A 72089-nucleotide genomic window follows, 5' to 3' on the forward strand; every position below is an offset into this window, starting at 1 on the left:
GAAATATAAATTGCTAAATATTTATAAAAAATATTTGATTGGTTATAAGAAAAGAATACAGGGAAACAATGTTTCCTGTAGAACAAAATATATTTAAACGAATGAAGATTTATGTGACAATTAATTGATATAGAGGAGTTTATAATAACATATAGTCTTATAAACTAGTCCCTAGTTATTGCTTATAACTTCACAGGGGATTTAAGAATGACTGATACTCAGTATGATCTTACCCAAATCTCTACTTAAAGACTTAAATATATGAACAAAGACATAATGAAATAAGCACATGTGAAAAAATTACTAGGAGACAAAACTATTGAAGGCAAATTCAGAATCCTTTCATTAACTTGAACCAAATCTCCAACTTGGTTACAATTATGTTCTCAAATCTCACCCAAGGGTTCAACCCTTAATAAATCGAAGGAGGAGTTATTTATACAAAAAGTTCTAGATATTTTCCAAACAAAAATACAAAAATAGTACAAAACTATAAGGATTTCAAAATTGCTAAGTGCTGGCACTTTACTTTAGGAATCTATTGATGACGTGGTCCCCAAAAAGTGCTGCCCAATTGCCTTTCAGTTGTTGATGAAAGTTAATCGATAACTTCACACAAGTGATCCCATCGGTCTTCACTTGGTATAGAAAGATTTACCAATTTCCTGTAAGCTTCATCAACCTTAGTGTATTTCTCAAAAGTGGGATTATTTACAAAATGGTGTTTAATATCATGCTTAATAGTCAAGTAAAAATCTAAAGATTCTAACATTTGTTTTCATGTAATATGAAACTTTATGCCAGTAAAATTTTCTTTATCAGTTGCTATAGCATAAAGCTTTTGGCAGTATTCTTCCAAACTGATCAACCTATCATTTGGAGCCACTAATCCTGGCAGTCCTCTTCGATTAAGTAAATTAAAATTAAAATGAAACCTTTGGACAAAAATCTTCAAGGTTTGGCACTTAGTTTCTAACTGAGTCATAAGGTTATTTTTCTGAAAAAACTTCTTGATCTCCAAAATGGTTTCTGTTCTATCCAGAATCTCAATCTTCTCCAACTCGGCCCTGGTTTTTGAATTAAGAACTATGATCATGTATGTAGCTTCACTGGGTTTGTCTTTAAGAAGTTGCTTAACTTCATAAATAGCTATCTGAAATCTGTTTATAAGTTGCTCTTGTTAAAAAATGATCTGAATGGAGGGCCATACTTCAGTTATGGCCTGACTAATATCTGCCCAAATTATATCCTTTGCTTGGGCCAAGGTTTGAGCCATTAATGACTCACTCTGCAACTCTTCTATTCTTCTGTTTAACCTGTGGGTCTTCTACATTTCTTCAACATATAGAGTGTTATTCTTTATCTTTTGAGCTTCCAAATTCTTAAATTTCTTATGAATCCTTTCATTTTCTTGTTTCTAGGGAGTCAACTCCTGTAAGAGTTTGTTCAAATCCCCTGTTGTTGATGTAGATTTTTTTGTGGCTAATGTAGATTTCCCTGCTGTTGATGTAGATTATGTTGTGGTTGATGTAGATTCCCCTGCTATTCTCGACAATGTAATAGGAATAGATGGGATGGGAGCTATAGCTAATTGAGTAAATTTCTCTTTTTCCTTAAGGAATTTCTCAATTTGTTCCTCCATAAGCTTTGTCTGTACATGTTTCTCAATGATCAGTTTGAGCATTTCTTCCTTGTGTTGTTAACTTTATGCTATCTCCTTGGTTTGAGGGTCCTCTGTAGAAGGCAGTTTGAGCTGCTTCCTTAATGTTGGAATATATGTATTTTTCTTTCTTATAATATCTTCTTCAGCTTTAACATCAGTAGGGTCATGTCCAATTTTAATAACTAAGACTTCTAATGACTTGACCATGTTATCCTTTGCTAAAGATGATATCTTTTCAATATTCAATTGTGACTGCACATTTGATAGAGAAGTTATGAGTTTTGACAATGCCATAGTAGTATTGGTCATGGTAGAGAAAAGCATCACCAGAATACCTATGCATGTCCATTTGATCCATTGGGTGTATTTGATTAGCATCAAAAGAAAATACAGTCTTCTTGTAATGAGAAGAGGCCTTGGGAAATGACACTTGAGCCTGTAGAAAAGCCATTTGCATTCTACCCTTCTCGGTGTCAAAAGTTGTCAACAACCCGTGTTGTGAAGTAGAAATATTCTTCCAAAACTATGCATAATCATTTTCCTTTAAAGCTTCATTCTTCTGCTTAATTTCAAGGAAATTAGTGAAGATGTTTGGCTCCTCTATTTTAGTTGCTCCTACAAATTGAGTGATTTCTAGTAAATTCTATGAAGCTAAAGAAGAATTGGACTAGTGATTACAGGTTATTCTGTCCCTATGGAGACATGTGAATCATCCAAATTGATGATGATAGGCTCCTTTTGACCCTAAGTGGTAGTAGTTCCTTTGGAGTCAATCCTTGATTTCTTTTGATAGTGAATGAATTCCTTTTCTCCAACTGCTGATGATAAAGATCCTTCTCTGGGCCTATTGTCCTACTTGGTGTGAGAAATAGGAGTTTGAAGAGTAGAAGGAAGTAAAACATGTTCTTCTGTTTCTTGAAGTATATTCTCTTCCCAGTGTTATTGATTTCTAAACTTCTCCATCTCTGGTCTTGGTGTATGATTGTAAGGTGTGGTTTTAAGTTCACCCTTAAGTTTGAGATAATACTAAATGGGTCATAAGATCAAGTGAATCTTGGTTGAAAAACCATATGTTTTAGTATTGCATCTACTTCCAAACTTGTTGATCTAGTATTACAAATGAATGATCCTACTGTGCCTTTATCTTGAATTGAGTTGTCCTCTTCCCTCAAATAAAATGAAGCTCATCCATATTCATCATTTTCCTAATATATTCCAAAGAGAAAATTCTCATTGGAACATATTTGGGCAATTTATGTGGAGCCAATTCGTAGCCATATACTTTGATCTCTGTGTAGTTCTGGTAAAGATACCAGTCTCCTGTTCTAACTTGATCATTGAGATGCAGGATCCTTTTGATTTTTGTACTGATCCTGGGTTCATTGTGACTGGTGAGAAGATGTGCAACTGGGTGAATGAAACAATCAATGAAGTCTGAGAATATGAACTATGTTAAGTTCATCCTAATCAATGAGATCCACTCTGTGACTGCTTGATTCTCTTGCTGATCATCCTACTTGTGTAAAACAATAGGTAAGTTGTCTCCTTGCTGAAAAATAAACATGTGTACTAGCACAAAGGAGTATTTAAAAAATCCTTCAGTAGTGATTGTTGCAGGTGAGACCACCCTAGGGTCTTGGGTTGAGGACCCCAACAGAGTAGAGGGCAAACCACAACAAGAAATTCTAAGGCAATCAACCTAAATGCTTATTCTACTGAACTATGCAAGGGTGTCCTTACCCGAAAGTCCTAAGTTTGAGTAGATCCCGCAAGGTGAAAACCCTCAACTTCTATTGATATCTTCGAAACCTGAAAATTATTCAAATGAAACATATACAACAATAGAAACATAAAGCATGTTCATGATATTAACTTTAAATCATATAAATGAATGAACAATTATGCATCAATGTAAGATTCATAAACGAATTACAGTATAAATAGATGCATAGACACATTTAATATCATAAATAGAACAACATCCCTTTATTGAAGTTAGCTACAAGTAAAGTGGAGAAATATGACCTGAGTCCTTCTCCAGCTCCAAGTGGAACCGTCCTCCAGATCTGTCCTTTCCCGGCCTTAGCAACCTTCCTCCATCACCAATACAAGGATATCTCATGAAAGATGAAGGATATATCCAATAATGAAACAAGGGTTTCCTGAAGCTTTGGGGAGTGCAAGAGGCACATATATTTCATCAGACTCGATCAGGGATAATCTTGCTATAGTATCAATATCTCATGTCTTCTCCCTTAAGGCCTTCCCATGGAGGTTTATTTATACTTCTCCAAATTAGTTTTTTCAGTTGGGAAATAGTTGAGCCACGAGCAATAGGAGGTGAGTAACAGGTAAAACCAGTGAAATCCGCCTGAAATTAAGAAAATTTAATTTTTTAAAGTGTTCTAACATATGTACGCGAGTTGGGTATATGCTGACCCACATGTACATGCTTTTATCACATGGCAAAGTAGCGTATAGGGAATAAAACATTGTTTTTTAGATTTTGGACCAAGTCTGGAAGGAAGGGTTGCCCTAGGCCATAATCAGAGCATCAGATCTACTAAGAGTGGTAAATGGTGCTATAACAGATGCCCCCTAATGTATGAGGTTAGAAGGGGTACATGATGGCCGAAATGTATTAAGTGCATAGAAGGAATCATGTCGAGACTGAGGAGGAGTTCACCAGAATTCAACCTGCCAAGCCAGCTAAAGAGATCAGAAAGAAACTATTGTCTGAGGTCGGCATACCCATGCTCAGAAATAGTAAAGCATGTCCACATGTCAAGTACAAAAGCAGATCCAATATGCATACAAGTATATAGAAATTGAAAATACATAATGGATCATCTGATTATAATCAAGAAAATACATGTTTGAATATCCATATAAAGAGCTGATCAATGATGCTAAAGTATGAAGCTAATCACTGAAGTCAAGAAATTGATCCAAATAATACCAAGTGAACATGATGGAATAAATAGTACTACACTGCAGCTCGGGTGCCAACATATAAGATGTCGTTGTAAGGAACTGCAATATGTAAGGTGGATGGTGTCAACTAGCAGAAATAAGAGCAACTGAAAAGTGAACCAAGACATGCTGATGAATTCGACCATGTGAGAAATCGTTTGATTACTGACCATTGATGTATACCGTTAACAAACGCGAGGCTACTCACCGATAATGATGATGAGAGTCAAGGTACCCAGTATAATCTAACAAGTGCGAATAAATGAATTGTAGTCGAACACTTGGAAGAATATATCAATCAGGAGACAATGATGTTTTCCCACTGTCGATAGAAAAGGAATCTGCCACTAATGACAGCAAACTCTAAGGTACTACCAAATGGACTCTAGATCTCTTTCCTAGAGAAATGAGTTGAATTCGATGGGAAAAGATCCACTGGAAGGAAGGCATTAAGGCATCTGTCATAAATCTAACGCGAGTGTAACCTGTAGCCCAATAATGTGGAAGGAATCGGGTGATCAAAGATATAGTAACCCAACCGAAGCACGTTTCTACCGTACACAAGATGTGTTTAGCGCACGATAGAAACCCTTTGAACCAAACAATAATGAAAGCTGACACAGAGGTGAGGAATCCACCAATAGGATCAAATGGAAACCAAGGCACTACACGAATCCCAATGTGTGATAATGAAAGTTGATGTTGAACACAAGGGAAACCACTTAGTCAAAGACTCATGATACTGATCGATACTGAGCACAAGGTGACCTATCAATAATGAAAATAGGGCCAAGGTGTGGCTCTATATCTGCCCTCAGAGAAATTTTTCGTAGTCGATAAGAGCAATATCTTCCAGTAAGAAGTCAATGGAGACCTTCTCAAACCAGCACGAGAAAAGGACCAATATAGCTGATGTGATAACGAACATGACGTTGAAAATTAGGGATGGATGACATAAAAGTAGGTGAAGAGACACCGCAGAGAGGCTGACTCAGGTTTACTTCCCTTGAACAAAAGCACGACTCAACTGTGACTACATGGTAGCATATGATAACTTAGTATAAGTTTGTCATGCAGGAGGCATAAAAAAACTCTCCATATGATTGGAAGAGGTAACCAATCGAAGGAGTACTGACTCAATAACAACGTTCAGGCTCTCTTAGGTCAAACTAAATCCCATCCCAATGGAGTAAAGACTTGCTTTTGAGTGCTTTGTTCAAGGGAGACACAACTGACTCTAGCTGCCATCAAATATGGAAATAATGTCCCATTATCATTCTTTTTGGAATATATATTTTTTTTTTGTCTTTTTCTTTTATATGAAGCTTGAAAAAGAATAAAATAATGCTATAGTATAGTGGAAAGAATGAGTGTCGAAAAAATAGATGCTTTAGTTCCTGGGAGGGGAACATTCCTGTACTCAATGCAAGGTGGCGAAACTAGTCAAGGACACTCAAAGGAATGTTCTTTCCACAGGTAAAACGGTGCATTAAATTGGAGAGGCTAAGTGGTTGCAAGGTTGATTTTGCAAAAGACATGGTTGAAAAGGGGCTTAAACACGAGTCGAAGTGAAGCTACCTCAAGGCCAAAAGGTGCAAATAGTCAATATGCAATGCAGCGGTATGACTCAACACAAAGGAGCCTCTAGGGTATAAGGCTAGAAAATAATGAAAAAGAATGAGAATGAGTCTTCAACGCACAAGTCATGGCAGAACTAAAGAGGACTCCTGAGTCTACTCAATATAGCAGCATGGGCAACAAACGTCAGCGAGGATCTAATTAAGATGCCCATGTAAAGGTTGGCTCTACCATCGCACCATGATTTTAAAGTCGGCGAGTGAAAATGGTTTGTGAACCAAGACACGATGGGGTCGACCCTATGGCAAACATATCGTAGTATGGAGGCTAGTATGCAAAATGCAGCGGAAAGTGGTATTCCCTAACCTATATGCCAGTAAGAAAATGATAGCAGTCATGGGACCAAAATGCTTTCTCGAAGAAGTCTCCAAAATTTCCTCTAAAGACAACACATTCTCAACACTCCAAGCTAAAAGGTCAAAAAATCCATAAGATAAAAATCAACTTTTGAAAAAATAATTTTCATTTTTCAACCTATATAAGGACTTTTGGACTCACATTTTTGTCATTTGTGTTTTGAGCAAGGAGTTGTGGAGACAAACTCAAACAAACTTCCTCCATCAAATCCAACAATACAAATCACTTCAAAACTTTCAGATAACCCTTTTATGATGCTTTTAATCATTTGTGATACTTTTAGATGTTTTTTTCATAATTTGACTGTAGGAAAATATGTTAAAAATTTCAACTCTGTGTACACGCGGGTTGAATACAGGTAACCCGCGTATACGAGGGCCCTACACGCGACTGTGTAAAAAGGGAACCCACGTGTGTGTGAGTAAAAAATTTAAAACATAAATCTAATGATTTGAAACATCTTTTTTGGGCAGGATGACAATCACGTAGTGTGAAAGGGATAATAGTGCCATTGATAACCAAGTAATGGAGGATCAAAATGCCTTAGATGCTTTGAGAGGTTGTGTCTATTATAGACATAATTGGGCACATCAACCCCAAACTCATATGTCGATGTATTAGGGCTCATCAACCCCTAAAAGTGTTATTTCATACCCTAAAAGAACATAGTCATCTGAATACATCATTCACCAAAAGTTCCATCTGAGAAACCATCCAGAAATTGCCTAAGTTGAACCATACTAACTGCTCCACTGGCAAAGTGTGATGCATACTGAGTGGTGCACTGCCAAGGTGCAATGAATACTATTTAGGCCTTCTATAGGGTGCGATGGGCAAGGATGGACAAATTTTCGAGACAGTTTGCTAGGTGGTTGCTCATGGAATCTTCTAGAAACTTCCCCTGTGCGACTTGCCTCTCTGAATTCGCCCAAGGATGAATAAGCGATCTAAAAAATCTCCAATCCCTTCTCTTGTGGAACCAATTGTAACAAGTGGAATGACACTAATCAAACCCCATGGATGACTCACACCCTTGCACACATCTATAAATGGATCCCTCATCCAAGAGATCTAGAGGCTGGAATGTTGTGAATTGCAAGTAAGTGCTGATAGTTTGTAATTGAGGAGAGAGCATTGTATTCTTGTTGGAGTGATCTTGCTATTTCATGAGGTGAAGAAGGATTGAAGCTGGGAGGATGGCGCTGGATCAGACAACTGGGTTGTAATTCTCCTTTCTATTAATAAAGCTCTTCAAGTTTTCTTCCATATGATTGTGCAATTGTGAATGTTATCATTTGTGAATGCTATCATTTGTTCATTATATATCTGATTCTGTAATGTTTATGTTGTAATAGATCACGATGTTTTGACGGTTCTTTGTTGTTGTATTTGTGCAGGTACTCTCCAAGCGTGTTAAGTACAGGGAGGAGTTGCAGGATCTGTCAAAGGGGAGAGAGATCAAGCAAGGGATTAAGCGGAAGTTCCAGGTTGGTTCCATTATCTTTCTCTTATCTGTTACACATAGAAGAAATCATTGAATTGCTTTAAATTGTTGTTTCTAGGGTAGCTACCAAACCTAGAGGGCTAGCATTCTTTAGGAATACTAGTTTTCCCAGAAACAGTGGCTTACTAATATTCTTTAAAATGCCAAACATGAAGGCGAATACACAATTTCTTGAGTTGCTGATTCATTATTGGAGTGCAGAGGATGATGTATTCATGATTGATCATATGCCCCTAAGGATCGAGATAGAAGATATTTAATTCATTACCAATATTTCTCGAAGGGGAGAGATAGTGCATTCTACTGGCAGGACGAGAGGTAGTCTCAGTGTAGAAGACTACGTCCACATATACTGTCCTGGTCATCCTAAAAAGATTGGAAGTCAGATTCCAATCAAGCACGTAGAGAGTTTATCCTTGAAGATCCTACTATTTACCATTGCCAGGGTAAATGGTTCTACTGCTTTACATCAGGCCTCACGTGTATCCATGAGCCTAGCAGTGGAATGCCTCACTACTGTGTTTGATTGGTGTACACCTCTATTGACCAACATGAAGAACCAACTCACTTCCATTCAGAAGGGTCAGACAAAGAATTTCAGATATGGCACAATCTTATGCTTGTTCTTCTTTGAGAAAGTACTTGGGCTTCGACCCAAGGTATTATTGACCATCAACAACCCGAGGGATCTGTGAATGGGCAGATGGGCTAACTTGATGAAATGCCTAGGGGGTGGTGATGTCCCCAGGATGACTTTTGATGACAAGTTTTTCACATGGTGGGATCAACAGGTCATCGCAATCGACGACTACCCCTATGCTGAAATGGATTTTCGGGGAGATCTAGATTTAGTATTACCACCAGATGTAGCATGGGGTGCCATAGGTAAAATTTTTTGACTTTTTGAATTTCTTAAGATTTTTTTGGATTTTTAATATAAATGAACTTAAAAATATTTTTATGAGACAAGACACTTACAAAATATATTGATCATGTTTCAGATGTGGGGCCAGTGAGACCTGACGGATTTCCCCGACATAGGCATCGTGGAAGAGATGTTGAAGGGGATGCAACTGAGATGGGGAGAGTTCTCCATGCAGTTTAGAGGAACTTGGTGAGACTGACTCACAAAGTACCCATGATAGACATAGAGGAATTACCCGAGGAGATGTAACGTCGCGTGGTAGGAGTACCACGGGATTGGGTGCGACTACTTCGGCATGTGGCCAATGCCGTTGTTTATTTTCTAGCTACTCATACTGAGCCAACTAGATAAATGATCGGATATTTTTATGATTAGACATGATGATGGGCATAATCCCAAATTTTGTAGCGCATTTTGTCCCAATTTTTGTATATTATTCTGGACACAAACACTCTATCTATATACATACGATTTTATGATGATCATATATACAAATGATACTTCGATTATTTTTGATGTTTTTTAATTTGATGAATGATATATATGCTAGTCCAATGCTTGATTAGCAATAGAATCTGCTAAGGAATTTTCTGATCGTGGAATGTGAACAAATGTGATATAAATAAATGATCGTTGCAAAAATCGTACTCTCAGAAATTGGCGATACAAATAGGGATCTCGTACCCGATAAATGTTATTCAGCTGAGATACCACCAGTTGTGAGTCTAAATAAACCACTAACGAATCAATATCAAGAGATATCGCTTCGGATAGAAAATTAATAACGACAGTATATTTGACAATATTATTCAAAGCAAGACCGATACATACTCCTCTTAAAACCATCAACTGGCCAGATGGATAATAAATCACCCAAGCTGCAGAAGCAAGGTTCTAGGTATGCCTACTCACACCATCAACGAATCCTAAATATATTGAATCGTCCATCAATACCTGCCAAAGCAGATAAAAAATATCGACATCACTAAAACCGATAGATAGATATGTACAAACATACAATATATACAAACAAGTAAGTGCTTGGCCAAAGCCTAAGCAAATTACTTCTTAAGGTAGAGCCCATTTCTGGGCTCTGCCAACTTGTTTCCTTCAAAGTCAATTAATTCATAAGCTCCCTTTTTCAAAACTCACTTGACTATAAAGGGACCATACCACATAGACTTAAACTTGCCTGCCCCCAAGGCGTCTTTGTCTTGATCGTAGACCAAGACAAGGTCACCTTCAGAAAATTTTCTAGGATGGACAACTTTATCGTATTGAGTTTTTACCCTCTTTTTATGGGCTTCATTTATTATGGTGGCATCTCGACACTGCTCATCAAGATGCTCCAAATGAACGAGGCACTCCTCAAGACTAGAAGTCTCTGGAAGAAGTTCAACAACCAGTTTAAGGGAAGGAATTTCACATTCAATAAGAAATATAGATTCCAACTCATAAACCAGTTGGAAAGGAGTAAAGCTAATGGCAGTCTTAACTGACATTTGGTATGCCCAAAGTGTCAGATACAACATGATGTGCCAATTGGATCTAGCTTTGTTAATTGTCCTTTGCAGGATGATTTTAAGGGATTTGTTCACGGCTTCAACCTGCCCATTGGCCTGAGGATAATATGGAGATGAATGCTCCTGCTAGAAACCCAACTTGAGAGCCAATTCAAACATCAGTTGATTTTGGAAATGACTGCCATGATCAGTGACAATATCTTTAGGGATACCAAACCGGGAAATAACTTGATTGAAGAGAAATAAGGCCAATGTTTCACTATCATTCTTAAAAGTAGGCATGGCCTCAGCCCACTTCGTAAAGTAGTCTACGACCACTATGATGTACTTGTGATTTCCTGCCAAAGGTGGATTACAAGTAGTAAAATCAATGCCCCACTTCGTGAAAGGATCGACGGTGATAACAGGGAAAAGCGGAGTTGGATGTGCACGCATTTTTCGAGTATAGACCTGACAAGGATGGCATCTTTTGACCGCTTCAATACAATCTTTGAAGATCGAAGGCCAAAAATAGCCTACTCGCAAATTTTTTGGGGCTATTTTAAGCCCGGATAGATGACCGCCACAAGCTCCACTGTGGAAATCATTAAGAACCAACTCAGGTTCTTCCAAGGTTAAAAAATGTCTAAGGATTGAATCAATCCCTTGACGATATAATGTGTCACCTATAACAACATAATTCTTAGCGAGGTGACACAACTTTTGTTGGGTAGGGAATCCCCCCAAGGCATTTTTTGGGGCTCAAAGCCCAAGTTTTGATCGAAACTTGTTGTAAATCTCCGCGATGTGCGGGCACGGGGCGCGAAAGTATGATAGAGTCACAGGGTTGTCTGCCCTAGTTTTGTAATGTAATGTCGGCTAGATAGACCTACCCATGGTACGCAGACCATGGGATTGTATAAATAGAGCGAGGCTCTAAGTGTAAAAGAGAAATAGACACAATAGGGAATAAATGATGAGCATGAAAAGTCTAAGTGATTGAGTCATAGTGTGAAGTGTGTCTTTGGGTCGTAGAGTAGGAGAAGGCTCTACAGCTGAGTGTGCAGAGGCCTAGTAGTCTGCAGCTGAGTGCACAGACCCCTGTAGCTAAGTGTGCAGGGTGAGTTGAGTCTGTAACCGTGGAAAGAATCAATAAAGAGAAGTTTGGTTATAATTCTGTGTATCTGTTCTTAGGTTAATGCATGATTGATATAACTTGAAAATATACTGTTTATTTACTGCGCACACCTGTATGAATGTTTTATGTTGTTAAGTATAACTCAAAGCACTCAAGTAGGCAAAGATAATTAACTAACATTGGAATATAAGTAAGGTCTTGGGTAATAGTGAAAAATGTGGCACAACCCCTGGATAGGGCTGCACGAAGGTAGTGTATCAGGTCACGAGGAATGGGAAGGCGCGTGAAAGAAACCTGTGTGCAAGGAGAAACCGCGAACTAGTCGAACTCATCAGACATCTCCAGGGTGCAGAAACCTGGTTCTAGCACCCTCCCATACTACTTCGAGTGAGACCTCAGTCCGCACTCCGCGGACTGTTACCGAAAGGGCCAGTAGTACCGGGATTTGTTTGGCTAATTAACTCTGAACCTGGGTCAGGCCCCAACAAGCCAACAAATGATTCCATTGCTGGGACCGAGATCTACATAAAGATGTCTGATGTTGTACCACTAGAATCCAAAAAAGAAAGGAATTGAGGAGTGGTTGGACAGAAAGATTCACGAGTTCGTGGCACAGGAAAACAGGAATCCACAATTATCAAAGGAAGAGTGGTTAGATTGCTACTTGTATACAGAGATCCATGAAATTTTCTTTGCATCCTTCCCCACTGAGTTGTATGAGTGGATCGCGAAGCTAGTAGATAGCCAAGGAAGGTGTAAACTCGACAAACCTATTGTGTGGACTCCAGAGTTGGTGCGTAGATTGGAAGCATCAATAGATAAGATTGCGCACGCTGTCGATCACTGGCTGGATCAAATCATCGGAGGATTCATCACCTAATTCGTGGTAGATACTTCAGTCAACTATAACGAGGCAGAACGACGCTTCCTCAAGGGACTGCGAGGTAAGTATGTTAAATCTTTGAACACCTGGATTAAAATGCTATTGTGTGAAAAGCGGGTTATGTGATTAGATTGATGTTTGGGGCCGCAGAGTGGGAGGATCTATAGAAATGAAGGTAGCAAAAAACTAGAGACTAGCCCCTTGATTTCACCTCTATGCGGAGGCGAAGAAAAAATCCTGAAGGTTTCACCAAGAAGTGCGATCAATTTGATAAAGCAAAGAATTCTACGAATACCACCCCCACCCACACCACCACCAGTTTCACCATCTTCACCCCCGACTTTTCCCATACCACCATCGCGAAGCAGTATGGCCAGCGCGATAAAGCTACTAGTGTTTAAGGGAGTAGGGAATGAAAATCCGGACCAATTTTGGTTTGTGGTAAAAGCGGTATGGGAAGCACAGTGTGTCATGGACGACAATATAAAGAAGGCAACGTTGGTCAACGCTCTGCAAGATTGTGCACTGACCTGGTACATTAAGCATTCCAATGACAATTTGAATGTGGGCATAGTGGATACCCAAGCTGCGCTAAACAAGGAGTTTAGTAGACCAAAATCAGAGGCACAATCGATCATTGGATTCAAGGAAATCACAATGCTACCAGGCGAAACCCTGTGGGAGTTGGATCAAAGATTGAGTGCACAATTCACGAAGTGAACATGACACTAATAGATGGGAAACATCGTGAATGGTTTGTAGCATCATTAACACTGCATTTACGGAATGCGTTGTCACAAGCTGAAGCTTTGGAGGTCACGATGAGATTGCACGAGACTTCAACACAAGATCCAAACCTGGGAGTCCAGCAGATTCATGTGTAGCTGAAAAAATTGTGCCTTGAGATGTAGAGTTTGAAACAAGATAGGAAGGTTCGTCCAAAAGTGCATGACGAGGTATGGTGTGTAAAATGCAAGGGCCAGGAGCACGACAAGGACCACTGCCCGGTGTTCACGAATTACCTTGTGGGAGGAGGACCAATGCCATTGAGACCAAAGGCACAAGTAGGACCTGTTATCACTCAGAAGTCTTCCCTAGAAGTTATCCAAAGAAGGAATAATTTGAGGTAACCACAAACCAATATTCAGACTCAGGTTCTAGCCAACCTAAGTCCAGAGAGGGCTCTCTCTTTATAATTTAACTTTATTTGGGTGGGATTTTAGGCTAGTTCTTAATGCTCATGAGGATTTTGATTTTGACTGAAAGTTGGGTGGTGGAATTCTTGGAACAGATGGATAGGACTAGGCCTTTAGGCCATTGGGCTATGGAGTGTTATGAAACCAACTCACAAAAAGATAGAAAATACAGATCAACACCTTAGAATTCAGCCTCTTTGAGGGGGCAACTTCCTTTACATTACATAAATGAACAATTCTTGGATGATACAAATGACAAAATCTCCTTTCTATATATAGGAGTCTAAGGAGTCACAATATAACCCAACCGACCTAACAATAATAATATAAAGCCACAAAAATAACAATAGAGGGATTCTATGGATCACAGTGATAACAATATGGGCACAACAATATTAATAAGGGATACAAATACAATAGTAATGGGGTAATCACTAGTATTATAGGGACCTAACGTGCCCCTCTCCTTCAAAAAAGTGTTGTCCTCAATGCTTGAGTAGTTCTGGATGCTTCTTTATAAAATTCTCATCCTCCCATGTGGAATCTTCAACGGATAAGTTCTTCCACTTGATGAGATACTCCAAAATTGATCGATTTCATAGCTGTCGAGTTCTTATTTCTAAGACTGCTTCCGGTTCCAATATAATTTTTCCCTCCTTGTCAAGTTTTTCCAATATTGTTTGAATTGGGAGCTTGTCGCCTATAACCTTCTTTAAACATGAAACATGGAAAACTGGGTGCACTCGAGAAGCTGTAGGAAGCTCCAATTTGTATGCCATAGTACCAATCTTTTACAACACCTTGTACAGACCATAATACTTTGGTGATAATTTATTATCCTTCTTAGCTTGCTTGAGGGACATTTGTTTATATGGTTGTAGCCATAGGAATACCCAATCACCTACATCAAAACTTCTTTCGTTGCGATGTTGATCTGCCTGTTGTTTCATTCTATTCTATGCCAACATGAGGTTATCCTTTAAGAGTTGGAGGACTTGTTGTTGATGTTCGATGTGATGTTCCACTGCTTGAACCTTAGAATTTTCTCTTAAATATGATGTGATGGATGGTGTTGATATCCATAAAGTGCCATAAATGGGGTCATTTTTGTTGCTGTATGGAAGGAAGTGTTATACCACCATTCAGCTAGAGGCAACCATTTGACCCATTGTGTCTGTTTATCAGATACAAAGCAACAAAGATATCCTTCCAAACATTTGTTTACTATCTCAGTTTGCCCATCAGATTGAGGATGATAAGATGAGCTATGAGCTAACTGAGTACCAAGACAAGAAAATAATTCTGTCCAAAAATTTCCAGTGAAAATGGGATCTCTGTCACTTACAATAATCTTTGGGTTTCCATGTAGCTTTTGAATTGTTTCCATAAATGCAGTAGAAACTGTACTGGCTTTAAATGGATGTGATAATGCACAAAAGTGTGCATACTTGGTAAGTCTGTCAACTACCACCATGATGACACTCTTTCCCTCAGACTTGGGTAAACCTGTGATAAAATCCATTGAAACCTCCTCCCAACGTTGGCTTGGAATGGATAAAGGTTGTAATAGACCTGGGGTCTTAATTGTTTCAACTTTATTTTGTTGGCAAACCAAACATTCCGCCACAAACTTTTGAATATCTGATTTAAGGCCATCCCAAAAAATTTCCTTCTTAACCCTGTGGTAAGTTTTTAAAAATCCTGAGTGCCCTCCTAAGGGAGAAGTGTGCAATTCCATAAGAATCTTTTGTTTGAGTTGGGAATTCTTACAGAGGTATAAGCGATCTTTGTACCATAATGAATCATTTTTCCAGCTAAATGTATCAGATGTACTGGAATCTTGTTGTAACTTTCGAATAAGTGCCCACACTTCTTCATCATTCTTCCATTCCTCCCTTGCTTCATTTATCCAATCTGGTTGGATAATAGAAATGGTGCACAACAATGCTTCCACATCCTCATCCTTTCTTGAGAGTGCATCTGCCACCACATTTTGCTTCCCTTTTTTGTAGATGATTTCAAAGTCATAACCCAACATCTTTGTGACCCACTTTTGTTGCTCTTCAGAGGATAATCTTTGTTCTAAAAAGTATTTAAGGCTATCATGATCTGTTTTTACCTTGAAGTGTCTTCCCATTAGGTAGGGTCGCCATTTCTTAAGTGCATGTAGTATTGCCAACATTTCCTTCTCATAAATAGCTTTGTGTAAAAAATTTCCCTTGATTGGACGACTTTCAAAAGCAATGGGTCTTTCATCTTGCATTAAAACAACACCAATTCCATTTCCTGAAGCATCACATTCCACAATAAAGGTTTTTGTGAAGTCAGGTGTAGCTAAGACTGGTGCTTGGCACATTGCCTCTTTAAGATGTTCGAAGGCCTTTGTTGCTTTGGGAGTCCATGAAAATGCATCTTTCTTCAATAATGTTGTTAGAGGTGCTGCTATTCTCCCATAATTCTTAACAAACTTGCGATAATACCCTGTCAACCCAAGAAATCCTCGCAGATGCTTTATGGATGTGGGGATTTTCCATTCCTTAAGGCTTTAATTTTGCTAGGGTCTACCTTAACTCCTTCATGAGATACAATATGACCCAGATATTCCACCTCTTGTACTCCAAAGAAACATTTGGATCTTTTTGCATATAATTGTTTCTCCTCCAATAGTTGTAGCACCCTGTCAACATGTTCAACATGATCCTTCCAAAACTTGCTGTAGATTAGTATATCATCAAAAAATACTAACACAAATTTTCTAAGGAAGGGTTTGAAAATGGAATTCATCAAACCTTGAAATGTAGAAGGTGCATTGGTAAGGCCAAAAGGCATGACCAAAAATTCATAATGACCCTCATGAGTTCTAAATGCTATTTTCGGAATGTCTTCAGTCTTCATTCTGATTTGATGATATCCTGAACGAAGATCCAACTTGGTGAAGTAAATTGATCCATGCAATTCATCCAGTAATTCATCAATGACAGGAATGGGAAACTTATCTTTAATAGTGAGCTTGTTGAGCTCCCTATAATCCAGACACATGCGCCATGATCCATCCTTCTTGTGCACCAATACTACTGGAGCAGAAAAAGAACTTTGACTAGGTTGAATTATACCAGCCTCTAGCATTTCTGCAACCATACGTTCAATTTCACTCTTTTGGGCATAGGGATATCTGTACGGCCTGATGTTTGGAGGAACACTTCCTGGAATCAGATGAATAGCATGATCATGATCACGAATAGGTGGGAGACCTTTGGGAGTCTCAAATACCTTGGAATGATTGTCCAAGACTTTTTGGAGATCTGGAGAAATAGATGATTCTGATGTGGAAACATCTAGCGAACATAATTGTGCAATTACACCTCTTTGTTCCTTTTTTAGAAGCTTTGTCATACCGTTAGAGCTGATTATCTTTCCCGGTTTCCCTGCAATACCCCTTAATTCAACTTCCTTTCCTTCCACAGAAAATTTCATGAAAAGTTCTTGAAAATTAAAAGCTATTGTACCCAAGGATTGTAGCCATTGGACTCCTAGTACAACATCAGCACCTCCCATTGGAATGGAAAGCATTGGGCTAGTCAATACATATTCTCCCATGGATAGCTTGATATTATGGCACTTTCCAGAGCAATTTATTGTTCCTCCATTTGCAACCATCACTTGACACTCTGGTGCTGGATATAGGAAGCAATTCAATTCTTTTGCTATCTTACAATGAATAAAATTGTGGGTACTTCCTGAATCAATCAACACTATTACCTTTTTCTTCTTGATTTGTCCTTCTATCTTGATGGTTTGAGGAGTGGTAATTCCAGCCAATGCATTACAAGATATGGTTGGATTCATTTCTTCTTTATCTAGGCTTTGTTCTTGGAGTATATCCTCTTCTTTTGACCTTTCTTGCTCCTTTTCTTCTTCCTCTTCACAATCTATGTAGAATAATTTCTTCTCAGCACACTTATGACCTTTAGTGTATTTGCTATCACAACTGTAACAAAGCCCTTTTGCTCTTTTTTCTTCCAATTGTTGTGGTGTCAACCTTATAGGTTTTGGAAGACTAGGGGCAACAACACTTCCATCTTTATAGTTGTGAATGGTATGCTTCCTGGTTGCCATAATTTTGCTTTCCATTTTTCTTGCTAACCTGAATGCCTTTTCTAATGAATCAGGTTCCCAAAGGTGAACATCATGTTGGATATTATCCTTTAAAGTCCTTATGAACACATCAATCCTATGCTCCTCTGGAATATTTTTTACCCTTATGTTCAATTTTTGGAACTCCTCAATGTGCTCCATTATTGAACCCTTTTGTTTGAGACTTATCAATTGGCTAAAAAAAGTGTTGCTTTTTGTATCCTCATAATGTGCTGTCAATTCTTCCGTAAAAATTGCCCAAGTGATAATTTGTTTACGAGAGAAAAGCCATTGATACCATACAAACTGATTTGGTTCCAAATATAAAGTTGCAATACATACCTTTTGTGTGTTTTGCACATTATTGAGATCGAAAAATTGCTCCATCTGTAATATCCATGTTGCGGGATCCTTGCCATCAAACTTCCTCATATCGATTTTTGGAATATGGTGGGTCTTCATCCAACATTAGAGTCTATGAAATCATGATTAACATTTCTTTTGTTCTCATCATGAGTTTCCTTTACTACCCTTTCACCATTAGTAAGCATTTCTTGTGAAACTTTGTCAAATCTGTCTTCAAATCTTCCATGTCTGTCTTCAAATTATCTTCCATGTCATTCATCTTAGCTTCTATGCCTTTCTTTAAATAATCCATCTTATCTCCTACACCTTTCTTTAAACCATCCATCTTAGCTTCTACATCTTTCTTTAAACCATCCATCTTAGATTCTGTTACATTTTGTGCAAGTGACACTTGTTGCACTTGGTCTCATAATTTTGATATATCATGTTGCATTTCTTCCTCTTCTTCATGAGTCATGCTAGAGCTTTCAGCTTGCTTACTAGGTGTTTGAATTTTCTTTCCTCGAGGCATCAATTACTGTTAATAATGATTTACTATGCCGTTTGAATTCCTTCAAACTAATTTTTCAAACCAAGCTTATGCAAAAATTAAAAAAACTACACACCTTTTTCCACTTTGTAGCAGCTTGATATTGAATCTGATGTATATCTGTAATTTCAGATCATCCAATTCTAAAATTGTAATATTTCGTAGCCCTCTGTGTCCTCTTTCCAATGCCACCGGTCTGATCCGAATTGGATTCTCCAGGGAAGAGTTATGCCAAATCTCCCACAGTGACTTGATTATAGACTAGTTCAGTAGAGCGAACTTGTACGACGTGCCACAAGTCACTGTTTTGACCTTTGGCTCTGAAAAATATATACAAGAAACTATAGTCCATCCTATTTCTGTATCTTCTTATGAAATTTCAATCCAATGCTCAGAGAGAAAGTTATGACGATTTTCCCCAGGTCACCTGTTTCGAATGTAATTCAAGAGTCTGCAAAAAGACCAACTTCCTTAGATCATATCTCTGCAAATATAGTGATAAAAGCTCTGAACTTTGGACCCGAGGTTCAGTGAGATTTCATCTCAAATGGGTTTTATTTTTAGCTTCTGAAACATCGCAGAATTTTTTTTATAGAAAAAATTCCACGATGACCTATTTGGAGCAGCGAAACCCTAGAATCCAAAGCTCTGATACCAAATGTTATGAAACCAGCTCACAAAAAGAAAGAAAATATAGATCAACGCCTTAGAATTCAGCCTCTTCGAGGGGGAAACCTCCCTTACATTACATAAATGAACAATTCTTGGATGATACAAATGACAAAACCTCCTTTCTATATATAGGAGTTTAAGGAGTCACAATATATCATAGCCGACCTAACAATAATAATATAAAGCCACAAAAATAACAATAGAGGGATTCTATGGGGCACAGTAATAACAATATGGGCACAACAATATTAATAAGGGATACAACTATAATAGTAATGGGGTAATCACTAGTATTATAGGGACCTAACATGGAGTCAATCAAAGGATAGCTTAACTGGATCAGATCATTAAAGGGATTGTTCACAGGGCAGGCTAGCAAAGCAAAAGGTAAATTTTCAAAGGGCTGGTGGATGGAATGATTCTAACTAGGGTAAAAGGGCAATGAAGAATCCTTAGACCAGGATCAGAATGAGGAACAGAGGGTGATCATCAACGAAGGGAAATTAAGAATCCTTTGCTACATAGACCACAAAGGGAAAATACGGAAGTAAGGGAGCATTTAAGAATTCCCTAACTAAGATAGTTTAGCAGAAAACATTAAGAAGGTAAACAGTCAAAATAGAGTGCACTAAAGAAAGTTTTGAAATATAATTCCTAGTTTACCATTCAAATTTCATAGAAACACATATGATTATTAATAAACATAAGGAAAAACAATAATACACATGAGAGAATACTTATTTGATTTTCGCTTTACACAAGAATCCTGTAAAATGTCTGAACTTTATTCCATGATCCAACAAGCCAATCCAGTCTTTTTTTTGTTGTTAACAAAGGAATTAGAAACTGGAGCAGCCTCACAAATCGCGTTACACGGGGTCAATTCTGACAGCTACCACTATAACCCCTGGGAAACTGCGCCCGCCCCTCTCCACACCTTTGGGTTAGTCCAGGGGAATTGAACTCGTGACCTTCAGTACGGAGCCCACCTTTCTAACAAACTTCACCGCATTGTGATTACCAACTCGCCTACCCCTGTGGGGCTACAAGCCAATCTAGTCTTGATACAATAGCACTTTGAATTTAGATACTAGTCTACAGAAATGTCTTTGAATCCACCCTAAATACTTCAAAATGGGAAGTATTTATACAAAAAATATTACAAAATATCTCATAATAGTTTGAGATTTAATTAAGGAAAATAAAAATATCTTCAAGCATGAAGATAGAGACAGGTGGAAAAGTGCATCATGCTATCCCTCTTATTGTGGTTGTGCTAGCTATTGCAGTTGAACTTAAGCCTTTTTAGGCTGGCTGATCTGTGTACGTTGGAATCATCTTGGTATTTGGTATTTTACTGATACTCTTTAACCTGCTACTCTTTGACCCTGTTTACCTGTTTCATCTGGTTGCCATTCAGATTTACTGTGGTAACTTATAGTAAATCTATCATTTTTTCCCACCATTCAGCCTCAGGTAATTTTACTTTGAGCATTCTTCTATAGATCTCGTCAGCCTCTGTGTATTTGGAAAAATTAGGCTTGGTGACAAATAAGTGTTTCACCTCATGCTCCAGAAAGAATAGATCTTCTAAAGTATCATACAATACTTTCCTTGTAGGCAAGGCCTTGATACCTGAAGTGCTTGCTTGATCCTTGGACAACTTCCTTAATCTGTCAACATAGTCCAATTGGGTCATAAGTTTGTCATGGATGACCATAGGACTTGGATGACCTTTATTCCCAAAAATTTGAAACTTTGCCATGAATTTGGCAATGCCCTCCTGCATGTTATATCATTTTTCCTCTAGGTTAAGCATAAGGTTTCTTTTAGAAAGAATCTTTTTGAATTCTATGATGGACTCAGTTCTATCTTCTACCCCTTTTTCATTAAGTTCATGCCTGTTTTTGTTGTTCAAGAAGTGGATGAGTCGATTAGCTTCCTCAGGCTGGTCTCCTAAATCTTCCTTTACTTTTTTGATAGCCTCGGTGGCCACTTTCACCAGTTCTATTTGCTCAAATATTACTTGGATTGATGGCCAAATATCACTGACAGAGTCAATGATATTGGCCCAGAGCATCTCCTTAGTTTGTCCTAGTGGCTTTTGTAGAGTTAAATCCTTCTCTAGGACCTTAATCTTCTCACCCATCCTTAGGGCTTTATGTGTTTCTTCTCTCTGTTGTATTTGGGCAAGGTTGAAGTCAGTCTCTAAGCTAGCCACTTTCTCTTTAAGCTTTTTAAGCTTTGTTGCCTGGATGGACATTTCCTCCATGGCTTTCACTAGCTCTGTTGTCTTTTCTGTTGAAGTACCTACTGTTGTTGACTCAGTTGTGACTGGCAGTGCTATGGCAGGTGGAGCTGTTGGTGCCAAGGATGCTTCTAGTGTTGAGGGAACTGTAGTTGTTACTGTGGGAATGGCCGTGGTAGAAGTGGTGGCTAGTTCACTTTGTTTGGAATGAATCAACGTGTCTAATTCTTTTTTTGTTTCTTTCAACTGGTCATTTAGCTTTAGGACCAAGTCCATAAGCTCTTCTTGTCCTTTTTGGGTCTCTAGGACCTCTGCTATCTTTGGGTGATGCAGTGGTGGAATCTTAAGTTGCTTCTTCAAAGTAGCTATGTCATTGTTTTTCTTCTTGATCAGTCTTTCAGTGGCCTTCACATCTTTGGGATCATGTCCCAACTCAATGATTAAGTCCACTAAGGACTTGATTCTGGTATCCTTTTCTTGTGAAGAGTTCTTTTCCAATTGAAATTGAGCTGATATGTTATTTAGGGAATTCTGCAGTTGGTGAGCTGCGATGGATTTCCCTGTCAAAGTGGAGTAAATCATCTCCCCTGTTTGTTTGTATAGCTCAATCTGGTCAGTAGGATGTATGTCCTTTGCCAGCACTTCAAAATCAATCTTCTTGAAGTTAGCTGCTGTTCTTGGTTGCTGAGTGGTAGGTTTGACAAATGTCATCTGCATCTTACCTTCTTTGACATCGTAGGCTAACATAAGCCTTGTCTGGTTTGTAGTTGCCATTTTCAGGTACTGAGCATAATTCTGGGCTTTTAGCCTCTCGTTCCTGGCCTTTATATCCTTGTACCTTTCTCTAATGTATTGGTCCCTATCAGTTAGCATCCTAAATGAGGACACTTCAACACTTTGTTGCCTTTCCAACATCTGAGTGTTTGATGTGGAAGGCTCTAGTGTGTCCCTAGAAGGAGTGGCAGGCCTGCTTCTTTCTCTTTCTGTGCTGGTGGCCTCTACTATTTCTTCTATAATCTCCTATTTAGAGACAGGATTCAACCTTTTCCTTTTGACCTAGCTGGTCTTTGCATATGACTATGTGGTTTCTCTGCCTGAGGTAATGGCATCTTCCCTATTTCTTTTAAGGCTTTTCTCCTCATTTATAGGAGTTTGCAAGTTAGGGGGAGTACTCATTGTGGGCTTCTATATACTTGTTTGATTCAATTCCTCTAATAGGTCTGGCTGTTCTAACTCTTCTTGCACATGGGATTCTTCTTCTATTTGTGATTCATTTGGTGCTTGGAATTATACTTGTGCCTGTGATTTTTCTTGGATTTGGGACTGTCCTTGGACTTGAGATTCTCCTGGCACCTGTGGGAAAGAACCTTCATCAAGTATTTTCTCTAAATCAATTAGAGCATTTTCAACTGCTACTTCAGTGTTATCCCTGTCCACTAAGGTATTCTCCACCCATTCCAATTGATTTGCATATTTCTCTATTTCAGGGATTCAGTGGTGAATGTAGGGAGCCATCTTGTTTTTCTATCTTCCGTTGCATATAAAGTCACAGGGGTCGCACCTCACATGAAGCTTTGTTTTAGTTTTAGTCTCTGAAGGATTTCCTCTGCTTCTTTCCCAGCTTCTCTGATATTACATACAAAGGGGCCTAGTTGATCTTTGATTCTCAGTTGGGCCTTCTTTTTGGCCTTAAGAAAATGCACCTCATTTGAGTTTATTATTTCCTGGTAGTACTCTAGAGAAAATAAACTCATTGGGAGGTATCTGGGAAGTTTATATGGGGCCAAATCTTAGCCATAGATCCTAATTTTTGTGTGATTTTGGTACAAGTACCAATCTCCCACTTTGTGTTGCTTTGACAACTGCAAGATCCTCCTGATATCTACACTGATTCTTGGAGGAGGACTTCCTAGCAGCATGATCATTATAGGATGTACAAAAAGATCTATGAAATTTGTGTATGGATATGGGGACTCATATTTATGTATCAAAGGAGTCCAGAAAATGACTGACCTAGGATGACCTTTAGTGTCAAGTTTTTGAAGAGTAAAGGGGAACTTGTCAGCTTGGTAATATAAGAAAAGATGGTACAAAACTGAGGAATATTTGAATACCCTTTCATTGTTCATTCTCAGGAATTGTTCATGCATCTTATCAGCTATGAACTTGGCATAATCATACATGACAGCAGGAGGCTGTCCTAGAGTAAAGATGGACATAAAGGCTAAGATGATTTCATCTATGTATTCATTGGTTGTATAGCCTAAGATACTAGATATCATTGACACAATGTCCTGGCCAAGTTGAGAAAATATGGTCCACATGTATGGGGGAGGATCTTTTGGAATATGTTTTACTTCTACAATAAAATTCTGGAACAATTCAACAAGTTTGGTAGTGGTAAGCTTGGGGAATTTGTCCAACAGGTCTCCAATGGAAATAGGGGTTATGTTCTGCCCTGGTTGAAGTTGCAGCATTTCATTGATTGACTCAGCAGTGATGGTGAAAAGGATGGTTTGGTCAGGGGACATCACTGCTCTTTGACTGGGAATGTAGTTTGCATGGCAATAGTGGACAATCTCTGGAAAGATGTGCACCTCAGGGAACTGATACTTGGGCAATTTAAACTCCACATACCTATTTTATCATCTTGGTTAAGGTATTGGTCTCTGTATCGGCAATACAGTTTTAAAGGGGATTCATCGACAGAGGTGTCCTTGATTTGGAAGTCTTTATCAGCAAGGGGAAGGTGGTCCAGGTCCAAGTGACGAGTAGTAATTGGCTTGACATCCATAGCAATTAGGGCAACCATTCTTATTTCTTGTGGATTTAAGAATGGGGAAATTAAACTTTCAGTCTTTGAGGTAATGGAGGTTCAATTCCAGGTGGGTTTTATGTTATTAAAGTTCCCTTTAATTTCAATTAAGAAATCTTAGAGACGGGTTCGGAATTAACAGGGCTTTTAATGGATTCTGGTTTAAATACTTGGAACTCAAGAAAACATGGTGTGAACTAGGTAACTAGCAATTCTGAACAGTTGAAAAGGCTTCGATCAGGCTAGAAGGCAATCTGGGAGTTTTTGGCATCTTCATAGTGCAAGTGTACGTGGGTTGACGGCTTTCAACGTTCATAGGCACGTGCATGGAAAATTATAGTTTAAAACGATAAAAACAATGATTTGGGGGTTTTTTGGATTTATGCGCAAAAGGTCAATTTGGCAGGTACGGGTGAATAGTGACCTTTTGTCACGTAGCAGGATGAACAGTGACAGTTTTGGCGGTAGCGGCTTGGCGGTAAGTGGTTTACTTTGCACAGCCTTTGGGTGCTTGGCGGTATTGGGGGGAGGCTGCCCGATTCCACTCATTGAGTGCCACGTTGCCTCAGGGGCTCGACGGAAAACAACCTATTTCGGGCGGGTATTGTTTGGATCTCGGGCCCTTCTAAAATCAACGTGGGTCATAAGATGGGGAGGGGGGAGATCGTGCGGTGGTCAGGCGCGAGAGTTGCACAGAGGGTAATGGAGGGGCTCGACAGGCATTTAGTCGTGGTGGTTTTAGCTTAGTGAGGGATTAAAGTGGGGATTAAAATATTGGACGAGATTTGATTGGTTAACGTGTTGACTTTAATTAATCGCAGATCAATTAATTATGTCGTTTGTCGGGGTTGGGTAATATAAATCTTATATTTCAAACTTTGGGGTGGGGATATTAATAGTAAAGGGGCTTAATAAAATATATACGGGAAAAGGGGTTTTTTCCAGAATTAACAAATATAAATAAAATTAGAAGTTAATATGAAAAAAGGCGGAAAATGGATTTGCGCTAAGTATAATGTGTTTTTAAATTTATTTACTTTTCACATGGAAACATTATAACTTAGGCTAAGTGCATTTTTGTGGGTTTTCATAAAAAAGTGTATTCATGGGGGTGATGGCTTTTCCTTAGGAAAAATAGAGTTTTAACCTTAGGAAAAGGGATTTATTAGGGAAAATGAATGAACTGAAGGGGGGTAAATGTTTATGAGGGGATTTTAGTACTTAAGATCTATAAGTCATTGGGCCGAGGGTCCGGTCCCTCCAGAAGTCAGAGAAATTCTCTGAGCCCCTTTGACTTAAGATTTTGGGTACTTTAAACTTATTGTGGGAAATTAGTTAAGTAAAGGGTGAAATGAGTGAGGGGAAATTAGTTAATTTTGACTTTGTGAATTTTATGCCAGTCCCATTTCTCATTCAAACCTAGAACTTTCATGATAAGGGTGATAAATATGCTTTTGCATAACAATCATCACAAATCTGCAACCTTTTTTCTACTTACCCATCTACTCATCCTACCATTTTTACTTCTCTTTATTAGGGTGCATTTAAGCTAGCAAACCCTTATCAAAACATTCTTCTTTTCTTTACAATGGCAATCTAACTAAACCTGACCTTATTACATCCAAGGGCTCAGATTAAACAGTTGAGCTCCTTTTTATTTACTCTACCTAATCTACTCATCTGCCAAGATTAAATAGTTTGATTAGATTTTATTCTCTATCTATGGACATGAAATTGAAACATGAAATAGCCAAGTTTAAACGCTTTGACTATCATGGATTGTGGCAAAGATTACAAGCTGCACACAATCATTTATTTTGCACAAAAAAGTAAATAGTAGTGGCATTTTGACTAGCACACTTTCATGGTCTTTTCTTTTCTTGGGGTTCATATTTTTCATCTTTTTTGACCTTTTTATTCTTTTTGTCCTTTGATTTTTATTTTAGGACATACCCTCTTTATATTTTTTAATTTTATGAATATGAAAAACATTTGCAGAAAGCAAGGGTATGTACATATTATAGGTTTAATCTCAGCCATTCAAAAATTATGACTCCTATTGGTATAGGAACCTAACAGTGGCTCCACTTGGGGATGGCATTTCCTGGTGAAATGTCAAGAACTTGTAGATCAATGGCCTTCTGAATTGCTGTGATGTCACTCTGCAACTTTTCCCTTTTCACTTTTCTGCATTATTTCTATTTATGACAGTAAAACCTTTGAGGCTTAGGGCCTTCTCTTCAGGCTTCAACTCCAAAGATTCACTATCCAATCAACTCTAGATTTTGAAAAACATAATATGTACAAATGATTAGTGGAATCAGTAACTAGGTTCAATGTAGTGTTTAAGCATTCGACCATTAACTGGTCCTCCTTCTGCTTCTATGCCATCCATCTCTCTGAGGAAGAAAGCATTATTACCTCTGAATGCATAGATGACATATGGGCCTTTCCATAGGAAATCAAATTTCCCATGTTTACCTTTATCCTCTCTTCTTGAGTCCCATTTTAAAACTTTGTCTCCTAGGTAAAAATCTTCTGCCTTAGTCCTTTTATCAAAATCCTTCTTGATCCTTTCCTGCACAAATTGAGATATGATGTACACTTCTTCCCTGGTCTGCTGCAAATGAATTGTTTGGTTGATTCTTCTATGGATGTCATTTGGTTCAACCTGCAACTCTTGGAGCAACTTCATCACTAGTGTCCCTAAGGAAGATGGGAAGACAACTTCCATTCCATAAAATAATTGATAAGGACTAGTACCAATGGACTTCTTTGTGGTTAGCCTGTCTGCCCATAAGGCATTCACTAGCTTCTTGTTCCATGTTTTCTTATTGGCTTCTAACAATTTTTTGATGATATTCACTAAACTCTTGTTTGAGGACTCGACTAGTCCATTTCCTTGGGGATAATAAGCTGTGGAATGGCCCAAATTTATATGGTACTTATTACAAAAATTAATCATTCTCTTGGACTTGAAGGCTGCTACATTATCAATGATGATTTTGGTTGGGCACCCAAATCTAGATAGGATGTTGGATTCAGGGAAGGTTATAATCACAGTATCAGTGGCTTGCCTTGATGGTATGGCTTCTATCCATTTGGTAAAGTAATCTATAGCGGTGAGGATCCATTTATGTTGTGTAGAGGAAGGTGGTGGATTTCACCAATGAAGTCAAGACCCCATTGTTGAAAAGGTGCTTCAATAGATATTGGTTTTAGGGGCAGGGGTAAAAGCTTTTTCTTTCCTTCAAAGATTTGGCATTTATGACATGAGGTTACAAATTTCTTTACATCAGAAAACAAGGTGGGCCAATAGAAACCGACTCTAAGAATCTTGACAGCATTGGTTTTCCAGTAAAGATGTCCTCCACAATCACCTGTATGAAATTCTTGTAACACCTTGTCAGATTCTTCTTTCAATAAATAGTTAACAAGGATACCTTCATGATTCCTCCAAAACAAAGCATTGTCAAGTATGCAAAATTTTAAAGATTTCATTTTTAAAAACCTTCTTTTGGTCCTGGATAATTCAGGAGGAGCTTGTAAATTTTGTAAAATATATATGGTATCAGCATACCATGGTGATTCAATAAAGGCCTGGCTGATTGGTGGAGTCGCCATCTCCTCTCCATTATCCATTTCTATAATAAAATTTATGTCTAAGGCCTGACAGTTCGATTCAGCCATGAGCTTGGCTAAACCTTGGCCTTTGATTAATTTTGTTGGCTTGATTTCTAGGTCATACTCTAATATAGTAGCAATCCATTTCCCTCTCTTTCCATCTGGACCATCCTGAGTTAGGATATCCTTGACTACTGAATTGGGGACATAGGCTATTATATGAGAATATAAAATGTAAACTCTAAAATCTTTGATAGCTTTGACCAGAGCAAAGGCTTGCTTTTCCATTATATTGTACTTTAAAGGGGCATCTCTCAGGGCTTTGCTAAAAAAGGCAATAGGTTGTTCATAACCCTGACCATTCTTTTGCAGTAGGACTACAACAATTGTGTGTTCTGAGGCAAAGGAAAATATGATGAAATCCCTATCAAACTTTGGACTGACCAAAACTGGTGTTTTTGTTAAGGCTAGCTTAATATCTTCAAAGGATCTCTTAGCTTCAATGGTCCATTTTATGGTCGAATCTTTTTTCAACATGTTATTCAATGATCTAATTAGTTCTGCCAAGTTAGAAATAAATCTTCTAAGAAAGTTTATTTTTCCTAAAAAGGCTTGTAATTCTCTGATGCTCCTAGGATGTTGTATCTGTAAGATGGATTCAATTCTTGCAGGATTTATTTTGATACCATCTTTAGAGATTATATGGCCTAACAATGTACCCTCTTCTAACCCAAATAAAGATTTTTTATGATTCAAAGAAATTCCATACTTCCTACATTTGATGAATATGTGCCTTAGATGATCTAAGTGTTGTTTATTAGATTTTGAGAATACAGTGATATCATCTAAGTATATTACTAGGAAGTCATGGATTTCCTTAGCAAAATCTATGTCCATAGCCCTTTGAAATGTGGCCCCTGCATTCTTTAATCCAAAAGGCATTTTCATATAAATGAATGTGCCCCAAGGAGTAGTGAATGTTATTTTAGCCTGGTCATCTGGGTGAACTAAAATGTGATTGTAGCTAGAAAACCCATCGAGTAATGAGATCATGGTTGACCCTACTACCCTTTGTAATATGTGATCCATTTTAGGGAGTGGGTAATTGTCTCTAAGTGAAACTTTATTGAGGTTCCTAAGATCAACACACAGTCTAATCTCACCAGTCTTTTTCCTTGTGGGCACCAAATTTGAAACCCAATCAGAGAATCTAATTGGTGCTATTATCTTGGCTTCATACATTCTTTTGATCTCCTTTTCAATAGAAGGTAATAGAATAGGATTGATCCTTCTAAGCTTCTATCTAAAATGTTTTTGATTTTATTTTATGGGGATGGTGTGTTGTATTATGCTGGTGTCATAGGACTTGAGGTCCTCATAACTCCAAGCAAAGACATCTTGGAATTCCTTTAGCAGTTCTATATACTTCACTTTTTTAGTAGGAGGTAAGGACTTTGAAAGTTTTATCAATTTTGGATTTTCCTTGGTCCCTATGTTGCACTCCTCTATATCAGATTTTAGGGGTTCCATTTTTGGTTTTCTAGGGACATCATTTGAATCAAACAAGTCTTCCAAAGGAGTTAATCCTTTGGGCAAAAAGTTGTCTTTGAGATTAATGATTTTAGAATCTTCCTTAATTATATCTTCAATTTCAACTTGCTTTAGGTTTTGAATGTCTGATTTCATAAACTTTGTGGCATGGAATCTATCTATCTCTTCATCTTCTAATTTGTTAATCTCTATTTTGTCTGTAAAATCAGGATCTAACATTATGTCAGTATCTATTTTTCTATTTACAAATTCTTCCTCTAAAGTTAAAAAATTGTTTATTTGTTGGTCATTAGTGAATACTTGCTAGTTTTTCAAGTTATCTGGAATAGCAGGTCTGTTCCTAACCTCAACAGTGTACTGATAGTTAGGTTGGAATAGTAACTTACAAGTGCTGGCAAACATTCCTAAACTATGAGCGTGCATATTATGTTTCCTTGGAATGACTGCAAGCTTAGTTTCTAGATAAGTGTTCAATATTTCTACAACTGTTCCTCTATAAAAACTTAATCTAGGGTCTTTGGTCATATATATAGCATTGATTTGTTTTATAACCAACTCATAATCTCCCATAATAGAAACTCTTATAGCTCCTAACTTTTTAACCAATTTGAGACCTAAAAGAAGTGCTTCATACTCAACCATGTTGTTGGTGCATTTGAAATTCAGTCTGTAAGCATGGCCCTCTGAGTAATCATACTCTAAATTGTAAATCATACTCCTGATCCTGCTCCTAACTTGTTTAGTAACCCATCAATTTCAAGATGCCATAATATTTCATGTTCATAATTCTTACTATTTGGGAGGACAAAATATTCTTTGATTAAGGTATCTTGATTATCTTTTTTATCTGAAAGCTCTTGAGTTTGGACAACTTCAGTTTGAACTATAACTGCAATTTATTTTGGTTATGAAATAATGTTGTTTGAAGCAGTTTCTTGTGTTTGTTCAGCATTGTACAGAATAAAAGAATCAATGTCAGAATGCATGGAATAGATAGGAAAGTTTTGAGGCTTAGCCTGGCTACTCACTACGTATTCCATTAGAGTTTCTCTGTACAGTTTTTTAGGATGTCCAAAGACTAAAATTGTGGCATATGACATGTCAAGTTGCAAAGATCCTTGGAGTTTAGCCCCCCATGATCTAGACAATAGCATGCCATATTTAGGTGGTATATCAGCGACAACTATGTCCATTAGAATAGTCTTAGCAGGGTATTGTAGTAGGGAAACACATAGGTCTTTGATCAGTCCTAGGCATTTTACTTGACTTGAATCAAATGAAAACAAATCTTTGTAAGGCCTAGTGATATCTAAGTTCAACTTTTCCATAATAGATTTAGGCATTAAATTATGTGAAGCCCTAGAATCTAACATTGCATTGCGTAAAATCTTATCATGAAGGTTAAGGATAATATAAAAGGGTGGTATCCCTCCTTCTAATGGTTTTCCATTAACTTCGGGATCGAATATAAGCTCAGGCTGATCATCAAATAAGTTAATAGAGTCTTCATTTTCAACGAAATATAAGGATTTTCTTATTTGAGATTTGTAAGTTTCATTTTTAATCAACTCTGTTAAGGGGACTGAGATTTTTAGCTTAGCCACCTCTACTCCCAAATTGAAAGGCAAAGGGGCTTTCTCTATTTGAGGATTTGGAATTTTCATGGCAGCATTTGGAGTAGTTTGGTCTTCTTTTTCTACATTTGAAGTCTTTTTATGAGGATTTTCTATTGTGATGTTTCGCAGATTCCTCCATTGTCTCCTCGGAGGGAATTGAAGTGGATGGTTGATTATCTTGGGTTGGTCATTGGTTATATCTACAATGGTGGGACTAGAAGGATTTTGATTTGGTTTGAAGAGGATTTGGAGAGTTTTTGTAACTGGAACTGCTTTGATCTTCTTAGGTTGATTTGGTACTTGTTTCTTGTTTTGGTCAGGAGTACTAGTGCTCTTTTTACTCCTCAAGTTGCACTGTTTCTGCAGTTCGAAGATAGCAGAATCACACCCTTGCTTGTAATCAAATGATTCTCCAAATTGGGTTTGCAACTGCTGAAGCATGTGCAATTCTTGATCATCTTGAGTCAAGAACACAGTTTCCTCCTCATCTAATCCCATTAAGTTAATTTGCGTGTCTTGTTCAGGATCTTCTAAATGGGAAGTTTCAACATAGTTTTCTTGAAAAGGAGGCCTAATATTCTGATCAGGTCCATTTTTTCCAGTGTTTTGATTTTGATTCTTTCTAAAGTTTGGATTTCTCTCTCGGGGTGTTTGTTGATTATCCCAGTGAGGCTTTCTTTCGATGTTCTCTATCCTATCCATCTGTTTTTCCATTCCTTTGGCTAGGGCATATATTTTAAGGTCAGAGTATGATGCTTCATCTTTCAAAGGTACTCTCCTCTCATTCCTCACCTTAGCTCTTTTTGCTAGCAAATTAGCTTCTACACTAACTGCTACACTTTGCATGTCTTCTAAAGTTGGAGGATTTCTCTCTCTAATTTGGAAGGCCATATCAATATCAAACCCATCAGGAAACTTTATCAAAGCTAAGCCAGGTGGGGGTCTGAGATTGATTGGTATTGCATTGTATATATTGTTGAATCTAGTACAGTAATACTGGACTGCTTCATTTGGTCCTCTCTTGATGTTTTCATACTCTGAAAGGATCTGCAGAGGGATCTTTTTATTTTCCCATCTATTTAAAAATTTCTGATAAAAAACTTCTAGAGTGTCTATGCTATTAGCAAGAAAATATCTAAACCATGTTCTTACATCACCAGCTAGAGTCTGAGAAAAAAGTCTCATTTGGACATCTCAAATATCAATTTCATGTAATTCAAAGAAATCTGTCATTTTGTTTGTGTGTTTTTGTGTTGTGTCAGTTCCTATGCCATCAAATTGGACAGTTTTGTTTTGGTAATCTGGTGGCATGGAACCTCGTGGAGTAGGAAACACAAGAGGAACATATCTATTTGCCATGGCTCTAAGTTGGGTAGGACTAAGAAGTGGGGTTGGAGTACCAAGAGGTGATATAGTGGGTGATGGGGAACTGGGAGTAATGGGTGACTGATGTGTAATGATAGGTTGGTGGGGAAGTGAAGGTATAAATGGAGGTGAGGAATGAACTTCAGAGATGGAAGGGAATAATGGTGAACTAAAGGGAGTTGAAACTGTTTCAGAAAGCTCATGGATCTTAACAGTAGTAAGGGATGACTGAGGGGAATTTAGAATGTATTGATCAATTGACAAGTTTGCCCTTTGGACTTAAAGTTCTGTTGTAAATTTTGGATCTAGAACTATGTCATCAAGTGCACTCTCAGACCTGGTTCTAAATAGAGAAAGGTCAAATGACTTGTCAAAGGGGAGGTCTTCTAAGAACAACCACTCATTAGGGCATGAATCCGCTTTAATTGAAGGTGTAGGAATGACTGAACTCTCTTGTATTCTGGGTATTCTGGAAATCATATTAGGACTATTAAATACTTGGGGAGGGTTTGGATCTGGGTTGGCCCTAGTATAGTGAGGTGAGTTCTCCTTGAAGCCAGAATTTCAAACTTTTCTAGTTACTTTCTTTTTATGAAATTTTTATATATAACTTGTAATAAACCCTTCAAGAGGCTTAAAATAAAGATTTGAAATTTCTCAAAGGTTTATTAAGACTAAGGATTTTACTCCCCAGTATGGTTACCACTATGTTATCACTCAAAAGTCTTCCCTAGAAGATATCAAAAGAAGGAATAATATGTGGTAACCACAAAGCAATCTTCAGACTCAGGTTCTAGCCAACCTAAGTCTAGAGAGGGCTCTCTCTTTATAATTTAACTTTGTTTGGGTGGGATTTTAGGCTAGTTCTTAATGCTCATGAGGATTTTGATTTTGATTGAAAGTTGGGTGGTGGAATTCTTGGAATATATGGATAGGACTAGGCCTTTAGGCCATTGGGCTATGGACTCAATCAAAGGATAGCTTAATTGGATCAGATCATTAAAGGGATTGTTCACAGGGCAGGCTAGCAAAGCAAAAGGAAAATTTTCAAAGGGTTGATGGATGGAATGATTCTAACCAGGGTAAAAGGGAAATGAAGAATCCTTAGACCGGGATTAGAATGAGGAACAGAGGGTGATCATCAATAAAGGGAAATTAAGAATCCTTTGCTACATAGACCATAAAGAGAAACTACGGAAGTAAGGGAGCATTTAAGAATTCCCTAACTAAGATAGTTTAGCAGAAAACATTAAGAAGGTAAATAGTCAAAACAGAGTGCATTAAAGCAAGTTCTGAAATATCATTCCTAGTTTACCATTCAAATTTCATAGAAACACATATGATTATTAATAAACATAAGGAAAAACAATAATACACATGAGAGAATACTTATCTGATTTTCGCTTTACACAAGAATCCTGTAAAATGTTTGAAATTTATTCCATGATCCAGCAAGCCAATCCAGTCTTGATACAATATCACTTTGATTTTAGATACTAGTCTACAGAAATGTCTTTGAATCCACCCTAAATACTTCGAAATGAGAAGTATTTATACAAAAAATATTACAAAATATCTCATAACAGTTTGAGATTCAATTAATGAAAATAAAAATATCTTCAAGCATGAAGATAGAGACAGACGGAAAACTGCATCATGCTGTCCCTCTTATTGTGGTTGTGCTGGCTATTGTAGTTGAACTTAAGCCCTTTTAGGCTGGCTGATATGTGTATGCTGGAATCATCTTGGTCTTTGGTCTTTTACTGATACTCTTTAATCTGCTACTCTTTGACCCTGTATACTTGTTTCATCTAGGTGCCATTCAAATTTACTGTGGTAACTTATAGTAATTCTGTCATTTCTTCCCATCATTTAGCCTCAGGTAATTTTACTTTGAGAATTCTTTTATAGATCTCATCAGCCTCTGTGTATTTGGAAAAATTAGGCTTGGTGAAAAATAAGTGTTTCACCTCATGCTCCAGAAAGAATAGATCTTCTAAAGTATCATACAATACTTTCCCTATAGGCAAGGCCTTGATACCTGAAGTGCTTGCTTGATCCTTGGACAACTTCCTTAATCTGTCAACATAGTCCAATTGGGTCATAAGTTTTTCATGGATGACCATAGGACTTGGAAGGCCTTTATTCCTCAAAATTTGAAACTTTGCCATGAATCTATCAATGCCCACCTACATGTTATGGCATTTTCCCTCCAGGTTAAGCATAAGGTTTCTTTTAGAAAGAACCTTTTTTACTTCTATGATGGCCTCAATTCTGTCTTCTACACCTATTTCATTAAGTTCATGCCTGTTCTTGCTGTTCAAGAAGTGGATGAGTCGATTAGCTTCCTCAGGCTGGTCTCCTAAATCTTCCTTTACTTTTTTAATAGCCTCGGTGGCCACTTTCACCAGTTCTATTTGCTCAAATATTACTTGAATTGATGGCCAAATATCATTGACAAAGTCAATGATATTGGCCCAGAGCATCTCCTTAGTTTGTCCTAGTGGCTTTTGTAGAGTTAGATCCTTCTCTAGGACCTTAATCTTCTCACCCATCCTTAGGGCTTTCTGTGTTTCTTCTCTCTGTTGTATTTGGGCAAGCCTACAATCAGTCTCTAAGCTAGCCACTTTATCTTTAAGCCTTTTAAGCTCTATTTCATGGATGGACATTTCCTCCATGGCTTTCACTAGCTCTGCTATCTTTTCTGTTGAAGTACCTACTATTGTTGACTCAGTTGTGACTGGCAGTGCTGTGACAGGTGGAGCTGTTGGTGCCAAGGATGCTGCCAGTGCTGTGGAAGGTGGAGCTGTTGGTGCCAAGGATGCTGCCAGTGTTGAGGGAACTGTAGTTGTTACTGTGGGAATGGCAATGGTAGAAGTGGTGGCCAGTTCACTTTGTTTGGACTGAATCAATGTGTCCAATTCTTTCTCTGTTTCTTTCAATTGGTCATTTAGCTTTAGGACCAAGTCCATAAGCTCCTCTTGTCCTTTTTGGGTCTCTAGGACCTCTGCTGTCTGTGGGTGATGTAGTGGTGGAATCTTAAGTTGCTTCTTCAAAGCAGCTATGTCATAGTTTTTCTTCTTGATCAGTCTTTCAGTGGCCTTCACATCTTTGGGATCATGTCCCAACTCAATGATTAAGTCCTCTAAGGACTTGATTCTGGTATCCTTTGCTTGTGAAGAGGCCTTTTCCAATTGAAATTGAGCTGATATGTTATTTAGGGAATTCTGCAGTTGGTGAGCTGTGATGGCTTTCCCTGTCAAGGTGGAGTAAATCATCTCCCCTGTTTGTTTGTGCAGCTCAATCTAGTCAATAGGATGTATGTCCTTTGCAGATGACATTTTTCAAACCTACCACTCAGCAACCAAGAACAACAACTAACATAAGCCTTGTCTGGTTTGTAGGTGCCATTTTCAGGTACTGAGCATAAGTCTAGGCTTTTAGCCTCTCGTTCCTGGCATTTATATCCTTGTACCTTTCTCTAATGTCTTGGTCACTGTCAGCCGGCATCCTAAATGAGGACACTTCAACACTCTGTTGCCTTTCCAACATCTGAGTATTTGATGTGGAAGGCTCTAGTGTGCCCCCAGAAGGAGTGGCAGGCCTGCTTCTTTCTCTTTTTGTGCTGGTGGCCCCTATTGTTTCTTTTGTAAACTCCTGTTCAGAGACATGATTCAACCTTTGCCTTTTGACTTGGCTGGTCTTTGCACATGTTTGTGTGGTTGCTCTGCTTGAGGTAATGGCCTCTTCCCTATTTCTTTTAAGGCTTTTCTCCTCATTTAGATGAGTTTGCAAGTTAGGGGGAGTACTCATTGTGGGCTGCTATATACCTGTTTGAATCAATTCCTCTGATAGGTCTGGTTGCTTTGACTCTTCTTGCACCTAGGATTCTTCTTCTATTTTTGATTCATTTGGTGCCTGAAATTCTCCTTGTGCCTGTGATTCTTCTTGGATTTGGGACTGCCCTTGGAATTGAGATTCTCCTGGCACCTATAGGAAAGAACCTTCATCAAGTATTTTCTCTAAATCAATTAGAGTATTTTCAACTGCTACTTCTGTGTTATCCCTGTCCACTAAGGTATTCTCCACCCATTCCAATTGATTCACCTTAACAAAATGCACCTCATCTGAGTTTATTATTTGCCTGTAGTACTCCAGAGCAAATAACCTCATTGGGAGGTATCTGGGAAGTTTATATGGGGCTAACTCACAACCATAGATCCTAATTTCTGTGTGATTTTGTTACAAGTACCAATCTCCCACTTTGTGTTGTTTTGACAGCTACAGGATCCTCCTGATATCTACACTGATTCTTGGAGGAGGACTTCCTAGCATCATGGTCATTATAGGATGGACAAAAAGATCTATGAAATTTGTGTATGGATATGGGGACTCATATTTATGTATTGAAGGAGTCTAGAAAATGACTGACCTAGGATGACCTTTATTGTCCATTTTTTGAAGAGTAAAGGGGAACTTGTTAGCTTGGTAATATAAGAAAAGATGGTACAAAACTGAGGAATATTTGAATACCCTTTCATTGTTCATTCTTAGGAATCGTTAATGCATCTTATCGGCTATGAACTTGGCATAATCATACATGACAACAAGAGGTTGTCCTGTAGTAAAGATGGACAGAAAGGCTAAGATGATTTCATCTATGTATTCACTAATTGTATAACCTAAGATACTAGATATCATTGACACAATGTTCTAGCCAAGTTTAGAAACTATGGTCCACATGTATGGGGGAGGATCTTTTGGAATATATTTTACTTCTACAATAAAAGTCTGGAATAATTCAACAAGTTTGGCAATGGTAAGCTTGGGGAATTTTTCCAGCAGGTCTCCAATGGAAATAGGGGTTATGTTGTGCCATGGTTGAAGTTGCAGCATTTCATTGATTGACTCAGCAGTGATGGTGAAAAGGATGCTTTGGTTAGGGGACAGCACTGCTCTTTGACTGGGAATGTATTTTGCATGGCAATAGTGGACAATCTCTGAAAAGATGTGCACCTCAGGGAACTGATACTTGGGCAAGTTAGACTCCCACAGACCTATTTTATCATCTTGGTTAAGGTATTGGTCTTTGTATTGGCAATACAGTTTTAAAGGGGATTCATCGACATAGGTGTCCTTGATTTGGAAGTCTTTATCAGCAAGGGGAAGGTGGTCCAGGTCCAGGTAAGGAGTAGTAATTGGCCTGATATCCATGGCAATTGGGGCAGCCATTCTTAGTTCTTGTGGATTTAAGAAGGGGGAAAGTAAACTTTCAGTCTTTGAGGTAATGGAGGTTCAATTCCAGGTGGGTTTTATGTTATTAAAGTTCCCTTTAATTTCAATTAAGAAATATTAGAGACGGGTTCGGAATTAACAGGGCTTTTAATGGATTCTGGTTTAAATACTTGGAACTCATGAAAACGTGGTGTGAACTAGGTAACTAGCAATTCTAAACGGTTGAAAAGGCTTCGATCAGGTTGGAAGGAAATCTGGGAGTTTTTGGCATCTTCAGAGTGCAAGTGTACGTGGGTTGACGAATTTCAACGTTCATAGGCGTGTGCAAGGAAAATTATAGTTTAAAACGATAAAAACAATGATTTGGGGGTTTTTTGGATTTATGCGCAAAAGATCAATTTGGCAGGTACGGGTGAACAATGACCGTTTGTCGCGTAGCGGGATGAACATTGACATTTTTGGCAGGTAACGGGTTGGCGGTAAGTGGTTTACTTTGCACAGCCTTTGGGTGCTTGGCGGTATTGGGGGGAGGCTGCCCGATTCCACTCATTGAGTGCAATGTCACCTCAGGGTCCCAACAGAAGACAACCCATTTCGGGTGGGTATCATTTGGATCTCAGGCCCTTTCGAAATGAACGTGGGTCGTCGGATGGGGAGGAGGGAGATCGTGCGGTGGTCGGATGCGTGAGTTGCACAGAGGGTAATGGAGGAGCCCGACGGGTATTTAATCGTGGTGGTTTTTGCTTAATGAGGGATTAAAGTAGGGATTAAAATATCAGACGAGATTTGATTGGTTAACCGGTTGACTTTAATTAATCGCAGATCGATTAATTATGTCATTTATCGGGGTTGGGTAATATAAAGCTGATATTTCAAACTTTGGGGTGGGGATATTAATATTAAAGGGGTTTAATAAAATATATACGGGAAAAGGGGTTTTTTTTGGGAATTAACAAATATAAATAAAATTAGAAGTTAATATGAAAAAAGGTGGAAAATGGATTTGCGCTAAGTATAATGTGTCTTGAAATTTATTTACTTTTCACATGGAAACATTTTTTTTTCCCTTGGAAAAAGTCGTAATTTCTATTAATGATGAGAAATTACATTCTGTAGATGCCATAGCATATGCATATTGAGGCTGGTTGGCCTCACCATCTGTTTTTCAAAACAACAACAACAAAAAAAACTGGATTCTCCATGTAGGGAGTTCATTTGAAAATCTCAAAATTGTACTGTCACTTATCAGTTATAGCTATAAACTGTCAACACTGTCTTTGTGAAGAGAGTTCTTGTAGGACCATATGTTCATAAATTTAAACAACATACATAGTACTAGAAAGGACAAAAATATAAACAGAGTGCTTTTCCCCCTGTGGCATATGAAGATCTATGAACGGTTTGTGATAATACTAATGGAAGGTTCCATCAATTTCTTCCTGGATTAACCAGTCCTCTTCTTGCCAATGTGCTGCCTCTTTTGATAAGAAGTCCGCCCCTGTGTTGTGCTCGCTTCAAAAGCTACATACATGGAGTGCCAGATGGAGCCTTCCTCCAATGGATCCTCCGAATAATCCACAACGTCAATGTCCATGCCGACAGCTACACTAGGAAGTGGTTAACGCCTCGAAACTAGCTGGCTGACGGAAAACCGACACTGACCACAATGGAAATGGTAACAGTTGAAATGAAAACCCCGAGGAGCAGGGTCCAGTCCGGGTGCTTGGAGAAGGTAACAGGCTGAAACCGTCGGGGGAGACGAGGGTGAGAGCAAGAGCGACTTGTGAGTGATAAACTCCCCAAACGCTAAACCTAAACAAAGTAAAAAACCCCTGTCTGTAACAAGCGCTGAGGTAAAAGGGAGGGAGGTGGTTCAGGTTTCGAGGTGCTGACGGGGGTAGCTGCAGGTCAGGTGGCTGACAGCTGCAGTACCCCGTACCCTTCTGCCATCCTGTTTAGCTGATGTCCATTACTGTTTCGTTCAGTGGACCTCCATCGATCGCCCTCAGAGCTCCATTCCGTAATCTCTTTCACATAGAAACATTATAACTTAGGCTAAGTGCATTTTTTGTGGGTTTTCATAAAAAAGTGTATTCGTGAGGGTGATGGCTTTTCCTTAGGAAAAATAGAGTTTTAACCTTAGGAAAAGGGATTTATTAGGGAAAATAAATGAACTAAAAGGGGGTATATGTTTATGAGGGGATTTTAGTACTTAAGATCTATAAGTCATTGGGCCGAGGGTCCAATCCCTCCAGAAGTTAGAGAAATGCTCTGAGCCCCTTTGACTTAAGATTTTGGGTACTTTAAACTTATTGTGGGAAATTAGTTAAGTAAAGGGTGAAATGAGTGAGGGGAAATTAGTTAATTTTGACTTTGTGAATTTTATGCCAGTCCCATTTCTCATTCAAACTTAGAACTTTCATGATGAGGGTGATAAATATGCTTTTGTCTAACAATCATCACAATTCTGCAACCTTTCTTCTACTTACCCATCTACTCATCCTACCATTTTTACTTCTCTTTATTAGGGTGCATTTAAGCTAGCAAACCCTTATCAAAACATTTTTCTTTTCTTTACAATGGCAATCTAACTAAATCTAACCTTATTACATCCAAGGGCTCAGATTAAACAGTTGAGCTCCTTTTTATTTACTCTACCTAATCTACTTATCTGCCAAGATTAAATAGTTTGGTCAGATTTTATTCTCTATCTATGAACATGAAATTGAAACATGAAATAGCCAAGTTTAAACACTTTGACTATCATGGATTGTGGCAAAGATTACAAGCTGCACACAATCATTTATTTTGCACAAAAAAGTAAATAGTAGTGGCATTTTGACTAGCACACTTTCATGGTATTTTCTTTTCTTTGGGTTCATATTTTTCATATTTTTTGACCTTTTTATTCTTTTTGTCCTTTGATTTTTCTTTTAGGACATACCCTCTTTACATTTTTTAATTTTTTGAATATGGAAAACATTTGCAGAAAGCAAAGGTATGTACATATTACATGTTTAATCTCAGCCATTCAAAAATTATGACTCCTATTGCTATAGGAACCTAATAGGACCAAGCGCGGCGCCTACACTATGGTGTGTGATTTGTTAGATAAGAGGGAAGTATGCGATAGATAACTGCCATCTATTACAAAAGTATATGGAGAATTCCCAGTAGTTGTTCTGTAATTTCTGTAGGTCAGTAGGCCATGATGAGCGCACCTGTAGAAGTTATGAACTGATGATGGATCAGACTCCTACCTACCAAGTTCAGGCTGAAACACGGGCCCTTGATAAAAACATAGGAATGGCGCGCATTGGATTTCAGGGGCACGGACGAGGCTGAGGAGGAATGTGACGAGGAAGAGGTTGCGACCAATTGATATGTTACAATTGCGAAGGGCCAGGACATTATGCCCGCGAATGCATGAATCCAACGAGACTGTCGTGCTTGTATTGTACATTGTTCGATCATGAGACAAAGGACTGTCCAACAGATAGTGAGGCTATGCGATAAAGGAGCACTCCAACCTCCCCTGACTCAGAATTTGCAAATGATGAGGTCTGAACTGCACAAGGAAGAACATAATGTAAATATCGTGCTTCGAAGCAATATTATGATAGGGGATGACAAGGGCAAGAAGCCCGAAGAAAGTACCTAGGTTCGCAAGGCTCTAATGAAGGAACCTAAATTTGATTTGGAGCGCACTAAAGAGACATTCATGGAAGCTAAGAGGAGCTTCGTGGATGCCTCCACTTCAGGAAGTAAAGACAGACTGGAACCGAAGATGGACCCATCGATGCTCACTACATTCTTAGAGACATGTATGAGGCTGCTGCTTGACAACAAGGCTATGAAGGGGTTGCAAGAACTCATAAATAGATGTGCTAGGTCTACGCTAAGAGAACTGTGCATATTCCAGAAGCTCGGGAAGCACACGACACGAATAGGAAGGGAGATGAGATTGACCACACAAATCGGGGAATATGAGATGTATCAAGTGATTCTGGATCTAAGATCGGACGCGAACGTCCTACCAAAGCAGACATGGGAGCGCATGGGCAAGCCTACATTGTAATGGTCTCCTATCCAATTGCGAATGGAAAACCAAAAAAATATCCAACCTATGAGGAGATTGCAAGGAATCACAATAGATTTCAAAGGAGCGAGCATGCTAGCAGATTTGGAAGTGATAGAGATTGTTGATGACAACGATCCCTATCCTGCATTACTAGGAATAGATTGGGCCACTAACATGAATGGAGTGATAAATATGAAGAAACGCAAGATGATTTTTGAGAAAAAGTCACTGCGCATAGTGGTACCTTTAGACCCTGCAGAAGGATCGTGCTACACAGAACCAGTGCGTGACAATGATAATGACAACAATCTAGACTCCATCTACAAGATAAACACGCAGGAGCAAGATTGGGTAAATCCCACTGTGGATGGTCGAATCTCTTGGGAGCGCGAAAGCTCCTGCAATGGCAGAATCAGTTACACGAGGTAACCACACTCAACTGTAACATGATGATAAGGTCACTGCGATGCATAGCAACAGAGACAAGAGACCTGCCTATGTATGACGAGTTAAGTGAGGTGGAAGATTTCCTGAACAAATTTGAAAAATAAGTGCCAGAACAACAGTGTTTTGACGCTCTGAAATGGGTATTGCGCGCTACGCCCGCAAGGTGGTGGGTACCCACCAGCAGAATTTTGAGTACTGGCGTGAATGCAGAAGGGTGATGCGCCTACAATTTGGGAAGCCTCATATGTGGATAAAAGCCAAGTATGATGAACAAAAAGGCTCGCACACCCACCTTTCTAGATGGATACATACATATTGTGAGCAACCTACATGAAGGCACACCATTCGCGCGGTAGGAAACTCGATTGGTAAGCAGGAGCAGGAAAGACAATGGCACGAAAAACCCCTCCATTTGGGACCAGAAGGTATGGCCAGAAGGTTATCCATGTGGAAACCTTTGACAAAGTGTGCAAAGTGCTAAACAGGGTCCACAATGTGAAACAAACTGACTGGGACCTGCGCATACCAACGGTTCTATGGGCATATAGGACCACGTGCAAGAACCTGCCCGCGTAGGCACCGCTAAGGCTGGAATATGAGACGAATTCTATAAGCTCTCTAGTACTTGAAAATCCTAATCCAGCACTAGTAGGGGCAACGGTTCGCGGAACCTTGGAAGCAGAAATCCAACAGGGAAACCTTAGACTCCAAGAACTTGAAGAAGAAAGGGTACGATTAAGGAAGAAAAGCACTTTGGTGGACGCGGAAGTCAAGAAGCTAGAGGATGAGATAAAGGAAGATTTTTTCGACAAAAAGACTAGGATGGTAAGGTAGGGTGCATATGATCATGCTGACAAGTTTGAGCACTATCATCGTGAATTGATCAGTCTGATGCCTTGGCTTGGACCACATATTGCTAAGCATAGTGACCAGGGTAGCGCATTGCAAACAATAAAGTGTGTGATGCTAACCATAACAAAAAAAGGTGGGGATTCTCTAGGAAACATGATGGATAATACGATGAAACATTTCATAGGTGGTGCGACCACTTGACTAGCCGAAGGAAGGACAGTTTTAGTGCTCCAAGTAGTTGAAAGGAAGCGCGGGACTATAAACTACTCTGCTCGGGAGCTGCACGATGTTGAAGCTGCATGCAAAAGCAAAGAGTCACAAGGTCCGCAACTGCGCACGGGGGGTTGTGCTGCCGCGTGGGTTGGCCAGAAAGTGACCATTGAAGTCATTATTCACGATGGGGTGCTTGACTTGAGGCCAAATGGAGTGGGCGGAAGGAATTTAAGACACGAGTTATGGGCAAGATTTGGAAAAATCTTTCGCCAAGGAAGCATTAATGAACCGGATTTGGGGGGAACGGTCGAATTCAAATTAAAAAAGCGCTATAAAATACAACGGGCTACCTAGCAAACAACACTTGGTCATTTGTGAATTGAGTGATTGAGTAGAGCCCTGAGTTTTGTGCGCCGAGCGTTGATTGAGCCCCTGAGTTTGCGAGTGCTAGATTTTCGGATGAATACGATGAAAACTTCTCAGGACGTTATGGAGATAACCGAAATGACCATCGAAGAGGCTGCGCAGGCCCCTGGCTGTGGGAGATGCTCTGAAAGGAGCCAGGATTGTGGAAAAAATCTGAAAATCACCGTGCATGCCAAGACCTAAAAAGGACAAGCAAGCAATAGTTCCCATAAGTGTGTCCCTGTGGAACTCGCTGCACAACAAACTGTTAATGGAGGAGAAAGGGAAAGCCATCACTATGGAGATGGATGAAGAATAAGAAGATCTGGAGGATTTTATCATCGCGGAGGAAGAGGATGAAGGCATGGAGGAGGACACTCAGCCCACGCACCATGTGAAAAAATTTCCTAGCTATGTCCCCCACGAAAAGGGAAGGTGAAAGTGCCCAAGGACCTGGACGAGACCAAGAGCTCACTCCAGACCCCGCTCCTCCTAGACAATATTATGTTTGAAGGAACGCACCTGGGACACATGCTGAGCCTGAAATTTGAAGATTGGGACCTCGCTGACCACGAGAAGTTCCCTCACCTTGAGACCAGGAACCTTATGAAGCCCAAGCAGAACACTGCGGCGAGAGTTACAGAGCTAGAGCTACGGAAGTAGTTATGCTGAGTGGAGAAGGCTGGGCTACTGAATTTGCTATGGGTGCCACATTTCCATTGCACCCCAATAACCATTTTCATCATTAGGAAGCTGCTCTGCCTGGTGCATGATGGGTGTTTGTGGCTGGAGGAGCCCATCCCCATCACGGCAGACTTGATTCACTGTGTCTCCTGGCTTCCATGCAAAGGAGAGGACCCCGCAGACATATCGGAAGGGAAGGGCAGTGACTTGGCCATCATGGAAGCCATGAAGAAAAAGTACAAGCTGGAAAAGAAGAAAAGGGGCTACACCATCTCGAGCATCAAGGAGAAAGCAGTGCACGTGGTGACCCAAATCTTGGTAGGAAAAGTCATGCGTAAGTGCCGCGCGGACGAAGTACCCACGCCAATGGTAGCATTGGCTGAGCAGTGCATGGAGGGGTTCCAGTTTAACTGGTTCGAATTCCTCTGCAAGGAGCTTCTAGAAAATTTCCGCGAAGCCTAGGAACAAGGAAAAACATTCCACTATGCATGGCTGTTGCTATCCATAGTGCTTGTGGCTGGGGAATTGCTGGAGGACAGTCAATTCCCCATAATTGATAGGGATTTACCGGAGGCCACGAAGTATGCTTCGCTCTGGGCCACAAAGGATGCTAAGAGGATACGCGACAACAAAATCTTCTGGGTGTTCATGGAGATGAACCTCAGAATGGGGATCAACCATAAGCCGCAGTTGTCACCCACTGTTTACAACAGTCTGCAGAGTTTTGCAGAATTTAAAGCGGACATGCATAACATTTATATCAAGGCGCGCAAGGACCCAACTAAACAATGGACAAAGCTACCCTTCGTAGCCACTGACGATGTCATTTTCAATGTACTGGAGGCATGGCTACTAGAGTGGCGCATCCCAGACATTGCAAAGATCGAGAAGTCGGCGACACAAAAGAAGAAAGACGAGGCCAAGTTGTGCATCCCATAGTTGGCTGAAAAGATAAGGAAGGAAGCAGGAACAACAGAAGTATGGGCACAACAGGATGTGGCACAAAAAGCCACAGAGTAAGAAAATGCTGTAGCAGCAGTAGCAACCCAGGAGGTAGCCGCGAAGGCAGGTGAGGGCCACACTACACAGGGGCAGGAAGCAGAGGGAGCAGAGACAAAAGAAGGAGGCACGGACCCACGAACCATGTCAGACCAGCTAAAGTGCTAGCACCCAACAGAGCGGGTAGGGTCGCGTAAGAAGGTCAAGGCATCAAAGTTGTCCATTGACCCGATCACCCTAACCGAGGGTGATCTACATGACATTGGCGAAATTGTGTGCGATGTCACCTCTGAGGCTCTCCAAGATTATGTACAGGACAACCAGATTGTGTTGGGGGCCCTCAAAGCACAGTTGCAGGCATTACAGGCATGCCCCCCTCAGGTTGGTACCCTTTCGACCAACCTTGCAGTCAGATCCATTGCAGCAGAGCAGATGTTGTGCGCACAGATGACGAACACCATAGTGCTGCCAGAAGGGGCACTAGTGACATCAAATGAGGCCGACAGGCCTTCGGTTAGTGTGCTGAAAGGTCTTGGTATTAATTTAGTTGCACTCCCGCGCGAGACCTTATATGTGTTGCAGGATGGGATAACTGTAGAGCTGCGAGCTAGGGAGAGCCGCGCACTCCAAGTCCTCAATGAGCAGAAAATAAATATGGAACAACTAAGCTTGCAGTGCGACGAATTGGTGTCGCAAAATCAACAACTGGTACAAGTGATAGACGATGCTTGCCAAAGTGTCCCGGAGATGGCCATCCCAGTAGACATACCAGTGGAGGCGCGGATCCACAGGTTAGTAGCAGGGGTCCATGAGGCCAGGGAAGAAATGACAAAGGTTTAGCTGGAGCTGAATCTTCTGATCGCCGAGCTGCGGTTAAAGGCGTTGTTATCTCAAAATCAACCTCTGAAAGGTTGCTGATCAGGTAGACCTTGAGTAACTATTTCAAACCTACTTTTGGTTGAGGCTTAGCCTCCTCAACCTGAGAGGGCTCTCTCACAGGATTAAAGATTTTGATAATGAATAAGATGGCTAACTCTATGAAACAAATGAAAAAGTGTAAATGGTTGAAATACAATTAGAAAATATTCATTGGGCTTATGGAGTCAAAATTGTTTTAGTATGACAATACTATTAGCCTTACATGGAAGTCAGGGCATCTAGAATTCAACATATTGAGAACACATCAGAAACATATAGGACAATATAGTTTATAAATGTATGAAGGAAGTTAGAGCACAATCAGTGATTTCTAAGTAATCACACATTCATACCACTGCAAATACTGAGAAGAGGACAATACAAGACATTCTGAACATTGAATTCCTTCTGATTCCTGAGAAGCAAAGCCAAATACTGTATTACTAAAAACAGAGTCTTACACAAAGCACAATATCCAAGTTTCTCTGAAATCTTCCAACCCTTTGTACATTAGATTTTCTCCTATATATAGAGCTCCTTACATAACTGAGATTCCTCCTCCAGCATGAGGGGAATTCAAATTCTTCCTACTATGACACCTATTGACACTTAAAACTAACTATTAAATGTAATTGACTGCTAACTGGTAGTTCTAGAGACCTAAAACAATTAGGAGTATAACTCCTCATCATGTTGGTAGTAGCATTTATTACAATCCAAACTCATTCTCTGACAAATGGCCTTCTTCAGTTTAGCTTTGGTGGAGGTTTGAAACTCCTTGCTGGCCCTTGATGCCTCATCCCTTTACTGCTCCTGGAAATTAGGAAGCTGCTCCTGTTTTTCTGCTTTTGGTCTCCACAAGGATCTTCGAAATCAATTATCCCTGTTGTTCTTCTTAATTACACAAAAATGCATTGGATTATCTTGTTTTCCATACACTGTAGACTTTGCCCATATACACGTGGTAAAACAAAACTTCTTTAATGCTGCCTGAAGCCTCATGAACAATACTAGCTATGAAATAATGATCACTTATATAACATATAGCTTAGAGTTCATAGATGTCCTTCCTTCACTTGATTTGCCTTTGCTGGATGCTTACACTTTGTAAATGCTCCTTTTCAGAAACTCCTCTTCAAAAATATTTCCTTTTGTCTCTCAAAATTGGTCCACCAAATCATAATATGCAACTACAGCAGTTTCGTAGCACGCTACGAAACTGTTGTGCATTAGGCATCACCTACAGCAGTTTCGTAGCGCGCTACGAAACTGCTGTGTAATTTCAAAAACACAGTTTAAGGCCAAAATTCAACTCTCTTGATCTTTCTTTTCCTTGAAATAGCTTTTCCATCTACCATGAAGTTGTTCAAAACTGGAAACATAGACACCATTCTTTAAGGTAAACTTCAAAAGGTAATCTATCAAAATTGAGGACTTAGCCTTACTTGCTATGTGATTTCTCTTAGCTAAGAATGTCCTTCATGCTGGCTTAGTTGTGTCTTCAGATCTTCGATTTGCCTCTTCATAGTTCTGATTCCAGCTCTCAGTTTTGCATTGACCTTTCTGATGTATCTTGCTTCTTTTATTGCAGGGACTGTCTAGGTGTAGTATTGAGCATGACAATTGACCACTTCGGGTATTGAAATCGTTTTATCTTCCCACATAGCCTCCATTTTATTGAAATAGGCTTCCTTTATTGCATGTTTTCTTGAGGTTTTTCTCAGTTTGGCAATTTCAAGATTTTCCAAATTCAATTTCCTCTTCAACTCTTCAAAACTACATTCTTCTTGTTGAGAGATGGCTGCCTTACCTCTGTTGTTTTTATGCAGCTGTGATGATGTTTCTGATGCAGTCATAGGTCCTTCATGAGATTTTACTACCTCCCCTGTTTCACTTGCTTCTGGCAGCGCCTCTTGTATCTCTTTTGAACGCCTTGTCACAGGTCTTCTTGGCTTAAAAACAAATTTAGAAACCTGATCATCAAATTTGAGTCATATCAAACTTGAAATTTTTAAACCATCTCTCCTATCCCCTTGGAATTTCAGTGACTGTAGATATAATCTCTGGAGAGATTGGCAATTCAAGCACCCCAACTTTTGAATTCAATCCTGTGAAATTTAAAGCAAATTCCCTGGTGACTTGCATATGGCCTCCTTGAAGTTTTTCACAAAATCTCCAACAACCAACCTGTTTGAAGGCTTGTTCAACTTCATTATTCTTTAGGATGATATCTAAGCCTTCAGGTTCATTCCTTAGACACCTACCTGACCTATGATCTCTTCTTTCTGTAGACCCCTCCATGAAATTCCAGCAAAGTGAAGATTTGAAAAAAATTGCACTGTCTCAATCTTGATCACTGCCTCACTTGATCTTCAAGGAATTCTAATTGAACACCTGTCAATTTGCTTCTCATGCATGAACCCAAACCTAATCATAGCTGTAAATACTTGGCTTCTTTTTGAAACTTGTAACTTGAGCGTACCAAGACACCTAACGAACCTAATGATGAGAATAAGCGGTTGAATGTGATAGGCAATGTGTATGGGCTGACAACTGATGATGTAAGATTAACTGATTCTGATAGATTTGACAGCTAGACAAGATTTTCCACGGATCTGCACGAATCCCCGATTTCGTAGCGCAGCCAGTGCAAATTCTGGGTTTTGCGCTACGAAAACACCTAGACTAGGTTTTGCGCTACGAAAACTCCTAGACAGTTTCGTAGCACATAAGAACCTTGAAACAAGTTTGACACATGGAATTTATGTGTGATGTGGGACCAGTGATAGGCAAGAACAGAGTATTGACCCTATTTGACCATACCAACAAGACTCTATTCTAAATCTTAGACTCTAAAACACCATGGAAAAACCAGACCAAGACTGACACCAATCTTTTGAAATCAAACTGATGCTCAGATTTTTGAAAATTTTCTTAAGTGATAACAGGCGCAACCATCCACTCCCCTAGAAGTTAGAGAACAATGCGCTAGCACTATCACTATGAGGTTGGAGGAAATTGGAGGTGTAGTGGGAGACTACACCATTATGTTGGAAGAATCACTTGAGGTCCTTTCAAATCTGCAGGAGGACCCCAACATCCAACGTTCAGAGACAGAGGTGCGAGAACTCCAACAATAGTATGATAGTGTCTGAGGAACTGCGTAGATGGTGGTCCTCACTCAGAGGCTTGCATGGATGCAGCAAGCTAAAGCACTGAAGGAGCAGGTGGATGCGGCATGACATAAGGAAGTAGTCCTGAAGGCACGCGTTCAACCTTAAATCAATGAGGCCTTCACCATCATGGCAGAAATCAAAGGCAAGCTCGCACACATGCAGGGGATGCACACATTGATGCAGAGAAGCACTCTCGACACAAAAGTCTCAGAATAGCGTATGCAACAGATCTAGCAAGCAATAGCTCAGTGCGTTGTTGACCTCCGTGTAGTTTGAGAATAGTTGGAGGGACTCCACGCAAAGATCATCGCACTGACAAAGTGACTCGAGGGTGAGTCACGATGTTTGTGTTGGGGTCCTGTTGGGCAGGGAATCCCCCCAAGGCATGTTTTGGGGCTCAAAGCCAAAGTTTTGACCGAATATTGTTGTAAAGCTCCGTGAATTGCAGGCACGGGGCGCAAAAGTATGATAGAGTAACAGGGTTGTTTCCCTAGGTTTGTAATGTAATTTTGGCTGGATAGACCTACCCATGGTTCGCGGACCATGGGATTGTATAAATAGAGCGAGGCTCTAAGTGTAAAAGAGAAATAGACACAATAGGGAATAAATGATGAGCATGAGAAGTCTAAGTGATTGAGCCACAATGTAAAGTGTGCCTTGGGGTCGTAGAGTAGGAGAAGGCTCTGCATCTGAGTGCGCAGAGGCCTAGTAGTCCACCACTGAGTGCACGGACCCCTGCAGCTGAGTGTGTAGGGCGAGTCAAGTTTGTAACCATGGAAATAATCAATAAAGAGAAGTTTGGTTATAATTATATGTATCTTTTCTTGGGTTAATGCACGATTGATATTGTAGGAATTTACAGGGTAAGTTCCTCAGAAAGAACACCAAAAGGACACCGCTCACAACCAGATCACAGATCAATACACCAGTATTTTTGACGTGGTTAAAACCCTCAAAGAGGGAAACAGTCCACGGCCTGCGCCAACGTGGCTACTACAGGCAATTTATTAATCAAAGAATGAAAATTTACATAAGCTTCTCTCATGCACGGATTACCCTACAAATGACCCTCCATGCACTTTAAATAGAATTCATGGACCAATCGGGTGTCAAGCCACGGATCAAGTGTCGGTAATACCGAGGAGAGAATGAACCGTCGGAACACTACATATCGTGACCGTCGGATTGTAAGTTACAAAATGTACAACGGTAAAGAAACACACTTTACCTAACTTTATACCTAACTCTATACTAGACCAAGTTGAACTTAACTATTTCCTATGTGTCGGAATATCCTAACATCCCCCCTTAAGAACAACTTGGGATAGGATTGAAGGATTTACAAATATGACACAATAGGAGAAGGAAGGAGGCACTAGAGCCTATCCCCCCTTAGTGACAACTTCCTGAACTCCAAGCATATATCGAAGTTTAGTGAACTTCACCTCTGTGAGAGCCTTTGTGAAGATGTCTGCAACCTGATCATCTGTTGAACAATATTGTACTTCAAGAACATGGTCATGAATGAGCTTTCTGATGAAGTGCATGTGTAGTTCAATGTGTTTGCTGCGCTGATGCTGGACTGGATCTTTGCATAGCTGAATGGCACTTTGATTATCACACCAAAGTGTGGTTGGATGCTGCTGCTCAAAGCCAAACTCTGATAGGATCTGACGAAGCCACAAGGCTTCCTTACTAGCTTCCACGGCACCACGATACTCTGCTTCTGCTGACGAAAGAGAAATGGCAGCCTGTTTCTTACAAGCCCATGTAATAGGTCCTGAACCAAGAGTGAAGACATAACCGGCAGTAGACTTCCGATCATCAGGGTCACCAGCCCAATCAGAATCAGTGAAACCAACTAGTAGAGGAGCTGCTTTGGCACTGTAATGAATCCCAAACTGTACTGTACCTCGAACATAACGAAGTATTCTTTTAGCTTCTTTCCAATGAATTTCACGGGGGTTTTGCATAAAACGAGCAACAAGGCCAACAACAAAGGAAAGGTCAGGACGAGTATGGGTTAAATACAAGAGTTTTCCTACAAGTTGACGGTATAAGGTAGCATCAACTTCAGGAGAAGTACAAGAGACTGAAAGTTTGACTCCAGACTGAAAGGGAGAAGGGGCTGGCTTACAGTCTTCCATGTGAAAATGACGAAGAATATCACAAGCATACTTGGACTGGGAAAGGGAAATACCCTCCTTGGATTGCAAGACTTGAAGACCGAGAAAATAGTGTAAGTGTCCTAAGTCTGTCATTTCAAATTTCTTTTTAAGGCTGGACTTCACATGGTTTATAAGGTTGGGATCACTACCAGTAAGAATAAGATCATCAACATAAAGAACAAGGATGATAAGAGAGTTGCCCACTTTCTTGGTGTAGACAGTGTTGTCAGAATAACACCTAGAAAAGCCAGATTCTAAAAGAAAGCTATCCATTTTGGCATACCAAGCCCGAGGAGCTTGCTTGAGACCATAAAGAGATTTCTTAAGTTGACATACAAGGCTAGAGTCTCTTTGGAGGAAGCCAATGGGTTGTTCCATATAGATTTCTTCATGCAAGTCCCCATGCAAGAAGGCAGATTTAACATCCATCTGATGGACTTCCCATTTTAAAGAGGCAGCAAGGGAAAGAACAAGGCGGATAGAGTTCATTTTGGCAACAGGGGAGAAGGTTTCAGTGTAGTCAATGCCTTCAACCTGTGAAAAGCCCTTAGCAACAAGACGAGCTTTATGTTTATCAACTTTCCCATCTGGTCCATACTTGGTTCTGTAAACCCATTTACATCTAACAAGTTTGCGTCCCTTTGGTAGAGGAACAAGATCCCATGTATCATTTGCCAACAATGAATGATATTCTTCATTCATAGCTGCTTCCCAATGTGGATGGCCTGAAGCTTCTGCAAAAGTGTCAGGATCATGATTTACTGGAGCTTGAGCCAGTAAAGAAGAGGCTCTTTCAAACTGAGAACGTGTACGTCGCTGATCTGTAGGATCACCGGCAAGATCACCTGCTGCATCCCGAGTAGCACGGACCCATCTTGGAAGTTGAGGATCCTGAGAAGGTGGGGGAGGATTTTCATCCTCACTTTCATCATCTGAAGAAGAAATGTTTTCAAAAGTAGAAGAGATAGGAAGAGGTGGCACATCCGCCGGACTAGGCTCGCAGGCCGATTTATTTTCATCAAATTTTACATCTCTTCTAATGATAACATTTTTGGACTTAAATGGAATAAGTCTATAACCTTTTACATCTTCAGAATATCCAACAAAAGTACATTTCTCACTCTTAGGTTCTAAAGCTTTATGCTTTTCATCTGGAATATGGGCCCATGCTTCACTTCCAAAAACACGAAAGTGACTTACATCTGGTTTAATGGAACTCCAAGCTTCTTCTGGAGTGATATTCTTTAGAACCTTAGTAGGAGTGCGATTGATTATATAATTTGCACAATTAATTGCTTCGGCCCAAAAACTAAGACTGAGTCCTTTAGATTGCAGCATACAATTAGCCATTTCCTTTAAGGTGCGATTTTTCCTTTTAGCTACACCATTTTGTTGTGGAGTGTATGGAACAGTATGTTGCATTTGAATTCCATTTTCGGTGCAAAAGTTGATGAATGTGTTTTTAACATATTCTCCACCATTATCAGTTCTTAGCTTAAGAATTTGATGTCCAGATTGTTTTTCAACAAAGGCTTTGAAGGCCAAAAATGTGTTAAATACTTCGCTCTTGAGTTTTAAGAAGTATACCCAAGTGCGTCTGGAGAAATCATCAATGAAAGTTAAGAAATACTTGCAGCCAGAGAATGAAGCAACAGGAAGTGGACCACATAAATCACTGTGCACAAGCTGTAAAGGGGCTGAGGCGTGCCAAGAGGCACGTTTTTCAAAACTGTCCCGATGATGTTTTCCGAGTACACATCCGGAACAAACACCATCTCTGCAAGATACCATAGGAAGACCTGTCACCATATTTTCTTTACATAGATGCTGAAGGGAGCGATAGTTTAAGTGACCAAATCGCTCATGCCAAAGTTTGCTCACTTCATCATTATGAGCAACAAATACTGAGGGAAGATTTGATGACCCAAAGTTGTGAAACTTATACAACCTTGTGGAATCATCAGCAATACCAGTAGCTAGAATCTGTTTAGGATCTCTTAGATCCTTGATTACAACATCATGAGGTGAAAATTCAACAATTTTACCTTCACCTGAATGAGTTATCTGATATACAGATAGAAGGTTGCAGGATAAGGTTGGAACACATAATACATCATTAAACTGACCATTGTCTAGATGAACAGTTCCAGTCCCTACAACATTAAGAGATCTATCATCACCAACATATATATTTTTGGTGTTACAATCATTTAAAGAAGAAAACATGGCTTTGTTTTTGGCCATGTGATAAGAGGCTCCAGAATCAATGAGCCACTCATGAGAATGAGAAGAAGAAGATACATTTAAAGCATAACCAGACTGAGATGATTGACAACGACATGCAGAAAGTGCCATTCCTGAAGATGAAGTTGAAGTATGCTCCACATGGATGTTATGTTTCTTCATTGCAGCTTCCAAGGCTTCCATCTTCTTAAAGCATTTAGATTCTAAGTGGCCATCTCGATTACAAAAGTTACAATGTCTATCAGTCTTCTTCCATTTGTTTTTATTGGTCTTATCATTTTGCTGAAATGATCTTTCATTTTGAGGGTGAGTTTGCTTAGGACCCTTGTTTGGTTTAGGACCATTCTTTTTAGGATAGGACTTCTTAGGATTCTTTGAATTTGGTTGCTGCTGGGCGGCTAACGCTTTCTTGGAAGTGTTTCCAAGATTAAGAAGACCAAGGTGTAAGAGTTTTTCTTGTTCTCTTATTAAAGAATCACAAAAAGAGTCAAAGGAAGGGGCCTTGTAGTCTTTTCCTTGACAAATGAAAGCTTCCCTTGTAGAATGGAAAGTGGAAACAAATACAGAGTAGGCTGGTCCCAACTTAGTAAGGATGGAATAAATAAGGTTACTATCTTCTTTCTTAACCTTAACACCTTCCAAGAGATATCTAAGGGTCTTGAATTTGGACAAGAAATCTTCAATGCAAGAAAAATTATTAGGATCCAATGTAAGCAACTCATTTTCAAGTTGATGGGCTCTAATTTCATTTTTAATCCCAAAAACTTTAGTGATTTGTTCCAATGCTTCATGAGGAGTATCAAGTTCTGCAATATGGAATCTAAGATTAGGAGAAATAGACATCCCTATCAAACCACGTGCTTGATCTTGTCTATTTTCCCATTTGGTAGCCTTGTCTTCATCTTTTGGTTTCTTCTCTTGGCCTGTGGCTATTCTGTAGAGACCTTTACTTCTAAGTAAATCTTCCATGTAGGCTATCCATTGGAAGTAGTTAGTGCTGTCAAGAATGACTTGGCATGGACTTTCCATTTTTAAAAAAACTGAAGCTGAAGATGCTGAAAGTAAGTGTTCCAATGGATAGATCTCGAAAAATTAGGCGGTTTTAAAAAAAACGGCTCTGAAAAAGGCTTCTGGATGAAGAAGTTATGGCTTTTTGAAAAAAAAATTGTTGAAGTTGCCGACAAAGTGCGCGAATGAAAAAATCCGCCCCCACAAAATGGAGACTTGAACCCAAGACCTCTACTCTCTTAAAATAGCTTTGAACCAATTGATCTATACAAAAAATTTGAGAGAGAGAGAGAGAGAGAGAGAGAGAGGGGGGGGGGCCTTGGTTTGCGTGCTTGCCTTGAGAAAGCTCTTTTTCCCTACAAAACACAAAACCCAACACGGACATGCAAAGAAAACGAACCTTATGGCTCGAAGTTAGCTTTAGCCAAAAAACTAGATATTTTCAAAAATGAACCTTGCGGCTCAAAGTTAGCTTTGGCCGGAAACTAAATATTTTTCTCAATGTTTCTGATTTTCCGAGATCACCCTAAGGCACAGGGAAAAGAGCATACGCATGAGAAAAATCCTTCCTTTCTGTTTCTGATTTGCCCAGATCGCACAGAGTCGCAGGGCAAAGAGCATACGCAGAAATGAAAGGTATAGATCCGGTTAGAAAAAAAAGCTAAATAAACCGAAACCGAAATAAGCAGAGAGAAAATAACAGTAAACTGCAAATAAAGACTGTATACCTCCATATCTTAAAAATGATGCAGCTAGGGATACCGGAAACCTTTTCGCGTGAAACGAAAGGGGTTCCTCACTGGAACAGATGCTCTGAACACAACAGAGCAGTCCTCTCGGCCCGAAAGCAGTCAGAAACAACAGATCTAGGAAACGGCAGTCGGATGCAGTTCTACCGGCTTCAGATTTGGATCACCAACGGACGCGGCCCTCAAATAGCTCTGATACCATGTAGGAATTTACAGGGTAAGTTCCTCAGAAAGAACACCAAAAGGACACCGCTCACAACCAGATCACAGATCAATACACCAATATTTTTGAGTGCGCAGAGGCCTAGTAGTCCACCACTGAGTGCACGGACCCCTGCAGCTAAGTGTGTAGGGCGAGTCAAGTTTGTAACCATGGAAAGAATCAATAAAGAGAAGTTTGGTTATAATTATATGTATCTGTTCTTAATGCACGATTGATATAACTTGCAAATATATTGTTTATTTACTACGCACACTTGTATGAATGTTCATGTTGTTAAGTATAACTCAAAGCACTCAAGTAGGCAAAGATAATTAACTAACATTGGAATACAAGCAAGGTCTTGGGTAATAGTGCAAAACGTAGCACAACCCTTGGATTGCCCTGTGTGAAGGCAGTGTATCAGGTCGCAAGGAACGAGAAGGCGCGCGAAAGAAACCTGCGCGCAAGGAGAAACCGCGGACTAGTCAAACTCATCAGACATCTCCAAGGTTCAGAAACCTGGTTCTAGCACCCTCCCATACTACTTCAGGTGAGACCTCAGTACGTACTCTACGGACTATTGCCGAAAGGGCCAGTAGTACCGAGATTTGTTTGGCTAATTAACTTTGAACTTGGGTCAGGCCCCAACAAGCCAACAACTTTCTACACTTATCTTTGGAAAAAGTGGGCAGAAGCTTCAAAGTCTAGAGATATATAATGATGTCCCCATGCCAAGGATCTTGTGAAGAAATAAGAAATAAATGTTCATCGGGAAAATTTTCCTCGTGAATAATTTATTCCTCACAAGGCAACTCTGATATCAACTTTGCAAATACTAAATATTTCTTAGATTTAGCCGACAAGAATTCAAGATCGAATTCTTGCAAAATGACAAACCATCTATTATATTTGCCCCCAATCACTCGCCTATTGAGAACAAACTGAAATGAATTGATGGTTGCTAAGACAAACGTTTTTCAAAGCAGAATGTAATGTTGAAGCCATTGGACAACATGGACAGCTGCCAAAGCTAATTTCTCGATGGGAGAATAGCATAGTTCAGGGCCTACCAAGCCTCGAATTAGATAGTATATTACATGCTCACATAAGGCATCATCTTCTTGAACCAGAACCATACCAATGGTTGATTCTGCTGCAGCAAGATACAAGAGGAAATCTCTGCTATAATTAGGTGGACTCAACAATGGAGTAGAGTTTAATGACTTTTTCAAAGCATCAAAAGATCGTTGCATGAAATCATCCCATAAAAATGGGACCCCTTTCTTAAGCAAACACATAAATCCTTTTGTGATCTCGACATAATTGGCTATAAATCTCCTCAAGAAATTTTCTTTTCCTTGGAGACTTTGAAGTTGATGTATGGAATATGGGGGAGGAAACCCTCAACCTTCAAGGGATCAACACGAATCCCTCTGTTGACACGATGAATCCTAACAACCGACTGGATGTGACTGCGAAAACGCACTTATTCAGATTCAACTGAATCTTATAAAAATGACATCACTCAAAGATCATTCGAAGTTGCTTAGGATGATCAATTCTCTTTCAAGAATGAGTAGCTAAATCATCCAGATATGCTTCGATAATGTGCTTGATGTCATGAAAATCATAAGACATGGCTCGCTGAAAAGTGGCTCCAACATTTTTGAGGCCAAAAGGTATCTTTTTGTATGCAAACGTACCCCAAGGACAAATAGAGGCTGTCTTGTGTTGATCTTCTGGACGAATGGTAATTTGATTATAGCCAGAGAATCCATCCATGAACGAAAAAATTTCATTACCCGCACATACATCAATAATTTGATCAATAAAAGGTGTGAGGTAATTATCTTTCGACAAGCCTTATTAAGGTCCCTAAAGTCAATACATACTTGAATCGTTCCTTGATTTTTGCCTATGGGGACTGGATTAGAGACCCACTCTGTTAGATGAACGAGGTATATGAAACTCGCCTTTAGGAACTTTTCAACTTTAGCTTTGATAGTTGTTGCTTTTCTAGGGTTAAGCGATCGAAGTTTTTGATGAATAGGTTTAGCATTTTTGTATGTCTTGATCTCATGCTGGACTATAGATGGATCTATTCCAGGAATTTCCTCATAAGACCAAGCGAACACATCACGAAACTCTTTGAAGAGATCAATATAAGTTCAAATTTCTTCAAGGGAACAATCAACTCCAATGAAGACTTTTTTGATTATGTTAGGATTCCTAGAGATGTTCACCGGTACAGTTTGTGAGATAACATACATGTTACCTTCGGTAGAAAACTGTGCTGGGGCCAAAGGGTTTAAAACTATATGAACATCACTAGTAGAAGGACTGGACAAACTTGACTCAATTTCTTGCAAATGAGGGAGGAAATATGAACGATGATGTAAATCATCCCATGGTCTATCAACACCCATCATTGCTTCTAGAATTGCTTCTTCAGATGGTAAGACTGTATCTAAGCAATCCTGAGCCGAAGTTGAATCAAGGGTCCAGGCTGGAGCCACATCTCCATCTAACTCCTCTGGTGAGAAAGGAGTAGGATGGGAGTCTGCAGAGTTAACAATAGATTGATAAGAAATTTCTGCTACAGACATAGGACATGCCATTCCACCTACCTTCCCTCTATCTAATGTGGTGGTAGATGAGGTAAAGGCCAAGGGTCTGAAAAATAATGAGTTAGAAATAAATATTTTCGAGAAGGTCCTTTGGAGGATGAAAGAGAATTGATTCTAGCTGTAGGAGTAGGAAGATCAAAAGTACCCAGTAAAGAAGAGTACATCCCAACTCCTAAATTCTCTATAGGTTGCTTGGGATTGTCCACTAATGGAACAATAGACTCAGAAGATGTGTGGGAGTCACTCGAAGAATAATCCATCTGATCAACTTTTACAATCCTTCCCTCATGAGGAGAAAAAAGGATGCGAAATAATGATGAAAATATGGCATCCATCTCGTAAATCCAATTCCTACCTAAGAGGAGGTTGTAATCCAGATTCTCATCAACTATTTCTACCTCAATATTTACCACCTTTCCCCCAACATAGATGAGAAAGGCCGGAATAATCCTATGCGGCCTTTGAGAATGTCCATCAAATGTCATCAACAGAGTTGATGAAGGAACAACTTGAGCTAATCCAATGGCCTTCCAACATGACATGGACATCACACATGTGAAAGCTCCCTCATCGAGAACGGTTTGAAAGATTTTGGTCTTTCGATATGTAGACTTTATCTGAAAAGCCATATGATGGGGGAGCCTCTTTTTGATGTTTGAAATATCAAAATTAAGCACAAGAGAACTTTTTGGATTTGCTTCTTTGATTACTTAGAGTAATGCACTCCTTTGAGCAGGGCATGACTAGAGTACCTCTAACACTGACATAGCACAAGGACTCTGAGCCAGATCTTCTACAATCGAGTAGTTCTAGGTTTCCCTAGCATTAGGGTTAATGGTCGAGTGCTTTACGGAGCCTTTTGACATCCGAGGTATAGACTCAACAGAGGGCTTCTCAATATGGAGTAGCTCTGAGGCATTGGAAGCAGACTTAGCCTTAGATGATTTTGATTCACCGTATCACACAATCGCATAGCGATGTTGATATGCGAGCTTATCATGTAGACATTTGATGAATTATCCCCTTCCTGGTTGCCCCTTGCGGGGGTACCAACATTAGAGTTTCCGCGAGCAAGTTATTGCTGCCCTTGGGGAAAAGGGTTAGTGAGGACAACCTGAGAGCTAGAGGACCCCTGCTGCAATAACATGTGTTAATCATCTTAGGGCAAAGATGAGTCAAATGGTCCCCATTGCATAACTTGCATGGAAAATTTACCTTTTTCTTATACTCTTTCCTACCCCCTCCAGCATCATTGCAGAGTTTGCTTGCATTGCCCTTCTCATCCTGGCTCTTTTCCCTACCTCGTCCTTTATTATTCCCATCAGATTGTTGATTTCCTTTGGGGTTAGAATTTTGGATGACATTTATAGACATCGGTTGGGAAGGTATAGATACAGATGATGATGCCTGCATAGAAGAAGCAGTTTGTAAAGACAATTGTTGCAATTGATTCAACAGGTTAGCCATGTTGGCATCAATTGATTTGACTAGCCCATTGACATGGGGACTTGGCTTCGGTTTGGCTATATCCACCTTGGATCTAGGAGTGTCAGGTAGAATTTTTTGAAGAACCCCAAACTGAGAATATATAAGTTCCAACTGTTGGGCTCTGAAAATAGCCTGCTCTTCGGTGAAAACACCGGAGAGAGACATGTCCTTAGAGATCTCAGGTTGTAACGATTTAAGAAACCATTCAAGAAGGAATTCTTGTGGAATATCGGCTTTATTGAGCCTCTTCTTTCTCGTCCATTCGTGGATATGATCCGAAATGTGAGTTGCCTGATCTTGTTGGAAATTAGCTAGAAGCGCAGTTCCAACATCATATCGGACAGACAATTGAAAATGGTTCAAAAATATAGTAGCCAAATTGCCGAAACAAGTGAAGGTGCCCCCTGGCAGTTCTATTTACCACTTAGCTACATTTCCAGTTAGGGTATGTTGAAATAATCTCAACTTGATTGAATCGTTTATCAGGGAGTTGGACGAACACCATAAGTGGAAAGTGGTTACGTGGTCACCTGGATCTTCACCAGTCTTCCCTTCGAATTTTGGTATATCTGAGGGAAGTTTGGTTGGGATCGGATGCCAAACCGAGTTATACCTAATTAGATCATTAGTTGATTTAGAGAGATCTAGTAAGTTTAATGTTGCTAGAAAAGGAAGTCCACACGATGTGGGCGGAACTCGCAAAGTTTTGAAAAGAATGGCCTGGATTTGTGAAGGCACCAGGTTGCCTGAAGTAACTCGTAGACCCAACTAAACCATAAGGAGCTCCTTTTGGTCTAGAAAAAACTAGAGTTTGACCAACTCCTACTGAAAAACCTCCGTAACTAGTAAAGTTGCCCCCTAGAGAAGTGTTAAAAGGAGTAGAGAGCCCTTGGTAAGGGTTCCATGCATTAGCATAGGGAGAAAATTTCTAGAAAGAACTGACAGAAGAATACAACATATTCCCTTGTTGGCCGAAATAAGATTGATTCCTGGCTCCTAACCCACTAATTGCAAGGTTTGTCCAACTTTGAAACAGATTATAACTTTGACCCATAGAGGAAAAATGCATTGATCCAAAAGTTGGATTGGAATGTGGTATATGACCACCCCTAAACGAGAAACCCTAAAAATAAGTTGATCCACTTGGCATGGATGTGGAGGCAGCTGATGGAATACTTAATGGAACTGAAGGACTTGCATTGGTTGGCATACCAAAAAGGAAAAAACTAATGCCAAAGGCAACAACTTGAGAACTTCCACTCGAAGATGGAATGGAAGTAGAACCAAATATAGCAGTGATCAGAGTAACGAAAGGTATAGAAATGGTTCCTCCTCCTTGTACGAATACTGGAGTTTTCATACTCGTACCACTTGTCGTAGATGCCATGCTTCCAGCAGTGGTCATCGAAGGAAAAGATCGATATAAAACTGGGCTCGAAGGCCTATTGGTCCGAGTCTCGACGTATAACAAAACGTCTGGATAATCTGGGGGAAGAGGAGAATTAGGAGCCACAATAGACTCATGAAGCTCTTCAACCTTAGTAGTGTCTTTCGATTGGAAGAAGACTCGATAAAGAACTGGAGTGTTCCTCTCTAATTATCTACTTGTACCAGGTCTATCTTGTGAATCAATAACTCCAACTGGAGGATCAATCTCTGATGCGCCTGCTGCCACTGGTTGAAAACCACTAGTAGGATTGCTCCTATGCCTTTGAGGAGAAGGCTCCAGACTCGTAGGTGATAGCCCATGAAGTCTCTTGGACCGATGAGCCAGTTGATCAACTACTTTGAATTCTTTTAAAGAGATATACTTAAAGACTCAAAAAATTGCAAATCTAGGCCAACTAGGAGCAAAGAGAACTCTCTAAAAGTCCCTAAAGATACAAGCAATCAAATAACTTTAAAGTATTTCCACTCCGGGTAATGAGGACTAGACACCAAAATACAAGAAATTTAAAATCAAGAGCCTTCTGAAAATAGTCTGGGGTAATTACGCCCCAGGCCTACTAGCGAAGGTATTAGAAGCAGTTACGTTGACCTCTAGATAATAGCCTTTGCCAGTGCAAGCACCCAAGCTTCGCAAGGGTACCCTCCAGAATTACTACTGAACGTTATGCAACATCAGCCTCAGGTGCCATGGGATTCCCCTTCGTAGCCACCTATGTGATCCCTAGGAAAGGAAACTATGGATACCAACTCGTATCAAAAGCCGGGCGGAACAGTTGTGAGGCGGGATCCAACAAGTAGGAGAGGGGGTATCTCTCTTCCTTGTCTTCACTCTCCCTCGTGCTTAACTCCTAGTCACAGAGCTTTCCCAGTCTTTCTAACGATATTGGGTTTTTCTCTTTATTCAACTTCTAAGTTTTATAATTTGAGCGGCCTTGGAGAGTTAACTCTCCACTCACCTATTCCAAGGCCCTAATGAACCTAAACTTGTTGGTGTTTGTTAATGACAACAATAAAAGTTCTAGTTCATTTTATTAAATCGCTTGATTTTATATAGTTGTTATTTAAGTCAGGAGGAATTACGAGAGTGAAAGTGATGATGTTTTATGACGAAAAAGAAACCAATAGAAAACTAACTATATGGATGTAGTCATTTTCTTTGATGAAGAGTGATTTCTACTTGGGTTCTATGAAAACCTATATATAAGCAAAATATTTATCTTTTCTTTTCTGAAACAGTCCACACACACCCAAAATCTAAAAAGACTAAGAATGCTTAAGATGCAAACTAACCTAATGCAAGTCAAAATGATGATGCAATATCCTAAACAACACTCATAAGCAAATGTGGTTCTTTATAGAGACAATAAGCCAACTTGAAAATGAAGAGGTCAAAATCAAAAACAAATCTCTCTCCAAAGCAAGAAGAACAAATTGCAAAAGATCACAATTTGCTTCTCAACAACAAAACAAAAGAAATCGTAAACCAAAAGGTTGGAAAAATAAAAAACAAAAGCGATTTTTTGTGTTTTTTTCTTTTAAGGAAACAAAAGCAACTTTATGAGGTCACAAAAGTACTACTAAAATTTGAAATATTAAGAAATAAGCCCAAGGATCCTTTAAATCTTTCAAGTTATAAAACTCATAAATAAATGAAACTTGAAACAAGAAAGACTACAAGCTTGCACAAATTGATCTGAACAACAGCAAAATATTTCGACAAACTGACAAAATGTCAAGAAAGAAATACTTTCCAACTTGCCAAAAAGACTGTTAAAAAAGCACGAAAAGCAATAAGGCCATGAAACAATGGAAAGCAAAGCAAGGGACCTTGAAATCTGGGCTAAAAACAAAATTAAAATCAATTTCTTGTTCTAGAAAATCAGAACATCCAAGAACTTCAAAACGAAGCCTTGAACCCAAGACATAAACTACAAACTTGCTTAAGAAGCAATACTAGGCCAATCAAGACTTTTCAGTGAGAAGGAGATTTTGAAAAAGAAAGCTTGTGGGAAAACTAAGTTCTCTAGATAGTAAATGACCATACAACAACATAAAGCACCAGGCAGTAGCCCTAACTGGGCAAAAACATTTGAAAAAACAATTCAAAAAATTGCATACGCGACTGTGTAAAGACACAAAAGTGTGCACATGCGTTTCTAGTACACGAAACCCACGTATACGCGAGTCTGCTTGAAGAAACCTGCATGTATACATGACTGTAACCCAAGAAACAACATATATAAAGCTTAATTAGGAAAAAACAAAAATCAAAGTCTAATCAAGAAGATCAAACTTGATGTCTGGGACACTAATGGATCAAACAACACTGTGAAAGCAAGAAATCAATAAATTGAACCTTGATTGAAAACAAACAACCCAAACTAGGTGTTGGCTTAGTGGGGCTTGACCCAGGTTCATAAGTGATTTAGCCAAACAAATCCTGGTACTACTGGCCCTTTCGACAACAGTCTACGGAGCGCGGATTGAAGTCTCACCCGAAGTAGTATGGGAGGGTGATAGAACCAGGTTTCCGCACCTTAGAGATGTCTGATGAGTTCAAGTGGTCCGCGGTTCGACCCGGCACGCACGTCGCTACGCCCGCTTCCTTGTACCTCACAGCCTGAGATACTTCCTTCACGTAGCCCTCCTCGAGGGCTAAACACTGTTATTACCCAAGTCCTTACTAGTAATTCAATATTAGTTGATTAACTTGGCTTATTGGTATGCTTTTGGTTATACTTAGTAATATTCAAAATTCATATAAGTGCGCACAGTAAATAAATAGTATAATTGCAAATGGTATCAAACATGTAATAACTCAGAACAGATACACAGAATTGGTAACAAAAATTCTCGTTATTATTCTCTTCCCTTAGCTATAGACTCAACTCTACCCTACGCACTCAGCTGCAGGGGTCCGCGTACTCAGCTGCGGACTCTACTAGGCCTCTGCACACTCAGCTGCAGAGCCTCTTCCTACTACTACGACCCAAGACACACTTAGACTCTTGCTCTATGCTTCACTATCTTATTCTATCCATCCATCGTATGATCTCTTTACAACTTAGAGCCTCGCTCTACTTATACAATCCCATGGTTCGCGGACCATGGGTAGGCCAACACTACATTCAAAAACTAGGGCAGACAACCCTATGACTCTAACATACATTTTGCGCTCTGCGCCCGCAATTTGCGGAGTCTTTACAACAATATCAACTCAAAACTTGGGCTTTGAGCCCCCAAAACATGTTGTGGGGAGATTCCATGCCCAATAGGCCTCCAACACAAACATCGTGACTCATCCTCAAGTCACTCTGTCAGCGCAACGATCTTGGCACGGAGTCCCTCCAACTAGTCTCGAACGGTCCTAATGTCCACAACGCACTGAGCTGTTGCTTGTTGAACTTGCTGCATCCGGTCTACTGAAACCTCTGTGACTGAACTGTTCCCATACAACCATACTTATATATGTTTATAGTCTCGCGCCCTTATCCAGCTCCCTATTGGTTAGTCAGATAGCTGGCCCGCCTGTGTAAGGCTTCAAGTGGCTACCATTCACTCTGCCTGGGAAGGGTTCTCCATTTAATTTGACGAGCTGGACCATGCCTCCATTTGTGACTTCCTTAACCACGTATGGTCCTAGCCAATGCATTTTGAATTTTCCCGGAAATTTTTCAAACTTACTATCATATAGCAGTACTAAGTCATTTAGTTTGGATGTGTGCAACTTAATATGGCGATTGTGCCAAGCTTTTTCATGCTGTTTTTGAACCTGCTGATGAAAACATGACAAGAACTGTTCCTCATCATGTTCTTCCAATTGCGCGAGTCTTTCTTCCAGAGCTTCGCGGTCCATCATCTCAGTGAGTGTTGTTATTCGCTGACTAGTACAATATATTCCATTGGCATGACAGCTTCCATGCCATAGAATAACTGGAAAGGTGTTTGTCCCGTCAGTTTCTTGCACATTGTTCTGTAAGCTCATAGCACTGCAGGTACATCTAGGTCCCAATCGCTTCACTGGAATTCTTCTGTGAGTGCGCTGATGGTTTCATTCAGGAAATGTGTTCCACGATAACTCATTAAGATTTTTGGATAGCCAAATCGGGTCAAGACGTTGTCAAATAAGAACTTCGCAGCCGTAGTGGCCGTGCAATCTTTGACCGGCTATGCCTTTGCCCATCATGTCAGGTACTCAGTTGTGGTGATGATGTAGCGCGCACCCATCTTTCCCTGAAGTTTTATTGGTGTCACAAAGTCGATTTCCCATTTCTTGAATGGTTGCAGTGTCATTTGTGGATTTAATGGCATCTCATCCCTTTGCGATGGTTTTCCAGTCCTTTGACATATATCTGAGGCCTTACAGTGTGCTTTCAAATCCTGGTGCAGAGTTGGCCACCACAACCCTACGTGGCGAGTCTTTTGTATAGCTGCTTGTCCTGCATAGTGTCCTCCTACCGCGCCCCCATGTGCTTCTGTGAGGATCTGACTTCGTTCAAATTCAGGTACGTATCTTCGCAATATCTCATCATTGCCCATTTTATATAGGTGCCCCATGATGACAGAAAAATCCTCCGCGTGCACCACCAATTCCTTCTTTATTTGGATGGAGTACTCCTTCAGTGCGGTCGCTATGGTCAAAAAGTGTATTATATCTTTGAAATGTCCGTCTGCGACACAGACAACAAAAAGCTGAGCGTCAGGTAGTCTATACTCCAAATTAGTGGGTTCCTCGCCTGTCTCAATGCGTGACAAGTGATCCGGTCCTGCATTTAGGCATCCTGGCTTTACCACGACCTCAAAGTCATATTCCTAGAAATATAAGAGCCTTCTGCATATGCACCCCCCCAACATAGGCTTATTGACCAGGTATTTCAGCGCGGAATGGTCAGTATACATCTTGAAATGTCCTCCTAGAAAATAATGTCGGTATTTTTGGAGTGCATACACCATCACTAGCCCCTCGTGCTCGATGGTGGAACAATTCTTCTCGGCTTTGGAAAATCTCCAACTAGCAAACGCGATAGGATGATCCACGCCTTCTACACCCTCCTGTGTGAGTACTGCTCCCAGTGCAATACATGACACATCGAAATGTACATGAAACTCCACATCCCATTTTGGGAAGACCAGGATTGGAGCGGAGGCCAATTTCCCCTTTAGGACATCCAAACTCTTCATGCAATCATCATTCCAGCAAAATGTAACATCCTTTTTCAATATCTTTTCCATCGGCGCTATGATTTGGGCATAACTTTTGATGAACTTCCTATAGCACCCTGTATGTCCCAAGGTAGTGTGCAGCTGTTTAACACTTTGCGGTGCTTCCAAATTTAGAATAACGACAATCTTCACAGGGTATACCATCAGTCAGTGTTTGCAGACCACATGTCTCAACAGGTTCCCAAAGGGAACCAAAAATGTGCAATTCTTAAGGTTCATCGCAATTTGGTGTCGTCGGCAAGTATCCAGCACCAAGTGTAAGCTTGCTACGTGGTGCTTAACCAATCTGAAGACTGTCCAGTCATCTAGATAGACGTCCAGGAATTTGTGGATATATTCTTTAAATGTGGCAACAACGATGCGTGAAAAGATGGCTGGTGCGTTCTTTAATCCAAATGGCATAACAGTGTATTGAAAGCAGCCCCATTCAGTTGCGAAGGTTGTTTTTCTCCTATCTTTCGACGTGATCTTGATCTAGTGGTACCCTGAGAACCCATCCATGAATGAGTATGCTTCTTGTCTGCCAACATTTTCCAATACTTCATCTGTGAACGGTGTCAGGAATGGATCATGTACACATGCATTATTTAGCTTCTTGAGGTCCATGCATATTCTTATTTCTCCCTTCTACCTTTTCTCCTGTACTACCATAGGACTCACCTAGTCGAATTCTTCCACTGGCTCAATAATTCCGGCTGTGAGCATTCTGTCTAGTTCTACACGGACCTTTTCCTTATATTTCGGATTCAAGCGGTAAGGCCTCTGCTTAACCAGCTTCACGTTGGGTTTCAGGGTGATCTTCATCATCCCTAAGTCGCCAACGATCCCCTTTAAGTCCGTAATCTTGGTCGGGAATAAGCCTTGGTATTCGTGGAGTAACTCAGCGTCCTTGTCCACTGTGGCATCATCCCAATAGTCACCGAGCGTTGCATACTTTGGTTTCGCCTCTATTTACTTGCTTTGTTTTTAGCGGCACGGTGATGTTGGGATCCTCAATCAATCGTCCTCGCACCTCGCAACATCCTTCTATTTCTAGAATATTAATATTCCGTGGGTCCTCATCATCCTCCTCAACATTTACATTATAACATTCCAACGCACAGCTCAGTTGTGTCACCCGTTCCGGCTAAAGCACTTCCATTAGCTCCTGGGGTATTTTGAAGATAACTGATTTTACTACTTGTAGCGCATCATCAATAGTATCTGACCAATGATCTTCAAACATGAAAGTTAGCGGAAATCCCTCGCGCAAGATATCCCATTCTCTCGTACCATGGCGGAGCTCTGTCTCAGTATACCAATTCATGGGGATGACATCTAGGGTATGACAGAACAAATGCACCCATTCAGGCTGTGGCTTTTCCTCGTAGACCTTGGTCCATTTCACGAGGTGTGCATGTAGATCATCGTGTCTGTCATATTTGTTTGTTAGCCACATCTGCGGTTTCCAAAATCATAGGCACATCATCCTTCTGCATTCACGCCAGTCCTCAAAACTCTGCTAGTGCGTACCCAACCACCTTGCAGCGTAGCGCGCAGTGCCCATTTCAGAGCATCGAACCACTGCTGTTCTAGCACTTCACTTTCAATTTTGTCTTAGAATTCATCCACCGATGTCAACCTGTAATACATGGGTAGATCCCTTGCCTCTTTGGCTACACAACATAATGACCTTACCATCATGTTGCAATTTAGCGTGGTTACCTCGTGTAACCAGTTCTGCCATCGTTCTACTTCCTCATCCGAATCCGAAGTGCAAGAGCTGTCGTGCTCCCACAATATTCTATCATCTGCTGTTGGATTCACCCAATCCTGCTCTCACATGGTTATCTTGTAGATACAGTTGAGATTGTCATCACTATCATCATTGCACATTGGTTCTGTGTAGCACGCTCCTCTAGGGTCTAGCGGTACTACTACGCGTAGTGAATTTTTCTCAAAAATCATTTTGTGCTTCTTCAGATTTATCACCCCATTCATATCAGTGGCCCAGTCTATGCCCAGTAGCACAGGATAGGTATTTCTATCGTCGACAATCTCTATCACTTCAAAATCCATAAGCGTGCACGCGCCTTTAATATCCACCGTTACTCCTTGCAATATCCCCATGGGTAAGATCATCTGTTGGTTTGCCATTCACAATTGAATAGGAGACCACTGCAACGCAGGCCTGCCCATGCACTCCCATGTTTGCTTTGGTAGTACATTCGCATCTGATCCTAAATCCAGAATTACTTGATCCATCTCATACTCCCCAATTTGCGTAGTCAATCTCATTTCCCTTCCTATTTCCAATGTATGTTTCTCGAGATTTCGCACTACGCGTGGCTCTCTTGACCCAACGCACCTAGTGATAAGTTCCTGTAGTCCTTTCACAACCTTGCTATCATGTAGCAGCTTCATACATGTCTCCAGAAAGGTAATGAGAATTGAAGGATCCATCTCCGGTTCTAGTTGATCCTTACTACCTAAAGTGGAGGCCTCTGTGAAGCTCTTCTTAGCTTCCATGAATGTCTCCTTCGCGCACTCCAAATCAAATTTAGGTTCCTTTGTAAGGGCCTTACGAACCCACACACTTTCTTCAGGTGGCTTACCTTTCTTACGATGTTCACATCTGGGTCCTCTTCGTGCGGCTCAGACCTCATCATTTGTAGATTCTGAGTCGGGGAGGCTGGATTATTCCTTTATCGCAAAACCTCGCTATTAGTGTAGGGCAGTCCTCTGTCTCATGATCGAACTAAGTACAATATAAACATGATTCTCTCTTTGGATTTGTACAATTGCGGACTAAATTCCCTGACCCTTCGCAATTGTAACAAATTAGCTATCCGCGACCCCTTCCAAGTCCCATTCCACCCCGACCTCGTCCGCGCCCCTGAAATCCAGTGCGCACCATCCCTGCAGTTTGATTGAGGGCGCGCGTTTCTATCTGCACCCTATAGGTAGGGGTTCGATCCATCATTAGTTCATAACTTCTGTAGGTGCGCTCATCATGGCCTATTGACCTGCAGAAATTACAGAACAATTGCTGGGATGTCTGTGTATACTTATGCAATAGATGGCAATTATCCGTAGCATGTTTTCCTCCTATTTGACAAATCATGCACCATAATGCAAGCGCCACGCTTGGCCCTTCTTATGCCTCCGGTCTCAATGGCATCAGCCCTCCTTTCGCCAAGTAGTTTGCGAAAACTAGACAGTCGTCCTTGTCATGTCCCTGTTCCTTGCACTTTATGCACCATACCTCCTCGTGCACCTCTGGGCGAGTTGTCCTGTCCTGTTTCAAACTCTGCATTTCCAGACATAGGTTTTTTAGTTACGCGTGGATTTGTTGAACTCCCAGACCAGGATCTTGTATAGGGGTCTTGTGCAGTCTTATTGCAAGCTTCAATGCTTCAACCTGGGTGGATAACTTCTGTTGCGACAGCGCCATCCTTAGATGCGGCGTTAGTGACGCTACAAAGCATGCGCGGTGCTACACATCCATCAAGGTCATGTTGGCTTCACGAATCATTCCCTTTAGTCTATGATCCAGTTCCCAGGGGGTCTCACTTGGAAGCATCGCGATCTCCTTAAACTCGATAATCAACTGCGTCTCTGTTTTTGGCCTGCTAAACTCCCTGTTCAGTGCAGCTTGGATTTCTGTGATCCCTGCGTTTGGATTGTCATTAGAGTGCTTAATGTACCACATCAGTGCATGATCCTGCAACGCGCTTACCAGTGTTATCATCCGTAACCCCTTGCGCTTCCCATACTGCCTTTACCACAAACCAAAAGCAGTCTAGATCTTCGTTCCCTACTCCTTTGAATATCGGAAACTTTATTGCGCTCGCCATATGGAACTATGGTGGTGGAGGTGGTGTGGGTGGAGATGGAGGTGATGATGGTGAAACCGGTGGCAGTGTATGTGTGGATGGTATGCGTGAAATTCGCTGCCTTATTAGACAGATCGCACTTCTTGGAGAAACTTTTGCGAGCTCCTCCTCGCTCTCTCGTGAGGGTGAAATCAAGGGACTAGTCTCTAATTCTTCGCTACTTCCATTTCTGTAGATCTTCCCACTTTGCGTAGCCCCAAACATCAATTTATTCGCATAACCCACTTTTCACATAGTAGCATTTTAATCCAGGTATTCAAAGATTTAATGTACTTACCTCGTGGTCCTTTGAGGAAACGTCGTTCCGCCTCGTTGTAGCTGACTGACATATCTACTGTGAACTCAGTGATAAACCCCCCTATAATTCGATCAAGTCAATGGTCCACAACACGCGCGATCTTATCTTTCGATGCTTCTAGTCTGCGCACCAATTTCGGAGTCCACACGATTGGTTTGTCGAGCCTACACCTTCCTTGATTGTTTGCTAGCTTCGCGATCCACTCATACAACTCAGAGGGGAAGGATGCAAAGAAAATCTCATGGATTTTGGTATACATGTAGCGCTCTAACCACTGTTCCTTCGATACTCATGGATTCCTATTTTCCTGCAACGCAAACTCGTGAATCTTTCTATCCAGCCACTTTTCAGTTTCTTTCTTTGTCGGATTCCAATGACACGACATCAGACATCCCTTATGTAGATCCCGGTCCTAGCAACAGAACCATTTGTTGGATTAGTGGGGCCTGACCTAGGTTCATAAGTGATTTAGCCAAACAAATCCTGGTAGTACTAGCCCTTTTGGAAATAGTCCATGGAGCGCGGACTGAAGTCTCACCCAAGGTAGTATGGGAGGGTGCTTGAACCAGGTTTCCACACCCTGGAGATGTCTGATGAGTTCAAGTGGTTCGCGATTCGACCCGGTGCACATGTCGCTACGCGCGCTTCCTCGTACCTCATAGCCTGAGATGCTATCTTCGCACAACCCTCCTCGGGGGCCGAACATTGTTATTACCCAAGTGCTTACTAGTAATTCAATATTAGTCGATTAACTTGGCTTATTGGTATGATTTTGGTTATACTTAACAATATTCACAATTCGTATAAGTGCGCGCAGTAAATAAACAATATAATTGCAAATGGCATCAAACATGTAATAACTCAGAATAGATACACAGAATTGGTAACAAGACTTCTCTTTATTATTCTCTTCCCTTAGTTATAGACTCAACTCTACCTTGCCCACTTAGCTGTAGGGGTCTACACACTCAGCTGCGGACTCTACTAGGCCTCTGCATACTCAGCTGCAGAGCCTCTTCCTACTACTACGACCCATGACACACTTAGAC

Source organism: Pinus tabuliformis, chromosome 5_2, assembly GCF_031772625.1.
Source record: "Pinus tabuliformis cultivar Carrire ecotype Pingquan chromosome 5_2, CPIR1, whole genome shotgun sequence".
Lineage (NCBI taxonomy): Eukaryota > Viridiplantae > Streptophyta > Pinopsida > Pinales > Pinaceae > Pinus > Pinus tabuliformis.